We start from the raw sequence: 64159 nt of genomic DNA, 5'->3' as shown, positions 1-64159 counted from the left end.
TGGGTCGATTGATGCTTAAGGACGGGAAGGGTATTTTTACCTTCTGCGCCAGCCTCATTTCAATGTCAGAAGGAATTACATATGTAATGTTTTTGTATGAATATTATGTATCAATCTCTTTGTTAAGGTCTTACCTGTATGTACACAATTATCAAATTCCATTGCCAGCGGTCCGCAAGCAGAAAAAACACCCGTCCGAAATGTGTTAATTACATGAAGGTTAACAAAAGCTTAAAGTACATGATATATATATATATCTATATATATATCATGTACTTTATCCGCACCCCAATGGTGCATACGGCACTGCGTCATATAAACGCAGTGTTATCTTGATCGTTTACACATGAAGGAAAGGTGATCAGCCCTCCGCTTCAGGTACCAGTCCAGGGTAATATTGAATAAATATTACAGTGAAAAAATCACTTATATTTATTTTACCCCCCTTGGGAATCAAACCCGGGACCTCTAGAACGGTAGCCGAGCGTGCTGAACATTACACTACGGAGGCGGACAAAAGTTAAGGACTTAAAGTACATGAAGGGAACAAAAATAAAAGTAAAAAGTTTTATTATTTACTTTATATTTATTTTAAATATATTTTTCTGAAGACCAGGTACAGAGTTTATAAACTAATTAAAAGTAAATACAATATCTGTTAAACATTTTAAAATATAAATTTAAGATTTACAAAAACATAAGGAAGGATGTTGTTCTCCATTAAATGTTAGTAATATATTTTTTTAACCAAACTTATACATAAAGCAGTTGTCCGGTAATATACAAATTGAGAAGCAAAATTATTTAGTTGAAATCCATGAAAAAACGTGAGGTTTGAAAAATAAAGTGAAAAGCGTTACAATGACTTTAATTAAAAAATTAGCATTGGCAACTTATTTTGAATATTTTGTTTATTACAATAGGAAAACGTGGATTTTAAATATTATTGTAACTTTTGGAATACTGAAAATTTAATACATAAACATACAATGCCAGGGATGGAAATAGATTTTTTTCCTATTTTTTTCTCTCCTTAAGATTGTTCATCACTTTTCATGTTATTTTACGAGAATTTTTATTATTATTTGAGTTGGATATAAAAACATTTTACAAGAAGTAATCAAAGTATTTTCGTACACATCAATTTCTCACAAGTATGGTCCCAACATGAAAAACCGATATGAAAAATTGGAATATGAGCGATATCTAGTGAGCTATTTTAGGTATAAAGCAAAAGAGCATATATTAAATGTTATTTTTATCATACTGAATTACATGTCCACCATTTTTTCAGTTATTTACCGTCATTGTTAGGTCCTAACCTAACCCAACTTTGTAAATTTTGTTATATAGAGCAGTTATGTATCGGGTTGTGGTCCCGTGGGTAGTGTCGCGGACTCTTAAGTCAGAGTTCCTCGGTTCGAACCCACTCTACCACAAATTGATACCTATTTCTAATAATGGGCCGCTTAAGCTCACAGAAATAGTATGAAATTGAAATATTTTTGTGAATAATAAAAACACAAATATATATCTTTTAAAATATATATATATATTAGATGGACTCCAGTTGTGTGCTTCATAACACACAATTATGATGCGAAGTTTATAAAGATGTTGACTGCACAGTGATTGGCAAAATTCTATAATATACTGAACTTTATTTTTACATCATTTTATACATTATGGTAGGGACTGACCAGAGCCATTTCATCGTAACGTAACACGTTACGATGCGAGCATTCGTATAGTCAGTACAGCGAGCCGAGCGCTCCATCCACAGATTATATACTAGAAAGCTCCATCCACAGTCTGAGCTTTTTCCGCGAGCGAAGTTACGAAATGACTTTATGACTTATATTTAGACGAAATGCTCCAGTCAGTCTCTACCATTAGAGTCGATACCAGGGCTCAGTTGTGTACCGCCAGTTAAGGTTTTGGTGATAGAACATTTGGTAAAATATTTTTAATCGGATAAAACGAAAAGGAGAGAAAAATAACATATTTCATCATCACCTCAAAGCAGTATAAAAATTTGGGCATCCAGTATAAAAAATTACATTGAATAACAATAATAAAATAAAACCCAATAAACCATGTCAAAACAACACAATATAAAAATACTTTTTTTTGTTTTTAAACAAATTGATAAAAAAATAAACCACACGTGGCTAACAAATTTTATTCGAGATTTAAATATAAATACAGACAATCGTGATTCATTAAGAACAAACATCCTAATGTACACAAAACATTTAATTTTGCATAAGTATTCGAGATTTAGATTGGTGTAGTTCGTAAACGCAGAAGAAATTATTTGAATTTCTTAAAAAAATTACACGCTAATTTTTTAAAATTATGCAATGGTTTAGGCCGTAACTTCGAATTGAAAAAATACATTATATAGAATTTATAATCAAATATGGATGTTATGCATACTCCTTGATGTGTAAAATCCTAAACATAAATTATATTATTAAAATTAAATTAAAATTAAATACAATAAGTATAACTGAGCTGTGAACACAAATGGCGTGATGTATGTTCGACGATTGAAGAAGAGGATTGCGTATGCTCATCGTTTGTATGAATAAACACGTCCGAAATAAAATGAACCCAATAACAGAATAGCATATTTTTCAAAACTTTGACTCTCTAAATTGAATAGTTCTGAGAAAGTAATTATCTATGCTGTTATCATCTATTTATTATACATCCAAAAATGTTGTAAACGTCTCCTGTACAACTCATATATCACATTTAAGTGAATGATGTGGCAGTACCCTGGATTCAAACTTCAAATTCAATAATGATTATTTATTATTTATACTGATCATTCAGATTTAAGTAATTTTTCATGATTTTTTTTATCCACCTCCATAGTAAGCACATTTGGCTACCATGCTGAACGTCCCGGGTTCGATTCCCAGGGAGGGCAAAATAAATATAGTGAATTTTTACTCTAATAATATTAATTTAATATTACCCTGGACCTGAAGTGCAGGACTGATCATTTTGGCTTCATGTAATTGGCATATTTCACATAGATCAATGTATCACGATCAATATATCACAACGTCCAAGCGTTTTAGTGCCCTGTGCACTGTTTGGTGTGGATAAAGGTAAGAAGTATTTTTTTTACGTAATATATGGTTCAGGGATCATACTATGAATCTGATATTTTGACACTGTCAAAATATTCTTTTAGTGATCCAGAATCCAGTGATTTTTTGTTTGAAAATTCGCCATTTTATTTTACTGCCTTAATTCCTACGTTTATTCATACCTTTGCAACGATGGCCATTTTAATAATGAATTGTAAAAACCTGACTAAATTTTTTCCATCACTTTAGATGAATTCACAGCTCAAAAACAATAAGTACGTTCCTAAAGGTCTGGGATCAGAAAAAGGTTATGGACATTGTAAATATATATGAACAATTCCATTCCAAAGACGTACATATGTATTTAATATAAAATAAATACAAAAAACATGAATCAATTTTTTTTATCATTTGATTATTGATAAAGGCAATGTAACAAAAAAAGGCTTTATTAACAAATTAAATTTAACCATTTTAGTGCCATGCGTTATCGATAGAACTATTTTAAAGCGCGATTGCACTCTTTGGCACTAAAACGGTTAATATTAAAAAAAATATTCAATTTCATCTCTCATGTTCTATTAACCCAATCACCAAATTAACACACACCCAAGATTCAAACCTAAAACTGTGAGGACACAGTATTAAAATTGTATTTATATTTTTTTCTTTTAATGTGCATATTTTTTATACAACTGACATCTATCTAAATAATCTTGAGGGAAAATATCCTTTCGTACAGTCAAATGACGAAATTGGGTTGTGATAATCTCAGTGGCCGTTGAAAGCAGATAAAATATACCTGTCTCGCTCTACAGTTATAGTAGCAAGAACGCTCAAGTCTGAGAATGATCGAGACACACATATAAAATATCAGTTACATATTTTACATTATATGTTTAAAATAAAAAATGAAAAGAAACTTTGTGTTGCATAGTGCGAAACCCATGAGAGATTTGAAATGCGGGATTGGGTTAATTTTTTCCATTCAATCTTGCCAATTTGCGGGAATGCACAGGTAAAAAAAATGTGGAAATCTAATAACAGGATCCGTTTTCTTGCAGCAAACCTGCTTTCAAAGCCCGAGTGTAAATCTTGCACCTTATAAGATAAATAAACATTATAACTACTGAACTCCAAAAATGGAAAAGTCATTTTGGTTACATATTTAATATATTGGCATAGTTAAATACGTGCTTATTTTTATAAATACAATGCGTTTTATTTATCTGGCTTAAAATTCACAAAATTTCGACGTAAATAATTCTGCAATATACACAAGGTTGTCCAAAAAGATGTTACAAATATCATTATTTGGGTCACCCCAATAGTTAGATAAAAAAATCAGCAATGGTTTCATAAGGATTCTCCAAGCCGTTCAACTATCTGCCGACTGTATGAGAAATTTGTGCATACTGGGTCTGTGACCAATGACTGTAAAAGAAACATAAAAGACGATCCCGTGTAAGTGGTAACATATTTTTGGACAACCCTGTTTAGGACATTCGAAGAAAACATTTTAAGATATTGAATATTCTAATGATACAATCAATTTGGGTAACTTTGGACTACAGGATAACATTAGACAAACAAAAATATTTCAATCCGCAAAATTTTATTCAAATTCACAGGAATGTTCCATGTTACCCCGATTTACCAAGTGGCAGTAAATACTAGCAATTTATTTTTATTTTTAATTGATTTTATTAAAAACGCAATTGTGTTTGATATAGAATTTAAAAAAAATTAGCCATTAAGCCCCAACATGCAAGTATTTAATTATAACTTTAGCAACAACAACAAAAAATTCTAATAAACACAGAACATGTTCAAAGTTACCCAGATATGTAGACTATCATTTATAGTTATAATTTGGTATAAGTATATAAATTAATGTTGAAATATACGAACAAGTATGTTATTGGTTAAAGCCAATTTCAGAGAAGGGCAGGACTGATCACCTTCTTTCATGTAATTAACGACACCGGTTTAGTCCGGTGCCGATCAACATTTTTTGATGAAGGAAGTGATCAACATTTTTTGCTATTCTGCAAAATCGTTTTTTTATACAGCTCCCTTAACAACATCATCGAAGACGAAAATACATTTATTTTCTAATAGTCTAGACCCTTAGGAACACAAATATTAGAATATCAATTGATTAGTATTAAAAGCAATCACAGCACCATTGTTTTGCTCAATAAAGAATAATATAAAATAATTCTAATATATTTTATTAGTGGTAATTAAAATACAAGACAATTAAAAAATCAAAGACGGTACAAAATAACATGTCAGATTGGAGAATCACCTATTATCTATGACTAGTACATATTCTTGTACCAAATAGTAATGAAAAGAATATAAATTATCTGTTCAACTCTGAAAAACAAAATGGAATGAAGAAATCAAATATAACGAAGAAAAAACCTTTCTTTTCGCATTCAGTGGTTAAATTAAACACTTCTCAACAATTATCTCCATATTATCGGTACTCTGCCATCCAGACAATGACACTCGGCAATAGCAAAGAGGCACTTTCGAGAACTTAATGCCCGGGATTTGTTTTAACTCGGGCCGTGACAACATACAATGGTTTATTTGCCGACGCTCGCTTAGCTTCCTAACTAGACTCGGTTCTACGCTAAAATATGCTGCTGTCCACTCGGTCTTCCGCACGCATTCACACACTTACATATCAATCTTCTCTTACTCTCACGAACAAACTTCCCTGTCACACGTGTACTTCACACGGTCCTACGCTAAGATGGGCTTCCCGTCGTACAGGTATGCAAAAAATAACTTAACTGAATCATCCCTAAACATTTGATGTTTCCGAAAGTGAAATTTTTGCTATTACGGCGATTTAGCGTCTTGATGGGAGTATAACTCATAATGCGCTTCGTTTGCACCACTTACACAGTCACCAATTGATCTGATGAAGGAATGGAGGTTCTGGAGGTTATGTCACACCACAAAGTGAAAAATGCTGTCAAAACGAAAATAAATTAAATATTTTCAGACAACTTCAAAACTCTGATGGCAAAAATCATCATGTGTCTGTAAAATCAAAAAGGCATATAGACGGTAGAAATCGGTATGGAGAAGGTAAGCTATCGCATATAACAACACCGACAGATTTACCCTACCTAAAGTGCAGATAAATGACAAAAAAGAATTTTAAAAAAATGTTTCAATATCATCGCTATGTACTTTTTATATGCCCTTACTATGCCCACCCAAATACTTATAATATGCCGTTACTGCACTTTAGTGGCTGCATGATGGTATTGTAAGTTTTGTTTTGACAAACGCCTTGTTGAATTAAAAAAAAACCTCTTAAAAGTTAACTTTATTAAACGAGATATGAAGAAATTGGTTTTGTCCAAACACAATATTGATAACACATAATAGGAATTGTCAATTTCAATATAAGCTGTAAAGAGCCTTTTTTTACATTTTGACAGATCGATATGCGCCACCCTAGTTTTCAACCAAAGGCGTCAACATCTCCGGTTGCTTACTCATTATACATATTTGTGGAAATATTCCGCCTAGATCAAATATCCAAATAGAAGTACGACACAGTTCGCGAATATAAGATATGCACATACAAGTTGAGTGTCCGAGTGATGTGTTTAGACTTACAAGACCTTAGGATTGCTCATCATAGAAATAAAAATAAATTTGCACAAATATATTAGGTTGATGCATAGTTGTGATTGGTAGCCTGGAGGGAAAGAGAGGGAGAGGAAGATCCCCACACGATGGAGCGATCAAGTTAAGGCAGCAGCAGAGGCACCTCGGTGGTTGGAGCGCTACGTGCAGCGCAGTCAAGGGATAACTGGAGAAGAGTCATTGCTTTTGCAAGGGTCACAACCCTCAGCAATGAGGAATAAGACGGAGAAGAAGAGCATAAATAATGTCGTATTTTTACGTAATCTGTGGCATATTTTTTTTAACAACTGTGTTAAGTTGTTCTTAATGTTGTTTTTGTATCATATAAAGGAGGGTTTTTTTTAAACATTTTATTCAGTTTACCGTTAGCGGTTGCGCTAATATAGAGCCCTTGTGAATTTTTTAAATGTCAGAGAAAAGAGTGCATATTCGACACATTTACTTTTTCTTGATAAAGGCCACAATGCAACTGAGGCAACCAAAAACATATGTGATGTGTACGGCAGAGGTGCTATCGATGTTCAAAGTAGTCAACGATGGTTTGCTAAATTCAGATCTGAGAATTATCAACAGCCGATGAAGAAAGATCGGTACGCCCTTCAACCACTGATGATGATGTACTGAAAGCCATACTTGAAGCTGATCCCCGTCAAAATACCAGGGACATTGACGATGGATATTGATCAATCTATGGTGGTGAGACATCTGCATCGCATTGGAACGGGTTCAACGCGCGGCCACATTCTGCGATGATAATACAACATAAATTTAAGGAGCTAAAATGGGATGTTTTGAAGCATCCACCTTACTCTCCTGATTTAGCTCCTTCTGATTTTCACATTTTTTTATCTTTACAAAATGATTAAAATGGAAACCTTTGCCATAGTGATCGCCAACGTCGGGGGGGACCTAAGAAGACACACAAAGAAAAAGAAATACGTGTTACATTGGTTTGAATAACATAAAACTGTACTCTGTTTTATTAAACTTATATAAAGTAGATTACTGACAAGAAGACAGAACTATAATACACTGAACATCCTATTTACAAAGCAGATATGTTCCACTGTGTAAAAAAGGTATACTAAAATTGAAAGGAATGTGGGAATATTGGTAACACATTGCTGACAACAACATAGCCGCAATGGTGTGCATACCCGCATAATGCTTCATCTTATGCATGGAATCGCAGCTCAGGAGTGATTCTACTAATGGCAATTGTGTTGTGCAGCTTTATATTTAAATAGGAGCTTGCCTTTCTTAAAAAAATATTGCTAGATCTAAACACCTCAAATTGACACTCTCGATATTGCATTAACAACCTAATAAAAAAATCAGAATTCATTAAGAACGATCAAATAAATAAACGGCATAATGCAAGTCAAACTTGTCCCTTTGTATATATATAATATAATGAAATAAATATTTATACTAGATGACATAAATAAATGAACATAAATATTGGTACTAAATAACTGTAATGTTAGAAGAATTATAGTACGTTGAAAATCCTAGTTTTTAGGAAAACTTCAAACAATTGCTGGCATAAGAATAGCATACTGATAATTTAAATAAAAAATATTGTGTATCTGAGGGTATAGTTCGGCCCCGTTTCTCTACTGAAAATGAAGCCAAATTCTTTTTTTATTTTCAGTTACAGGTGATTTTATGTGATAATCAATAAGAATTGTGATGAAATTAACACAAAATCTATTTGATGCACTACCTTATGCATCATTGGCAGGGATGAGGATAAGAAGAAATAGAAGACTTAGATTTTAGCATTGCATACATTTGGTAAGGAAAAGTTTATTTTAAGTAGATGAAAGTAGGATGCAGGGGAAGGTAGTGTTTAATAGATTTTTATATGCATATTACTTTTGTAGTATTTTAAACATTAAATGGAAGGGTTTAAAAACAGGCCATATTTAAAAGTTGATGATAATTTACCAGGAATTAAAGAAATATTATTTTAATAAAAAATAAATACTGCAGTAAATAACTTGTAAAACAGTTGATATCTTTGCTGGGGAATGACAATATTCAATAGTGTATTAACGCACTAAGGACGGGAAAGGTATTTCTATCCGTTTGGTCGATTGATGCTTGAGGACGGGAAGGGTATTTTTGCCTTCTGCGCCGGCCTCATTTCAAAGTCAGAAAAAGAGGAATTATCCAATGTTTTTCGCCAGTGGTCCGCAAGCGTAAAAAAACACCCGTCCGAAATGTGTTAATAGAAGGGTTTAAATCAGGCCATATTTAAAAAGTTGATAAAAATTAAATGTTTATAACCAGGATTTAGAGAATAATGTTTTAATAGAAAATAATCACTGCAGTAAATTACTTTTGAAACTGTTGATTTCTTTGTTGGGGAATGACAATATTTTATAGTGTCTTAACAGAATGAACATATTTCCTCCATCTGTTTCCTCCAGTTTTTCAGACACATTTTTTATTAAAGGAATAACCCACAAAGCCTCTACTTTAAGAGACTTTTCTGCACGTAGGATAGTAATGATGGTGAAAGTAAATATGAAAAATACATCAAAAACACCCAGACCAATTAAACATCTTAAATTTATTTTGCACTTGGCGGGAATCAGACCCGCGATGCCAGTTTCGCAAACGAGCGTCTACCCAACTACGCCCTGGCACCTGTCACATGAAGAAACAATGACGGCATTGAAAAGTTAATGGCTGTGGGAGGGGTCGAAGGTAGTAGATGAAGACAAAGCTCCCCACTCGATGGGCTGACCAAATCAAGGCTGCCACAAGTTCATCAGTGGTTGGAGTGATGCGGATGGCGGCATGTAAAGAGAGGTGGAGGATAACTATACATAATGTTTTGAGGACAAGAGGAGAGGATGGTCACAACCCTCAGCAATGACAACAACAAAAGAAGAACAGTATACATTAAAAAATATAAGTTTTACGAAGGTACGCGTTGTAAATGTAATAAATAAATATACGTTAAAAATTGTTTACAAAATGCCAGAACAAATTTGGTTTGAATTGTTGAGAAAAAAAATTACAAAACACCCCCATACTACATTCAAATGATAGTAGCAAATATATCTGATATACTGTATAACAAATAGTCAAATTTGTTGATAATATTCGAGAATTATTATTACAATGCCGTGCCGAAAATACTCAAATACAATAATATTTAACGAGTTGTCAGGAATGAAAATTACTAGTATAAAAATAAATTTTTTAAACATAATATTTTTTGGTCGGAAATTCGATCTATTTCAATTCAAAATCTAAGCATTTTTTGGTTGTAAATATTTTTGGCAGATTGCACAAAACAAAAGAATGTTATCCAATATCTTTTCATATTAATTACGATGGTTAAAGACAAAGTTTTTTTTCTTTTCTTTATTTATGCAGTGTCCATTTTGTAACCTTGCCTTCAATCTGCATAAAGAATCAGGATCTTTAATAATTTGCCAAGGTTAGATAGAAACCTTGCAAGTACCGTCGAACGGGGCTACTTGAACTTTGATGTGTCACTTGAGCCCAGTACAAAAAAAAGATTTAAATCTGTATTTGGTCTACAATAATGAATGTATCGTGACAATAAGTGTGACCTGTCAGGGAAACAATGAATCATGTCGATACATTCATTTTTGAATACCAAATACAGATCTAAATATTTTTTTGTACTGGGCTCAAGTAACACATGAAAGTTCAAGTAGCCCCGTTCTACAGTATAAGAAAAGAAATTGGTCCGATAAGTGAACACCCTATTTGCAAAGCGTATATAAATATGTATAATATTGTCCGCTTCCGTAGTGTAATGATCAGCACGCTTGGCTACCATTCTGGAGGTCCCGGGTTCGATTCCCAGGGGAAAGGTCAAATAAATATAAGTGATTTTTTCACTCTAATATTTATTCAATATTACACTGGAGTGGTACCTGAAGCGGAGGGCTGATCACCTTTCCATCATGTATTAACAATCAAGATAACACTGCGCTTATATGATGCAGTGCCCTATGCACCATTGGGGTGCAGATAAGGGTTTGAAGAAGATTAGAAGAGTCAATGACAAGGCTTGACTATTAATTAGCCAAACAAGAAATCTTCTTACCAAGTTTTCCCTCTCCAAGTTCAAGAGCTTAGCCTGTTTATTGTTGAGAACAGGGTTACTTATTTTAAGAATGTCAAAAGTAGAAATGTCTAGAAAATTAATTATATTCATTAAAAATTTGCATTTTTTTTTAAAGGCTTGACTTTTAAATATCTAGATAAGAGGTATTTAAAACGAGGCTTGACTTTTAACTGTCTGGATAAAAAAAAATTAATGAGGTTTGAATAAGCTTCGAGCTTTAAATATTCAGTTCAGAGAAAAATACAAAATTAGATAGATATATATTCTTTACTTATTATTTTGCGCATTCAATTTTCCTGAATCATGGTAACAATAAGAAGTACAATGTGTTCCGCAGAAATTAATATGTTACAACTTAAGCTTATTATTTAAAATATCGTAACCCAAAAATATCAAACAATTTTAACTCATTATATTAAATTTAGTTTTAATTTAATTTTCAAATTCTATTACGAATTGCACCATAAAATGGGTAGTATTTTAAAGCGTTATCTTTTTTTCAAATTCAGTGAACCAATACATTCTTATATATATTTTTTAATAGTAGCTTTATAGTACCAGGAAAGGATGTATTTAAATGGGTGGAGTTTAAGCCACAGTGAATTTGTATTTTTTTAAAAAGATTAATTAACGGAATGCAAAATATGTTGCATTATTTTGAATAAATGCGGTTATTGCTTATACAAACTGGTCAAAGTAATACCATAATAAAGTGAAACCTCTCATACCGAACACCTCACATAACAAGTAATTTGCATAGCAAGCAAAAAAAACATGTTCCCTTAACAAGCGACATTTCTCGTTTTCAGATAGTACCAGAGCTAACATAACAAAATTGTTACATTTCAACTTCAACTATTGTCAATATAAGCATCATTTAGGAATATTCACATTTTTCCCATTTTTAAACCACATTTTCATATGGTGTACAAAATACATATCACGAACGGAACGCGAAGGGTTAATAACACTCTGGACTGATCACTATGATATCGCTCACTCCTTTCAAGAACGTCATAAATCGAAAAACTTGATTTTACAGGAGAACGTTTTTAAAGTTTAACAATATAATACAATGTATTAAAAATAAATATCAAGCCACTTATTGAACTTTTTACTGTGCAACAGATTTTTTTAGGTAAAACCTGAAGGTTTTTTCTCCATTTGATACATTTTTAAAATATTTAAAATAATAATTTAACAATACCTTTTCTTCAAAATGCAAAAACAACACTTTCTGGCCTGTAGCGGGTAAATATTAAGTTAAAAATATGACTCTTTTGCTGGGATATAGTACATTTTCTGGGCATTCCGAAAACATACTCAACTGAAAATTGACGATTTTTGATTTATGACGTTCTTGAAAGGAGTGAGCGATATCATGTTATTAATGACCAAGAAAACATCGCTTGGAAATTATACAATGCCCTATGTGCCATTAGATGCGAATAGTAGTCATAAGAATCATTTCCGAAAATTGTGTGATGTTTAGGAAACCATTGAAATATAATTGACTTCCTTAAAAATATATTATACAAACTTGATATTAGTCCACAGTCGATAGAAGAAAAACAGCTTGTAAAAATAGATTTTCGACTATAATTTTTTTGGTTGATATTTTTACATAATCTGAAAAAAATTAAATTTTAAACCTTATCTAGTTAGTCGCTGGATTTAAATCTAAACCAAGTATCTAGAACAATAATAGCCAACAATAGTAAAATTATAGTAAATATTTAGCAAATTAACGCGAGCCAAAATGATTTACATAAATTTGACGAATACGATTTAAATATTTATAATGAAAATAAAAGATATTTTTCGAGTCGTTTGTTATTTCTTCTCCGTTATAAATTCAGCTATACTTCGTTCACCGAGAAAGGACAATTTTGAACAATATATATATATATATATATATATATGTGTATATATATATATATATATATATATATATATATATATATATATATATATATATATATATATATATATATATATATATATATATATATATATATATACATATATATACACTGAATAAAACACCATATCCTTCCATCTTTGCAACATTCTTTGCCTCTACCACATTAGTGCACCTCTTCATACACACCCGCCAATTATTCCGACTCCAGACCAGACCACTTTCAAGAACTTCAAATACTTGACAATGCTTAGTTTTCTTCGGTCTTCCTCTGCTTTTATTTTCAACTACGTTTGCTTCATACATTTATTTTGCCATTCTTTCCTTACTCATTCATTGCATATACAATTTTCTTTTATAATAATTTTTTCTTCATATTTCTTTGCCATATTAAATATTCCATTTCATAAAGAAGTTAGTGACATACCGTAAACACAGGTCAATACCGTATTATTTAAAATTAAAAATACATGCGTATCGACCTCCTTGTAGGAGAAAGTAAGTAAAAAAGATATTCATTGAAGCTGAATTTTTGTATGATTATTTAAATAAAAATAAGTTTACTTTCCATCATTGGTATGGCTTGCCTTGTCTATGTTTCTTGTTGTCAAGATGTCAATTTGTTTATCTTACACTCTCCTGCCTATTTTTATTTTAGTTTAATTTGAAATTAATTCATTCCCAGAGTTCATTTGCTTACATTATCCTTTCTCGGTGAATGGCTATAGATGCAGTAATAGTGAATAAATAAAAATAAATAATACAGATGCATATGATCACTTTTTGAAGTTATTCAATATAAACATGGCTAGTTTTGAGAACAAACCCAATTTATATTTTCATTTGTTAATCCGCCTCCGTAGTGTAATGATCAGCACGCTCGGCTACCGTTCTGGAGGACCCGGGTTCGATTCCCAGGGGGGGCAAGAATAAATATGAGTGATTTTTTCACTGTAATATTTATTCAATATTACTCTGGACTGGTACTTGAAGCGGAGGGCTGATCACCTTTCCTTCATGTGTAAACGATCAAGATAACACTGCGTTTATATGACGCAGTGCCCTATGCACCATTGGGGTGCGGATAAGGGTTTTATTATTATTAATGAGAACATCTGTAGTTCTCAAAACTAGTCGTGTTTACATGAATAAACTCAAAAAGGTGGTCGAACCCAAGTCATTTATTTTTATATTTAAATCATGACGTTATTCCACAAAGTTGATTCAAGATCAATAAATAATATAGTTGAATAATATTAATTGTATATAGAAGTTTATATTTGATAAAGGTATTTTAGAAACATGTATATTTATTGTTGTTAAAACAACATAACAATTTAAAACATCAATTAACAAGTACAAGGGTTTTACCACATAAAAAAAGATATATATATATATATATATATATATATATATATATATGTATATATATATATATATATATATATATATATATATATATATATATATATATATATATATATATATATATATATATATATATATATATATATGATGTTTTATATCGTAAAGCCGTTGGTTACTGAAATATAAAATGTAGATATATATAAAAATATATTCAAGAGCTCTCGTGTTTTACACAACTTGAACATTATTTTTTTACCTAACTTACCAACTATTATCTTCAGAAAATCCTACGCTATCCTTAGGTACTAATTTTTTGAGGTAGAATCATCCGTTTCATCTAGCTTTGTTATAAACAATATAAAATGATCACTAGATCTACCAGAGGTACAAATCTTAAACTGAGAAACCTTTAAAACTATTATATAACAATTGGTGATGGGAGGCGAGGATACCTCCCGCGACCGAGAACTCAATAGAGATAAATCAAATGCAAAATTTCAGTTCAAAAAGTCCCAAAGACTTTCAGTAAAATTTTTAAAGTTTCCGACGCTAGTAGTTCTCATAATTTTTCATCAACAAGAAGATTAAAGCGGCAATCGCAATAATTTACACTACATCGATAGATTGGTCGCGTCATGTGATGTAATTATTGACAATGTCATGTATGACAATGGCCATCTTCAGACCACTAAAGTAAAACATTAAATTCGGTGTGAATTACAAAAAAAATCCCTTTACATAGATTTAAATGGCTACTATTATGGATCAAATAAATGTTTTTTGGGTAGTGTCAAATTATAATTATTAATTTCCAACGTTTTGAACTCCATCATAGGGATCATCTACAGGGCGAAGTGTCAATATCATTCTAACGATGACCCCTGTAATAAAATAAACATCGCTCTGAAACAAAGTCAACATCACTCTGAAGGTGATCCCCTCTGAACTGAGTCAGCTGCACTCTGAAGATGATCCTTGTAATGGAGTCCATTTCACAATGAAATTGATCCCGGCAATAAAGTAAACATCACCCTGAAATAAGGTCAACTTCACTCTGAAGATGATCCCTGTAATGGAGTCCATTTCACAATAAAATTGATCCCAGCAATAAAGTAAACATTGCCCTGAAATGAAGTCAACTTCACTCTGAAGATGATCCCTGTAATGGAGTCCATTTCACAATAAAATTGATCCCAGCAATAAAGTAAACATCGCCCTGAAATGAAGTCAACTTCACTCTGAAGATGGTCCCTGTAATGAAGTCTACTTGGCGATGAAGTAAATCCCAGTAATGGAGGTCGAAAAGTGCTGTTAAAATATTAATGCCTACTGGGAATAGCCATACTACTATCTGTATCATTTTTCCTTTTTTATGAGAGAAGATGGAAATCTGAGCATCCCAGGCCTTGCGACCTGGTATTTGGCTGGCTTAAGAGACATCTTTAAAATTGATATCTCATCCGTAGGGTGAATACCGTGTCCGATACGATGAATAATATTAATATTGTTCATACTAATACCTCCTAGCACTTAAAGGGCTAATGAAAACGGCAATCTAAGGAAATCACGTAAACGTTAACCCTGTCTTTGATTTATTCCTGTTGAGTCCTTCAATTGATAATTTTTAATGCGTAGAAATTACAACAACAAAAAATGCCGTATTTGATTTGTACCTCTACAGATCTACTTTCAATAAAAATAAACAAATAATACACCGAACAGAGACACCGAAAGCTGCAAATAAATCATTTTAAAACAGGATCACCATGTAATAATTCAGAATGACAAGACTTTTCATATAATATAGAACAGTTTCTACACAATTTTAATCAATTCATGAAAAATATACACAACATTTTGAAATGTGTCCTAATTCTTCACAAATCTAGGTATCTTCACTTGGGAATCATTTTTACATTGATACCTTTTCAGAGATGAAGAAGAATATAGAAGTCTGGGTATTTGCAAAAATTTATTAGTGTGTATTTTTTTGTCTTTAAAAAAGATTTTTTTATTCGTAAAGGGTAATTTTGTCTAATTTATTACGAGAAAAATGTATTTAAATATAAAAATAAAACACTCGTATAAGACCACTTTTGAGTTTATTAATGTAAACACGACTAGTTTGGAGAAATACAGATATTCGCGTTGAACAGGTCGAAAATACAAACTATATTTTCACCTCTTGACGAGATCATCTGTAGTTCTCGAAACAAATTGTGTTTACATTAACAAACACAAAAGTGGTAGACAAGAATTAATTTTTACATTTAAATCATGTTTTTTCACAAAGTTATTGTCAAATCAATAAATAATAGGGAAAAAAAATCACTTTTAATTTTTGCAATTTGGTCAGGTTAAATAGTGTAGAAATTTCTCTTGCAATTTAAATGCCATAAATCTATGCACCAGAAATGTGAATGTCATCCAAGGAAATATTTATGAACTAATGTAAGAAGAGACACACTTTTATACCACTAGCTTTTGTACCTAACGTTATATGTATATGAATATGCAGGCATATTAATATTGTACAAAGATGTATATAAATATGTAGGCATATAAATATTGTACGAAGGCGTATATAAATATGTAGGCATATTAATATTGTACAAAGATAGATATGTAGGGATATTCATTTTGTACGAAGAATGTGAGTAATATGTATGTATAATTGATTAAATAACTATTAAACTATACTTCGCTTAGTTCAAAAGTACGCCATTTTAAATTTATCCCTGTTCAGAATTATCAAAGCTTAAAATTACCGCTGTTTGCAGTTGTCCCCGTTTGTAGTCATAGACAATATTGCATAAATCCAATTTTGAACAGATAAAGATTTGAAAAATCAGAATCACTAGGCTAAATAAGCTCGGTACGAAGATAGGTAGGTACTGGTTGATATCGGTAAGTAGGTACTGATGCAATATTTAATGTGGATAATTTTTGTGAAGATATTTTTAAGTTCTGTTCAAGGGTTCAAATGTTACCATATCATAAGCATAAGCATAATGCATAAGCATGTAAGTAGGTACTGGTGAGTACCTATTTTGCACTTACTCTCTATTGGCTATGGAATGCTTGCATTGTGTGTTCTTTACATGAATTCATATTTCCCATGATGATATATTTATTTATTTAACTATCCAAAAAGGAAAGAAAAATCTATTTATCACATTTAAGATGTGGAATATTTCAGTGCGCCTGTTTTAAAATAAAGTTATGCAAAATTTCACAGAACTAGGTATCATAATATTAATTCACGACAAAGTATAAAAAAGGGATAGTAAGGTATGAGGTAAACATTGATGAGGTTTCTATTGGCATTTTAAAATGATTTTGTACTGCTAAACATATATACCTAATAAATATATTACAAATAATGAATACAAGTATGATTATTAAAAATAGAGCAAAACAACTTGACACAGTCATTTCACTTCTGAACACATGTTTTAAACACCCAAATATAACATTATATTTGGCAGTCCATATCAAGGACCAAGAAGGGAAGGTTATCTCAATATTCAAGCACTCCTTTCTCAATTTACTGCGTATGATAATACTGCCCGCTCCGGACTTGATCGTTATTAAGGATATTCATAATACACGGTCTACACTTTTATTTTATTAGATTGTAATATAACAGTCTACTGTGCATATGGCAACCGACTGTCGTGCGACTCTGTGCAAATGGCTCTATGAACAAGTAGCGTAAATTTAAATGCGGGATAAAAAAACTTTGTCAAATGTATCGATAGCACAATCGTATATCGCAGAGAAAAGTTGGATGAAGCGTAGCAATTTGTATTGACTAAATAAAACATTAGTACAAGACAACTTTTTGAATTTATTAATATAAAACTGCAGATCTGCATTCCACTACTCCATATAACTGTTTAGGTTGCAAAATCTTACGATATACCCATTGAATTATTGTCAATGTTGACAATAATTCAAATAGGTTCCAGTAAACAATGCTGTATCAAAAACTGACTAATACATATTATGATCAAACTTACTAACTGATTTTAGTCGTTTTCAACCATCAGTTTTACCAAAATAAATAGGGATTTTATTGTATAAAAATTTAAATTGTCAGTATTACAGATAATTGAGCACAGATTTTAAAGAAACCCTGCAAAACGTCCAAAGATGTCACTGCAAGTCAGTTAAAAAAAATACTTAAAGGTTCGTTAACCCCTTAACAGTTAAATTTTGGCGGGAAAGTTTGTCACTGCAGATAAGTCACCAAGAAGTAGAAACAAGACTACCAGAACACTGCTCGGGTTATTCAATAAATACAAATACATCAATGTATATATTTGGCTGGCAACTCCTTGTCTGAGTCTACGCTTGGGCTAGACTAGGAACTGGTTTGAACCACAAAACACTTCATCAATTTGAACCACAAAACACTTCATCATTAATCAATACGGCATGCCACTTTTCTTTGCAAATTACGAAAATGTACCAACAAAATATGATATATAAATATGATATATATACAATACATAATATATTTCACATTTATATTATGACCTCCCTCACATAATAATAAGAGGGAGAGTGTTTAAAATGTTCTCTTGCTTGACGCATCTATGGGCAAAGCAGAGAGTCGCACGAATATCTCCCAAGTTATAATTTTGGTCTGATAGGATTGTCGAGGAATGGAATTTCCTCCTGTGAGAGGTTATCCGTAGCAGCGCTTTTCATGCTAAAGAAATCATAATAAATTACATTTGAAATCAAAATATTTACACCTATACTTATTTGTGCAGACTATACATTTTAAAGTACGGTAAGTCCTCTACACACTACTACTGAGTTTAATTTTTAAGCCTAAGTTTTCAGTGATAAATACTATCAGATCCATCACTATTGTTCTTGCAAGGAATACGCTCTCAGCGAGTGAGCTCTCGCATACTTATCTGTAACTGAAGACAAAGCCAGCATCAAAAGGCAACATTTAAAGACTGTAAAAATCTTACACATGGCAACTAAACCCCAATCAGCATAGAGAATCTTTTAAGTGGTGTTTATTTACGAGATATAAGGGTTTGACTAATATGCAAGTGTCAATTTTTACATTCACCCTCCAACTTGGAACATCATAATCATGACACCGACCTTGTTTACAGTGAAAGTTGTTACATTGTCCTATATTAACACATTATTGTCAGGTGGTTTTGTACATCAACCCCGACCCTAATTATACTGACTTCAGTATACTAATCACAAGTAACCGCAAACCCGATTCCCATCACTACAATGTTCTTTGGCATCTCGACCCGAAAGTTTACCAAAAGTAAGCAAATAGAACGGCTATAAGCGTCTTCCGCTCTCTACAAACAGTATGTAAAAAAAACGCCTTTAAGGGTTTCACGCAAACAATGTGTTAAAAAAGGTCGAGAAAAAAAACTTAGTTTGGGATTTCAAAACCAGGATAATTTTTGTGATCTTACACTTATTTTCATAAATTTGAATGAACAAATATGGATCCTTCAAAGTTCACAATTTCCAGAGGATAAACCGTACATTGTTCCGACAAACTAGAATAAAGAATAAAGTGTGCCTAGGACAGACACAATAAATCCGTCAATGAGAGGCCGGTATTATCATACACAGTATAGCCAACAATCAGTCACCGTATTTTTTTCAAGCAATACAACAGTCTGTATCCAACACATACTATTAGGGGCGAGCATCACACATTTTGAAAGTCTAATATTACGTATAATCCATTTGGAATTCAAGAATCAACAACTACATAATGAAACAAAATCACAAATATCAGTGTATATCATGTAATAAAGATTTTTTTATACCGCACCATAAATAGAATTTTTTTTAATGATTAAATAATGTATTGTAGGAATTTTCCCCAATGCCTCAAGCAAAAAGCGAGTGAGTACCTACCCTTTATAATATTATACTTAACACAGAATGAGATTAAACGAATTGCGAAAATGGGAGATTTTCTGAATTTTCTGGTGAAACCCACTAGGTTTAAGTCAAAACATGACATGAACCCTCGATCTAAGCTACCCCATTGACTTATTACTGGAAAAAAATGTTAATTCATTTTAATTTAGTACCTTCGTACTATGGAAAACATTCACCTGACTAAGGTATGTTTCTATGTTTGATAACAGGTTACACCGTTTAAATATAAAAATAAAACATTGTGTAAGACTGCTTTTTGAGTTTATTAATGTAAACACGACTAGTTTCGAGAACTACAGATATTCACGTCAACGGGTGAAAAAACAAACAGAATTAACAGATTGTATTTTCACCCGATGATGAGAATGTTATGCAATGAGTTACGTTTACATTAATAATCTCAAAAAAGTGGTCTTGTACAAGTGTATTTTTTATATATTTAAATCATGATGTTATTCCACAAAGTTAATGCCAAATCAATAAATAACATGGGCTAGACCCTATTTTATTGAAAAACTCCCATTATCAAGAAAATGTAAATATATAATTTCTAAATGCAAAAAAACCCTTCCTTTTAAGGGTTTTTCATTCATGGGGAATCTTTTTTTTTATTTTTGCTTTTTAATTCTTGGTGGGTACTGTATGTACTGCTTTTTTTTGTAGAATATAATACACAGGCCGTATTTCTATTAAAGTTTACGTAATAAAACAAAATGCAAGTTATGTTATTATTTAACCGCTCACCTGGTGAGTAATATAACTGGTATTTTATGAATATTTCCGACCACAAAGTTGATGCTTTGCATGTCAATATTATTACATGATATACTATAATTGAAGGCACTTGATCTTTACTTACTATATACATTCTGGATAAGGGAGGTACGTTGATAAATCTCTTGGAAGACAATTATTTCAAACTCAGGTATGCATTTAAGACATTAGTATGATTGATTCGAAAAATATAAAGCACATTCCGTACCCAAAGTCCTAATTAAAAAAAGCCTTAAATTGGCAAGTCTTAAGCAATGTTGGAAGTTTATTAAGTTTAAAAATATACAAATGCGACCCAATCTGTTTTTTTCTTTGTTATTTATAAAAACAGAACAATTTCTCAATGCACCGTACGTAAATATATTTATTAAAACACCCCGTTGATATGGAAAGCGCGACAGATACTGTGTATCCACTACATCGCAAAATCAGATGGAGAAAAACCACTCTCGGCAGTAACGTTCAGTCGTCAGATTGTAACAGATTGCTGCCGAACCATTTCATGTAAAGAGCATTTCAATGTATCTATTAGTAGTATATGATATTGTGTGTGTACTGGCAAAAAACATTAACTTGAAAATATGCAATTTTGACTTAATGGTGCAGTATTATAAAGTTTTCAAAATTCTATAAACTGGAAAAATACACTAAGCAGTTTGAAATGTCATATTTATGTGGTTTTACAAGAAAATTCAACATTAAGTTTAATAGCTGGTATTTTATTCAGGATAAAAGCTTTAAAAAACAGGGATTATTCGAACAAGGATTTTAGAGTCGATGTTTTTTGCCAGTATACCCACGATATATAATCACAGTGAAGGGCCCTTGAAGTAGTATTTTATAAAATTAAAACACTTGTACAAGACCAATTTTTGGGATTATTGATGTAAGCGCGACTAGTCTTTGAAAACTACAGATATTTTTATCGATACATGAAAATACAAACTTTTATACAATAAATATGAACAATTTGTATTTTCACTTGATGAGAATATTTATAGTTAACAAAACTAGTCGTGTTTACATTAATAAACTCAAAAAAGTAATATACAAGTGTTTAATTTTTAAATATAAATCAAAATATCATTCCACAAAGTTAATGCCAAATCAATAAACAATATAGGAATAAAACAATAAGTAAACAGCTTTTGTTACATTTATTCTGTTTGACCGATGATGAGGTTTCGTCGTTACTGACACCATTAGACTGGTAGTAATTCTAGAGTACTTGTTCACGAATGCAGTGGATACACAGCTTAATGTGAAGACCTAATTATACCGTTGCAAATTAAGAGAATCATCCGCATTAGCACCTGACGTTGAAACTTGAATTTATAGTTTAAAAATATCTTGTAGGAAATACTGCAAAAAGTGACAAGTTCAAGCCGAGTCGTTTTGACATATCGCTCACTCCTTTCAAGAACCTCATAAATCAAAAATCGTCAATATTCAGTTGTGCATGTTTTCGGAATGCCCAGAAAATGTACTATATCCCAGCAAAAGTGGCATATTTTTAACTTAACATTTACCCGCTACAGGGCAGAGAGTGTTGTTTTTGCATTTTGAAGAAAAGGAGTTGTTTAATAATTTTTTTAAATATACTAAATATGTAGTAAATATGAAGTAAATGTATTGTTTAATTAATTTTTTAAATAAACTAAATATTTTTCAAATGGAGAAAAAACCTTCAGGTTTTACCTAAAAAGATCTGTTGCACAATAAAAAGTTCAATAAGTGGCTTGATATTTATTTTTAATACATTGTATTATAGTTTCAAACTTAAAAAAAGTTCTTCTGAAAAGTCAAGTTTTTTGATTTATGACGTTGTTGAAAGGAGTGAGCGAGCAATATGAAATGGTCAAAAATCGTGTGAGTTTCGATTCTATATAATATTGCTCAGAAAATTTATTTTAAGATATACGAGATCTCTTAACAGAGATGTATCTTTTTTGTACAAAGAAAATGTGAAAGTCTGGGCATTCACAAGGCTTATGACCTATTAGTGGCAGGCTTCAGGCCTATTCACCACTCTGCCCGTTGTTTGGCATTCATATAGCCTAAATTCTCACAAGTTATGTACATGGAGTAATTTAGCAACAGCTTTCAGAGCTTTTCCCTATTGTCTATAGTTTAAGCATTGAAACTTTTTCCTGATCTTAACATACTTCAGACGGGAAGGGCATTTCTACCCCTTCGGTCGATGGTTGCTAAGGATAGGAAGGGTATTTTTACCTTCTGCGCCGGTCTCATTTCAAACGAAGGAAAGAAGGAATTATCCCATGTTTTTATAAGAATATTATATACCAATGTCTTTCTTAAGGTCTTAACTATGTGTACATAATTATCAAATCCCGTCGCTAGCGGTCCGCAAGCGTAAAAAATACCCATCTGAAATGTGTTAAAACCACAATTGAGAATTATTTAGTCATGGCAACTCATTAAAAATTTTCTTTAACTGGTCACTGTACGCAGTGTGTTCACAATCTGCATTGAAAAATATAATATAATTTCTGTGCTCACAAAAATAGCGACATTGTTTGATTCTCAGCTAACATGATGGTAATTCTGTATATCTCAAGAAAATTCAAGGTCTCTAAGAACGGGATGCGATGTAAATGCGCATAAGCTAGACATGTGTCGCTTTCCATAAAAATGGGAGGTAATAAAAAACACGCAAAAGTAGTCTGCACTATAAAATATAGCCTCTTACTGCAGGTAACAATTAATGCTTCTAAAATAAACATATGTCAACACTTTCTTGGCAAATTATCGTAGGGATAAATTTTCAATATTATTTAAGTATGGCCTGTTACAGTAAAAATCCATTTTTCCTAGTGAAACTAGCAGTAACCAAATGTTCCCTTAGAATTAGTTTTAAGTTGGGATAACTACTTCGCTGTAGTTTAAAGCCATAAAAAAAACCCAACCTATATTTACCTACAGTTATAAAATTGTGTCTTCTTAGTTTTTCCTAATGAAAACTAGTCCTAACAAAAATATTTTGTCAAAATTAGTTTTCAATAGGAAAAACGGGTTTTAACTGAATTAAATTTAGCTAGATTGACTATAGTTTAAAACCGCTCATAGATATGAATAAAAACACAATCTACAAATGTTCCCAGTTAAAACTATATAACTAGTCCTGCTTGGTTAAAAAAACCGATTCTAACAAAACCATACTTCAAAACTAGTTTTCACTAGGGAAAATCGGGTTTTAACACATATATATTGCTAACAATAAGGTCAATGTCTCGATTACAAAGTAAGTTGATAAAAGTAAGTATGTTTTTTACAAATACTTGTAGCTCTTACAATGTTTCACCAATTGGCCCCCGGTTACATTGACAAACCATGTTAATAAAGACTCGACTGTAACAACAATGTAAGGGTAAATCTGTGATAGGGTAAAAACATTATAATTTGACCATCAAATTGAATACTGATGAATCTGATTTTTGAGTAACACATTTAAGGATTAAGTCAACGGTATGGCTTTTAGAATGTTTCGAGAGGATTGACCCTTACGATATTTTGCTAGAAAGGTTGCCATGGTATGATGTTACCAGCTGCGTATTTTCTCGGTGTTCATAGTGCAAACTGCTTTAAAAGAATAAAGTAGCGGAATCATAATAGAAAAAGGGTTACTTGGGTGGATGCTGCGGAGGTTTAGGACTTTGCGTCGTATTCAGGAATGCTTGGTCAAAAGCTGGCAGGACTCTGGTGGACTGTTGGCCGGTGAACACGCCTTGGTCTCCTTCCTGCTCTATCAGGATGGGATCTTCCACGGGCTGCTGGAAGAGGGGCTCTTCGCTCCTGGCGTAGTCCATGTCCTCCTGCTGCATCATCTCCATGGGGGGAGGGATGATGGGGAAGGAGTGCGGCGAGGACATCATGTACCGGATGATGGAGTCGTAGTCCTCGAAGGGCGGCTGGGTCGGCGCGGAGCGCTCCATCATCGGCAGGGGCTCCTTGAACGTGGACGGCATGTCCTCGTACACGACCCGCACCTGGTCCTCTATCTTCACGCTCTCGGGGAGGGGCTCCAGCTTGATCTGGCCGGAGACGCCCGGCAGCTCCTGGCAGGGGAGGAACAGAGTCGGCTCGGACATCTCGCCGTAGTGGAATACGTCTTCCGTCGGTTCCATAACTGTCACCATTACACTTTTCTCGGGCGTTTTTCTGGGAAACTTGAGTTCGGCTTTGGTTTTGGACTTTTTGGCTTCTCCTTTACCCTTCTTACTGGTGCCGGGTACAGGGGCGGGAGGGGGCGCGGCGGCGGGCGCCGGGGGGGCTCGCTTGGCGGGCGCGGGCGGTGCGGGGGGCTCCGGGGACTCGGCGAAGGACCCCGACGTGCCCGGAGTCGCCGACTGCCAGACCTCGTACGGGTGAGCCTTCTTCACGTGCCGGACCAAGTGGTCCTTGCGCCCGAACTCTTGCTTGCAGAACTGGCACGGAAAGTCCCTAGTGTGCGTGTGAACTACCAGATGTCTCCGGACATCTTTCTGCGTGAAGAACTTCCTATCGCAAAAAGAGCACTTGTATTTTTTATCATTTTCATTTTTAATAGTTCGACTCCCCGCGTGCACCTTCAAGTGGTAGACGATGTCGTCCTGGTTGTCAAACGTCTTGAGGCAGATCTTGCAGTCGAGGTTGCCCTCCTCGGCGGAGTGGAGGGCGGTGTGCTTCTTGAAGCTGAGCGGGGAGGTGTAGCGCTTGTTGCAGTCGGTCTTGTCGCACGTGTAGACGCTCTTGACGGGGTTGTGGATGCGCTGGTGGTTGCTGAGGTGGTCCTTGCGGTGGAAGGTCTTGAGGCAGGTGGCGCAGGAGAAGGGGCGCGTCTCGCTGTGGATGAGGCCGTGGCGCACGAGCTTGAACTTGGAGTTGAACTTCTTGTCGCAGTGCTGGCAGCCGAAGGGCAGCTCGCCGGTGTGCGCCAGGTTGTGCTGCGCCAGCTTGCCGGGGCTGCCGAAGCGCTTGCCGCAGCAGCGGCACGAGTGCTTCTTGGCGGCGGGCGGAGGCGGCGCGCGCGCGGCGCGGCGTGCCTGCGGCGCCGGCGCCGGAGCGTCGCCGTGCGGCGACGGCGCCACGCGCGGCAGCACGGGGATGCGCCGCACGGACTTGACGGAGCGGAAGCACTGCTTGATGCCGCTGGGCCCGGGCGTGCTGAGCGTGTGGTGCAGATCGTGCGACACGACCGTGAACTTGGTGGGCACCTGCAGCGGCGGCATCGCTAGGAGATCTTGGTGCCTTCGCGCGGCGGTGGCGCGCGGCTTGCGAGCGCGCGACCCCGCCCCCGCGGAGCCCTGCCCCCGCTTCTTCTTGGTCGCCGCTCCATCCTGAGGGTTCGGAAAAGGGGTGCCCATGGCCTCACACTCATTTTTAACTAATGATATGACTCACTGATCATTTATATTCCGACCTGATAACTTGAAGCACACTACTATACGGCGACGCGATACGCTGCTGCGACCGAGGAAACCCGATTATTCCACGCGAAATGTGATTATTTCAGAAAACATAATGTTCTTGTAGTGTCACATGGCTTCGACATACTTTTGATCGAGTGCTAAAAATAAAAAAAGATCGATCGTCCGACGAACTTCCCGTACGCTTCTGGAAGGCGTTTTGGTAAAAATTATTGTTCTACATAAAGTTTTTATGTAAAACAGCTGTAGACTTTAAATGTTATAAGAATTCTCACGACATTTGACATCGAAATGTCAAAATAAAGCGGCCATATTGAATTCTTTACGAAGTTTTCAAGGTTCCCGAGTACGCAGCACATATCCAACTCGAAAACTTTATACAAAAAGGTTTATTCTCAATCAAATCCGAGTAATAAAGATACACGCAACGTTACTCTTGAATAACTCAAAATAAAGTAATTTAAAAAATATATATATAAATCATTACGTTGCAATATCGCTTAGGAATCGAAGATATAAAATTATTTGAAGAAATTTTCACTATGAAAAATATTATCATTTTTTGCTTATTCAATGTAAATCAAATAGTAGAGTTTATTTAAAAAATATAAGGATATCCTAGTTCTATCTTTCTTTATCCTTATATGTATTTAAATATATAATAGGATAGGAAAATATATGCTTTTTAGTATTTTCAGTTTTGAAAATTCAAGGAAATGGTCGAAATCCAGTGTGAAGTAACCAGCAGAAGATCGCGCTTTTAACCAATCAGGAACTTGTATACAAGTTGACAGACAGCTGTTTTGCGCGCCAAACCTGGCATCGACTCGCGTCTCGCATCGCGAGTAACCGTTTTTGAGTTTTCGACAACAGCGGGTCAGGTTTGTGAACTATTTATCCACAATTACGTTGAACCGTTTATTAATTATTAGAATCAAGATGTTTATGTGCAGTTTATTGAATGATCGTACGTATTTTTTGCTTCGCCAACTTCGCGCGCCCTTATTTGCCCACGATATGTTAAGCCATTTTGGTGTTTAACGATTACTATTTTTTTTAGTGTATATTTTTTACCATATATATTGATATTTATCATGTTTATTGTTCGCATCAAACCTTCAGTATGGTTTAGAATAAATAAAAAGTTATGTAGTTGTTGAAAAAGTTATTATTTAAGTTATGAGTTGGAAAGCATCATTCATCATTGGCTCCACGCTTGAGTTGGACCGGTTTGACAAAAACTTTTTAAGCGTGGAATTTTTCTTTTCCACCAACATATCAGCTGTCAAAAACGTTTCTAAATGTGATTACGATTGTTTTACGCTACGGAAAAAATGTAAAAGTTTAGCCATATTATATTGAGAGAGAAAAAAAAAGTTTCCCTTATAGTTAGTCATGTTTTTTTTTTCTTCTCTTATTTTGCATTAATAAACAAGTTTAATGTATTGTAACCCCTTAAAACATCTCCAATAAAAAAATGTTTCTGTTTCAGAATAATTTCGAGTAGGTTGAGGAGAAAAGAACTTATAATATAAGGTATGTTTTTGTTGTTGTTTTTTATTTATTATTATTTTTAATATCAATCTTAGAAATGATTTTCTAAATCACATTCAAAATTGAACTGTAAGTAGAATTAGTTCGAAATGTATTACTAAGGTACCATTCCACACATTCTATCACAAAATGAGATTAAAACTAACCTAACCTTACCCAACCTAAAGTAACCTAACCTAACCTTCCCATTTTTTAAAAAGTTATTTAATTTTGATATGTGAGTTGCAGTTATTATTTAACTTGCTTATATAATAAAACAGCAACTAAATATTTTACCACTTTTATTTTATCTGACCCGTGACCGGGTTTCATTGTTCCGACATCATCAGACTGGTGAGTGTCGGTAATGACAAAACTCGGTCATTTGCCGGATTAAATAAAAAAGAAAAAAAACATCTTCTAACCTTTAACCGCACCCAATGGTGATAGAGCACCGTATCTTACAGAAACAGTGTTATCTTGATCGTTAAATACACAAAGGAAAGGTGATCAGCCTTCCACTTAAGGTACCAGTCTAGGGTCATATCAAATAAATAATAGACTGAAAAATCACTAATATTTATTTTAACTAATAAGTGATTTTTTCACTCTAATATTTATTCAATTTTACCCTGAAGCGGAGGGCTGATCACCTTTTCTTCATGTATTAACAATCAATATAACACTGCGTTTATATGATACAGTGCCCTATGCACCATTGGGTGAGAATAAGGGTTTAAAGAAGGCTATTCTAAAAAAAAACTAATTAGGATCGACGCAATGGCGCTGGTGACTCCGCATCGCAGCAGGGGGATGCCGCACACGCCCAAGATGTCGGAGCGCAAGCGCGCGCTGTTCCACGGCAGCCCCGATAGCGGGCGCCGAATGCGCGGCGGAGACAGCGACGACAGCTGCGACCTCGGCATCATGAGCACCATCGAGTCCAGCGACAGCTCCGAGCCCTTTGACCAGAGCGTGCCGCAGACACCCCACTCCTGGAGTGAGTTCTCTTCACTAATTTTTTATTTTTTTCATATTATTTTTTGACATCTCATCAAAGATGAAGAAGAATATGGAAGTCTGGGCATTTACGGGATGTCGAAAAATAATATGAAAATTAACTCCTATAATTGGAGATAATCCAGATTTGTGAACAACTATTTGGACACACTCAAAATGTTGTAATTTTATTTGTTTGGGAATTATACAGTCTGTATGTTAAAAAATAGTTAACATTGACAATAATAAAGCCAACGCACTTACCATTTTATTTTCTTTACAAACAATCATTTCAATAACATTTTGAGTGTGTCCAAATACTCATCTCTCTCTACACAAATTTGGATTATCTTCAAGTTATTTTTCATATTATTTTTTTACATCTCAACATGGATAAAGAAGAATATTGAGAATTTGAGAATCTATTAATATTATTGAAATATGGGTAAGATAAGGTAGGCACTGCTTTTGTACCTTTATGAAATGAACGCCCCAGGTTCTATAATGGTGGAGACTGACCAGAGCATTTTGTAGTAATTTTGCTCGCGGCGTTATCTAACTATGGATGGAGCACTCGGAACGCTGTACTGAGTATACGAATGCTCGCATTGTAACGTATTATGTTATGACAAAATGGGTCTGGTATACGGATTTAATTCTGGTAATATAAAAATCTAATATTGGTAAATACCAATCTGAAATATGGGTAAATTTGAAATCTGAGATACAGCAGTGCTCAGTTTGCAGTTAAGAGGGTAATTACTGTATATTAGGTGTTCTTCACACTAAGTCTAACTTTTATGTTAATTTTTTTAAGGAGGAATCACGAGGAGTCACTGCAAGCAAGAAGAAAAGTCAAAAAAGAAAACTGCTCGACAGATACTCCAGTCTCCTCTTACTTTTAAAAACTACATGACCAGGCGCTCCATGTTGGACAAGTGCGAAGTCACGCGTGACGTCCGCGTGAAGCTTGTCGATATCCTTGCCGACACGGAGAGCTGCAGTAGCTCCTTGCAAGATCTGACTTTCCATTCCGATTCCGATATGTCAGACTGCAAGGAAAACACGCCTTCGGGAAGAACTCGATCCAAAAACAAACGCTCGTCCAGGAAAAGTAAAAATACAACGGATAACGAATCTAACAACTTCTTCAAATCGTTAAAGAATATAAAAACTGGAACCACAGAGTTTCAATTGCCTGAAGAGTATTTAGAGCAATCTCCATCTAGAATACTGAAAACTCCTCACGAGAATGTAATGAATACGCAAACTCCTCCCAGGATCGGACACGGCAGAAGGCCTTTAAAGGTCTGCTCTTCAAATAGCCCGTCTAAAGGAACCAGCTCCGACAAGATGGACGGCATAAATGACAACACGTCTCTTCACAAGAACTCTCGCCAGAATTCAAGCGTACCCGTACCCAAAGCCAGACTTTCTTTGTTCAACAATGACAATGATAAACATTTCTTGTCTCCGAAATCGTTCTACCCCAAATCTAACGCCGACTTGGACAAATCTAACGCCAACTTAGAGGCGTCGATGAGCATGTCTGTTACGTCTTACCAGCCTAGAAGGAGCAACACCAACAGACATCCTTCATCGCGGCTATCGTATAAAAAAAGCAGAAAGAGACGTTTGGGAGAAATAAACATGGGAGTCAAGCACGGGATTCGAAAACCTAAATCTAAATACACTATCCTAACTAAAGATCAAAAGCTCAAACTAGCTCTTAAAATCATCGATGAATCGCCTTTAAACAATTACATCAATAACTTTATGGCTACGAAAAAGTCTAATGTTGTCATCAACGGACTTCAAAAAACCACACCCGCTATATTAAACATGGAAAATTCTGGTACCGATGCGCTTGCGATGGCGACAGGTCTGTCCCAGAACCAATTAAACAAGATGGACTCCATTCTGAAGCAGCTAGGATGCACGAAATCGTTGAATTCTGTTCTCTGTCATACTGAAGACAGGTCTTCGGAGCCGGAGAAAGTATCCGACCTCCTTGATGAAAGTACGGATGACCAGTGTACGGATGACCAGACAGAGAACAGCCCCTCCACTAGGAAGTTCTTTAAGTCTAGCCAGGGTAGAGCGGCGGTATTGAGAAAGGCAATTCTAAACAAATACATGCCGCCCAAAAAGCCTTCCAAAGACAAGACATCTGTCGAAGAGAAGTTGGCGATGCTGCAGAATTTAGTGCAGTTTGACGTGTCTGATCTTCTAGCCGATGATGAAGGTTAGTAATAACATAACTAATATTTAAACTTTCTTATTTTCCATTATATATCACTATATATTCGATAATCGATAAGCATTATGTGGGATAAGCATTATCAATAAAATTAAGAAAGGCACAACGGAGTCCTGGTTCCAACCCAAATGTATGGAAGTTAAGCATGGAGTTAGAGTCACTTAAATATGTAAAAAATATTACAAATTAAAAGAAAACTATTGAAAAATATCCCAAGAGTCGAGGAGTGCATATTAAGTATATAAATCTTTGACTGATATTTGTACACATTAAAAATTTCAGATAAGTTTGATGTTCCTGAGAAAAATAGCATAGAAGATTTACTTTCTCAGTGGACAGAAGAAGAGGAGGAACCAGAAGGTGCGGAGACCACGCATAAAAGCGCTAATTGTCAACCAGAGACAATTACTAGTAGAATACATGGCCTAAACACTCCAATACAAGCAAGTACTACGCCCAGCCCCGATATTGTTGCCGATAATTTCTTTGTTAATGGAAATAGTATGGATTCTTCCATCGTTCAAAGCAGTACATCTAGCGTTTTGGGTTTGAATGAATTGTCCAATTCTGGAAGTGACCAGGGAATGTACGAATCTACATCGGGAATGTCTAACCCATCAGATATTCAGTTTCTTCCCGTGGATGGCGGGTACATTATTGTCAATAATGTGGACGATATGATCGGTAATTATCATTATTTATTTCTTAAAAGCATCATTGATTGAATTGAAGACACAAGTGGATGAATATATTTTTTTTAAATCATTTGCTATCATGTCGGAATTTGATCTTAACCAAAGCAGCTCCAACATTTGACCTGTCCTAATCTCTTAACGTATTTGGATCATTAATAACGTATTTAGATAATTAAACATTCATGGTAAAATTAACATCTCATTGAGGTTTTGTTTCTATGAAGAAGACTGTCAACAGCTTAGACCGTATTCAGTAATGAGGCTATGGGTTAATAAAGTTGTGAAAACCTGCCATTCTCACCTTTGGGCATTTTCTCTGTGGTTAGGTACTAATTATGCAAATTAAAAAGTACCTACTCAGGATTTTCCAGCCTTTTCTTAATCTGGCAAACCTGTCATTATCTATTGTCTATGATTTGGAGGGAAATTTGAAAAAAATTATTGTGTTTAATGTCTGTTAAAATGTCTTGTGGTTTGTTATTCATCTGGAAATTGCTCATAATTTCTGTGAATGTTTTTTAGATGGTGATGTTCCTCGTGATCTGGAGGCCATTGATTCTGAAATCCAAGCTCTCGATAAACAGATAATGGAGATCGCCAAAATGAACAACATAAACCCAGCCTTGCTGCTGTCACCCACGACACAAATGTGCACAATGGCTTCCGGCTTGGCTCTCTCGAGCCCTAAATTAGCCAGTAGCGCTGAATTATCCGACCATTCTGATGCTGGTTATCAACCCATGGAGGATCCGACCAATATAAATGAGAAAAAGAGAAAATTATATCCTATATTTGACAAAGACAGCATCGTAAAGCAAGCAAGACTTGAGGGTAATTTTTTATCTGTATTTTTTTATTATTTATTATTTGCCTCCGTAGTGTAACGGTCAGCATCCTTTGCTACCGTACTGGAGGTCCCGGGTTCGATTCCCAGTAGGGGGAGGGGATTAAATAAATACAAGTGATTTTTTCACTCTAAAATTTATTCAATATTACCCTGGAAGCGGAGGGCTGTCCACCTTTGCTTCATGTGTTAGCGATCAAGATAACGCTGCGTTTATTTGATGCAGTGCCCTATGCACCATCTGTTGCAGATGAGGGTTTGAATTGTTGAAATTCATTTCAATGCCAGAAGTGTAATCAGGGCTCTGAAATATCACATTTTTTGAGAATGAAAAATGTGTTCTACAATTGTAAAATCTATGTGCCCGTCTTTAGAGTTAATATTTGTGCGTTTCATAAACCTTATGTTAAAACCGTACATTATATGAAATGGAACATATTTACAAGTACATTATATTATGTTGGTTCAATTTCTGAAATGTACAAATTAAAATCATTATGGTGGAGACTGACCGCAGCCATTTCACGTGTTATGTTACGATGGGAACATTCGTATAGTCAGTACAGCGAGCCGAGCACTCCATCCATAGTTTCGGATGCTCGCTGGTGCTCGTCGTGAGCGATGTTAGGACATTACGTTACAACGAAAGGATCCGGTCAGTCTCCACCATAACACTTTTTTTTTACACTTTTTTATTTTTTTGCTTCATGAAGCTTTCTTTTTTTCAGAAAATAATAAAAACAAAAAAAGCAAAATTAAGTTCCTTTCAACGGACTCTGATCAATACCAAATAGATGCGGGACAGAAGAGGTTTGGGGCCGTGGAATGCAGTGACTGCAATGCAGTCTACCAGGTGAATACACATTTTATTTTGTTCTTCTTTTCCATTTTCGCTCCCTAGGTAGAGCATATCGCGCACTCCTTTCAACAACGTCGCATATCAAAAAACTTGATTTTTCAGGAGATTGTTTTTAATGTTTAAAAATATAATCAAATGTATTAAATATAAATATCAAGCCACTTATTGAACTTTTTACTGTGCAACAGATCTTTTTAGGTAAAACCTGAGTATTTTTTCTCCATTTGAAAAATATTAAGTATATTTAAAAAAAAAATATTTAACAATACATTTTCTTCAAAATGCAAAAACAACACTTTATGCCCTATAGCGGGTAAATATTAAGTTAAAAATATGCTGCTTTTTGCTGGGATGTATGTAGTACATTTTCTGGGCATTCCGAAAACATGCACAACTGAAAATTAACGATTTTTGATATAAGACATTGTTGAAAGGAGTGAGCGATATGGCCAACACGGGATGTCTCCAAATCACTCTGTCATGCGCTATCCTATTGGCTTCCTCCTAGGTCAGTCCAGCATCTCGAGATTTTTTTTTTAGATGTGAATCGAATTTATTATTTACCTCGCTTATTATGCACAAGATTTATAGATCGTTAAGTGGATTTTGTTTCTTCTAACTAAATAAAGATGTTTTATTTAAATCTGTATTGGGTATAGGAGGGATAATCTAGTGTGGGCCAATCAGGGACTTGTCAGCATTGCTGGGAGGAAACCACGTTGCACTCCTCAGGAGAAGGTGGACTGTTTACTGTCATCAAAAGACCTTCCATTCCACTAGAAGAGGGTTTGGAATTTTGTGTCCTATCTCGGTTTACAATGTCCTTCAACATCCTGAAGTTTTGCCGTGGCCAGTGAATGGTCATCAGTGGCTTTCCGGGTGCCGGAATTCTGAGGGTTGGGAGAAGAGACATGAGGGGTAAATGCTCTCAGGTGGTATTCTAAGGACATGTCCCAACCATGTCCGTCTTCTCTTCTTCAGGACTTCCAGTATGAGGGGCTGCTGGGTTCTTCTCCTCATATCCTCATATCTGACGAAGTCATACCACTTTACACCCAGTATTCGCCTCAGGCACCTACTGTATTATATTTCGCAATCTATTTCCATTCTGGAAATCCAGAACTCAACTCTAATTCACTGTACCCCTGATAAATCACTGTCTCATGTATCTCAAGCCGCGCGTCCCTTTGTGAACACCTCTATGAAGTCGCTTGATGCAAGCACAATGTCTAATTCATTCTTTCATGTTCAAGTATTGTAAAAAGTTTTTATTTTTATTTTATAAGTAAAGGAAACTAGAAAAACATATTGCGAGTGTTTTTGCCAAGATTTTTCACTCATGAATTACATGAAATTATCTTCGTTTTCTTCAAACCCTTATCCGCACCTGATGGTGGATAGGGCACTGAATCATATAAACACAGTGTTATCTTGTTCGTTAACACATGAAAGAAAGGTGATCAGCCCTCTGCTTCAGGTACCAGTCCAGGGTAGTATTGAATAAATATTACAGTGAAAATCACTCATATTTATTTTACTCTCCCCCTGGGAATCGATCCTAGGACCAGGTAGCTGAGCGTGCTGACCATTAGACTATGGAAGCGGACAACATGAAATTACAGTAACTTTGAACATAAAGATAAAATCCACCTGCAAGTTACTATCAAACTTAAAAAAGCCTTAGTAGGGCCATGATAAGTGGTGTTGTATAAGCCATGGTTAGATTGCACTTGGGCTGTATTGTCTAATGGTACTGGAACACTTATGATGAGGAAGACGGAAACGCACAAATGGAAACAATTATTTATTTTTAAAAAATTATAAAAGTCATAAGGGCGAGAAGAACAAAGCGACACCGATAGACAAAGAGCGAGCGCTACGTATATACGTTTGAATTTCAATCTCATCTGAACACACAAATATTGGTCCTCCACCCTTTACATACGATTTTAAAGGAGTTGCATGTGGTGGGGACAATATTGTAAACAAAATAAAAGTCGATGAACTGCGTCTCTTTGTTCTTCTCGCATACATTTATGAATATAATTTTAATACGCAAATTCTTATAAAAAATACACAAATTTGGAAGGAACAAGCGTTAGATACTACAAAACTTGTTAATATTTTGCATGGGATTATCTGAATGTTTTATTGCTTTTCTTACAAGTTTAATATTTTTATATAAATCCCTTACCACACCCCAATGGTGCATAGGGCACTGCTTCATATAAACGCAGTGTTATCTCGATCGATTACACATGAAGGAAAGGTGATCAGCCCTCCACTTCAGGTACCAGTCCAGTGTAATATTGAATAAATATTAGAGTGAAAAAATCACTTATATTTATTAAACCCCCCTGGGAATCGAACCCGGGACCTCCAGAACGGTAGGCGAGCATGCTGACCATTACACTACGGAGGCGGACAAAAATATTTTTAATATTTTTAGCAACCAAAAATGTATTTATGCTCTGCGTGCTTACGAAAATGGCGCTATATAAAATGTTTTGTATATTACAAGCATTGTTATTGTTGTGGTATGGTAATATAACACTCTCCTTATCCAACGTTCACTTTGTATAATACCACTTGAAATTTAAAGTGGTATTACACAATGTGAACGATGACTGATAAGGAGGGTTCTAAATAAATTATTCAAAATTATTATTATTATCCTGCAGGTCGGAGATGCACAGGACGAGATGGATCACTTGAACCACCATAATGCTGTGGACATTCTTAAATTTAACGTAAGTAAATTCAAAATAAATCTCCTTTCTTCTTCTTTAGCCCTCTGTCTTCCGCTGCTGGATATAGGCCTCTTCTGTATCCTTCCACGTTTTCTCACACTCTCTATAGGTCCCCCATCATGAGGCCGGAGATTTTACTTAATTTATTTTACAATTTTTCGGGACTCAGGACATTCCGATGGTAACATGGCAACATATCCTCGATATATTAACAGTAATACCCCGCTTAAGGCCATCCCTATTTATGCTGTTTTAATAGCACGGTTCTGTGATTCAACGAAAAATTTGATCTTTTACCCGGGGATTTCATAATATTTGTTCAGTCGTGAGTACGGTGTGTCGATTACCAAATAGTTTATACCGTTTTGGTCTTGTGTAAGGTGTGTGCATTCCCAATAACTTTATATTTGTACTAGAATAACTTTGTATATGTATAGAAATATGTATTTGTGTTTTTTTTTATTTACAAAAATACTTCAATTTCATACTATGAGTTTACATTTATGTGAGTCTAAGCGGCTCATTATTAATAATAGGTATCAAATTGTGGTAGAGTGGGTTTGGACCGAGAAACTCTTGACTCGAGAGTCTGCGACACTAACTACGGGACCACAACCCAACACTTAAGTTTTTTGTATTAGTTTTTGTTTATAGTTTTTGCATATAAAATCATTTAAATTGAACACTGCGTACAGAAATGGCAGGCTGACTCAAGAGTCTGCGACACTAACCACGGGACCACAACCCGACACCTTAGTTTTTAGTATTAGTTTTTGCATATAAAATCATTTAAATTGAATTCTGCGCATAAAAATGACAGACCATTGTCTGTCTCATTGACCGTATGTGGAAAATAGATTACCCGGGCTAAGTGGGGTATTACTGATATGCAATAACCAATAGGAATGATGATTTCTCAGGGCTGGAAGCACGAGCGGGTGTGCCAGCAGACAGGGAGCGCCAGGATCCTGGTGGTGCAACCCGGGGACCCGCCCGCGCACTGGCAGAGGGTCACGGACCTGATGGAGAGGGTAGTGCACCCCCAGCTCGGCTACGCCTCCGCGCTGGGCTCCAACAAGATGTACAAGGTAACCACTCCATTATATCCTCTCTGTTAACAACGTCATCTTGTATATATAGACAGGGTGTCCCATAATCCAACGTTTTCCTTTTAAGGGGTGTTAGAGTGCTTGTGCACTACACGGAATCTTACAGTCCGGCAGTCCGGTTAGCATGATAAAACGGATGATTGGCTTGTGCTTTTAGCCATCTTTCTTCGGATCGGTGCGTGATCACGGTGCGTGTAAATTTGATCACGATAAACTGTTGTAGTCGCTTTTATTTAAAAAAAATGGAGTGCCCGACGGTGAAATTCCGTGTACTGCTCAAGCGTCTGAGGCCAGCTTGTGACTCACCAAAAATGAAAATACGACCTCAGTAGAAGTGCCTTAGTATGTATTCAAGATATTTCCACTTTTATGAATTTCCCGAAAATCTACCCCTTAGATCAATTTTTAAAGTGCCACTTCTTAAATTTTTTTATTTGCACACTACACCTTCACATCGATCTCGACCAATTTGTCTTGATGCACTTACATGTTTGTCTTGATAGAGGGACATATCCATGGTTGTATTTGTCATCAGGTCTACTTGTACGTGGATGGTCGCCAGCTGATAGGATGCCTGGTAGCGGAGCAGCTGGAGGTGGCCTACAAGCTGCTGCAGGGTGCAGGCGTGGATTGCTGCAGTACCGAGGGCTACCCTGTCAAGTTAGTTTTTTGTCACTGTCCCATTTTATTTTACAGTTAAGAGGTTTAGTTAGTGTGGTACAATTTATATGTACCATACAAATTAAGTCTCTCTATTTGATTCTTCCTTACGACCCATGATGTTTTGGTCATCTTCCTCCAAACCCACATCTCAAATGCTTCAAGCCGGTCTTTTTCGTACTTTTGGATGGTCCAGGTTTCACACCCATACAACAAAACACTCCAAACAAAAGCCTTTTTGAATCCTTTCCTTACTTCAATTTTTAAATGTTTGTTTGATAGGAGGCTTTCCAACGAAAAGGTCTTGCAGGACGTAAAAGAAAGAAGAGAGCTTATAAATCATATTTTGAAGAGGAAGGCCAAGCTAATAGGGCACTCAATTAGACATAGCACCTTTCTTAGCAACATCTTCGAAGGAAGAATCTTGGGAAAACGAACAAGAGGCCGCCCAAGAACTTCATACTTCCAGGATTTGAAGCGGCTCATGGACGTCTCCTCCTATTCACAGCTCAAGAGGATGGCGACTGACGGAGACAAGTGGCTGACACAACAAGGCGCTGCCTTTAGAAGATGATGATGATTTGATTCTTGTTCAAAATCAGAACAAGAACAGACATGCATCGCGTCCAGAATTATTTTTAAAATTTGCAATACAGATAGCAGTTTTTTTTTTAAAGTTTTGACATCTTAATATAGATGAAGAAGAATATCGAAGTCTGGGTATTTATAACAGGTCGTAAGTCCTGTAAACATCCAGATATCCATATTCTTTATCTATGTTGAAATATCAAAATGTTATTATTATTATGTAATAAATCTTGCCTGTAATAAATCGCCACGGTGCCTGTCACAAATAAATTGAATAGATATACTGTATAGATATACTACATCTAATATTCCTCCTCGAATAGAATCCTTGTTTTTTTTGCAGGGTCGGCATTTCGCGCATATGGACGCACATGTCCCACCGGAGGAGGGGCGTCGCTACCAGCCTAGTCAACTGCATGAGGGCCAACTTCTACTACGGCCACATCCTCTCCAAGGAGCAGGTGGCCTTCAGCTCCGTGACGGAGATGGGCAAGGCTTTCGCCATTAAGTACACCAACAATAACAATTTCTATGTCTATTTGGACTGAAAGTTACTCTCAGCCGACATTGCCCTACACACGGAAGACAGATCCCAGCGGTTTATTGCTTAATAGTCTTCGTTTTGTCTTGCCTGAACACTAAAATTTATAGGCTGATTTCTTAAGGCCCAGCATTCGTTAAGTCGCATTAATTCTACCGGAGAGGTCACATATCTGCTCACGCCCGAGTTTTTTTAAGAATGTTAATTGGATATTTTTTGTTTTTTAGAATATACATAGAAAAAATATTTTCACAATTATTTTTTAACTTCTAACCTTTCAATAAGTCTTTTCTTATCAAAACCATATAATAATAATTATAATTATTTTATTCATTTCTTATTTCGAAGAAAAACTTATTCTCTCAACGCATAAAACGGTGTTTTAAGGAAGCGTATTTGTTTGCCAAATTGTTTCCACAATCTCCTTTCCCCCAATTCAATTACAGTTAGGCACCCCTTGAGGTAGTATTTTACAAAAATGGCACTTTATAAATTATCCAAATTTGCTATCATATATACAAATTATTTAAAATTGTTATTAGCAATCACTTTGCACAACAATCAATTTTTAAATCTTACACTCATCAAGGTAGGAAAAACAAAACATTGATTTATTTATGTTTTTTTCCAATAAATAGATAATTTTAATAATTGGTTATAATGCAAAAAAATTGCCATTTCTGTTCTTTCCAGAAAAAAACTTTTTTTTCCCTTCACATAATGTATTTAAAAATACTTGAAAAAATGTCGGTTAGACAGCTTAAAAAACAGTAGACCATCATTAGTCGGTGCATCGCAACAAAATATGATTAAAGCAATTGTAGATTATAAAACATGGTTTTATTATTTTGTTTTTTTAGAATTACTGTAATTTAATTAGAATTTTAAATGATTTTAGTTCATTCGACTTTTAAGACATGCTCACATACAAAGCCATACAATTCCCATTACCTATAACAAAGTACAAACTACATATGTATAACCATTTTGTATTTTGTGCCATTGAACTTGAGGTCAGCCTATTTAAGTAGCTTTATGTGCTCATTATTTAAAAGTATCCAGCTTTTGTTTTTATTACATATATGCATTTATTTTTTTAGTAAAGTAGGATTATCAATATTTTAGTGTACATTGGGTCGTGTTAAGTTCTCAAATACCATTGAGAGTTTTATTATTTTAAACGATTGCATATTTTAAAATGTTATAAATAATAAGCGTATCTTTACGTATGTGCAATTTAAAATGAGTAAACTTGGTAGCGACATTCCAAAATATTTTTATTCTTAACTTTTTTAACATTTTCTTAGTGATTCAACTGTAGCTGTGAAATTTCTAAGAAAATTTATAAAACAGGCAAAATTGTGAATATTTTTTTTAGTAAAATTTCACAATAATCTAAAAAAAATCCTTCACTCTCACTTTTTAATGTACCCTGTAGTTTTCTTTTAAAATTTACTAGCCATTTTTAAAGACTGTTTTACATGACATTTAGTACTTAATTTTGTGCCCATATTTATTTTAACAGAATTGTACCTTACGCATGATGTTTTTTTCAACTTAAACATTTTATTGCCATTTATTTTATATTTCAAAATTACGTAATTTAATCGGTTATTGTGCAAAACCCTTGATATCAGTTTCCTAGTTCATTTTGATAATAAACACTAAATATGTTTTCATTAATTGATTCGGTAGTCAATTTGTGATAAAATCGATCCATTTTTAATTTAAGTTTTACTTAGTAAATATCACTATTTCTTAAAATCTATTGAGACATGTGTTTTTATGCATTCCGCACATACGGTGTTTGAAAATGATGCAGGATGCATCGAAACACGTGCCACAATAAATTTTAAGAAATAGTGGTATTTTCTAAGCAAAACTTAAATTAAAAATCACTAAATATGTATTAGAATAGGGACCATGGCATAGATGGGTAGACGCTCGACTGCAAAACTGTCACTGCGGGTTCGATTCTCGCCAAGTGCAAAATAAATTCCAGAAATATTTATTTTCAATTGGTCTGGGTGTTGGTGATGTATTTAATTTCCCTATCCTACCTGCTGACAAGCATCTAAAAGTAGAGGCTTTGCGTGTTATTCCTTACTAAAAAATACTACGGTAAAAATGTTGAACCAGTAACCTAGTAAGTCTTCTCCACATAACATTATATTTTTCCCCCCCGCGAGTTTAAATTTGTGACATTTGTAAATATGTCGCATTTAGGAATATGTGTACATATAAAAGCTGTATTTTTATAGATTTTTAAAATAAGACTTTATAATTGCCATGTCAATATTTTTATTTTTATTTGTAAGTGTTGCCTATTTATTACCCAATTTTTGTTTTTATCCAGTTCTAGTGTAATTTTAAAAATATATGCATAGGTACATATTTAATTTTATGTTTTTCGTATGCAGCGAAATAGAGGTTTTACACTGAAGCATTGCCTACCATCGATATTGGGACCTGTCAGTTGTCTCTTATGGGTTAATTTTGTGAAATAGCCATCATATTATCAATTCTTTGAAGAAAATTTTTAAATTTTCATGTAGTGGCAAACCTGGTATTTTATTTACAATACATATACCTCACTTTTTTACCAAATATATGCATATATCTGTAAAATATTGCTCATTTTAAAATATTTTTAATTTATTATATGTATATTGATAATTGCAAAAATGACAAAAACAATCAATACTGCATTTGATACATCAGAATAGAGGACCACTTAGTAAATAATTTTAAACAAATATGCGTGTTTAGTTTTTCAAAAGATTTTTTAATTTAAGGCATGTAATGAACAAAAGTCTATAAGGCGTTTTTATGAAAATTGAATGGGTTAAAATTAATTAATGCATGTCAACTTGTAGAAACATTTATTTTTTTACCTTTCTGTTCAATAAAAATGTTTGTAGCGTTAGTTATTTGAATATTCTGTTATAAAAATCTGATGTGGATGGAAAAATAAATAAAAAGTTTTAAGAAAGATTCCTGTTGCATTATTTTTTAAGTGAAGCGGAGCGAAGGGCAGTGGACAAGCTTGTTAATAAAACGTAAAATGGAGGCTTGTTCTCTACAAGTTTCCAATAGACTTTTGTCACGATGTTGGTTTATTAGTTAATAAATTAAGATGAAAAATCACAAGACTATCGGTAGCATTCTTATTGAAATCTGTAGAGAACTAAGGGAGATATTAAGGTTTAAGCTTTGAGATATTTTAATAAAACGAAAAACGTGCGTTCACATACGTCATCTAACATTTTATGACATCATATGGTTTATAGAGCTGTAAAAGTAGTAGTGTGGATTGTTTGTTTACCACTACACTACCATTTGTGTTATACAAATATGAGGGGAGGGTGGACCATAGACATCAACAAATAGAGCCGCCAATAATGTAGCAATGTTACCAATATTAAAATTAGTCCATCATTTCTGTGACGTCATTCATTACCAACTTACAAAAACAACTTAAATATATATATATATATATATATATATATATATATATATATATATATATATATATATATATATATATATATATATAAATGCAAGCAAGTTAAGGGGATTTTAATGATCTCATCCACTGGGTATACTTTGGGGACTGTATCCATCCTACTGTGGATCTAGATCTGTGCATCTTATCAAATAAAACAGCAAAAAAATATATATATATATATTAAATGATTTGATTTAATGAAAATTTGTACAAAAAACTTAATCCAAATAACAGGTTCAGTCAGATAAAAACACTACATAGAAATAAATAAACTTAAAAATCTAGAAAACATAGATCGGTAGTCAGTTCAAGACAAGTCTTAACCCTTTAGCGCGGTCAACAGTCGGCAGTGGATTTCCATTCTTCAAGTCTTTCAAATAGACACAGTTGGTCCCTTCATTTTCATTCAGTTCTCTATGTGCTTCGTCTAGAATTCTCCTTTTCCAAACTTCATAATCTTCGATTACGGCGCCAGGACGTTTGTCATCACTTTGGTTTTTCTCTTGTTTTGATTTCTCTGAAAAAAATATCAAAATCATGATTTAAGACTTGGTTCATCTAAACTCCAAACTACCTTTTTTGGTCTAGGGCTCCCCTGACAAAAAGAATTATCAGCGGAGAGAAGGAGGAGGGTTGATAATCTATACTCTATATCAGTGGTGAGAAACCTGCGCTCTTAAGGCCGGATGCATCTTCTCAGCTACTCTTATACAGTGTTAGAAATCTACACGTGTGCGGAATAAAATAAAAACTTAATATCTTAATATAAAATAAAATAAATAATACCAATTGAAAAACGTCAAAAGATTATAAATCAGTTTTTTGTAGCATTATTTAAAATACCAATATTTTATTTTACAATTCTGACGAGTTTGAGATGCAATTTTTAGTTTTAGCAAAATAATTTCATTAACCTTTCCGGGAGTACAAAAATTGATGTCCGAATTTATCTGGGGAGTGGGTTCTTTTTGCATGATTTTTTTTTCTTCGTTAAATTGATGTATTATGAAGGTAGAAATTATGTTATAATAATTTAATAAAAAAAACACCTATTCAAAATATTTTTCAATTATGACAAAATTAGAGAGAGATAACCCTTATCCGCACCCCGATGGTGCATAGGGCACTGCGTAATACAAACGCAGTGTTATCTTGATCGTTTACACATGAAGGAAAGGTGATCAGCCCTCCGCTTCAGGCACCAGTCCAGGGTAATATTGAATAAATAGTACAGTGAAAAAATCACTTATATTATTATTATATTATATATTCTTTTTCAAACCCTTATCCGCACCCCAATGGTGTATAGGGCACTGCATCATATAAACGCAGTGTTATCTCGATCATTAACACATGAAGGAGAGGTGATCAGCCCTCCGCTTCCGGTACCAGTCCAAGGTAATATTGAATAAATATAAGAGTGAATACTTATATTTATATTTATTATATTTATATTTATTTGACCCCCCCTGGGAATCGAACCCGGGACCTCCAGTACGGTAGCTGAGTGTGCTGACCATTACGCTACAGAGGCGGACGTATTATATATTATGTTATATTATTATTATAATTATATAAAATTACACACAAATATTCACAGATGTCATTGCTATACAAGTTACATCATACCAACTGACAGAGGGACTTCGACGTTTATTAACGCCGATACTCCTTTAAGGAAAATTCGCACTGACGTTCATTTACATCCATACTCCCGGACAGGTTAACAATAATTTTAAAAATTTTGAAATACCTTCAAAATGGTCGCTTATAACTTGTGCGATACTGTGGTTTGTCTTCCCGAGCCGTTTATTTTTGTTGATCTCTCCGGCTTCCTTAGTAAATTCGTTCATCATCTTGGTCCACTCCGCTTCCAAACTGTTCCACTGAGAAGGCTTCAGGTGACTGAATGGTACCAATTTACCCTTGGATACTTTTATTTTCTCCACTCTGCAATTGATTTAATAAGATTATTAAATTTTAAGCATAATATATCTCACATTTATTTTCTTAGCACATTTTAGACAGGTATTTTTTACGCCTGCGAACGGCTGGTACATATAGTAAAGACCATAACAAAGAGACTGGTATATAATATTAATATAAAAATATTGGATGATTCCTTCTTTTCCGCCTTTGAAATAAGGCCGGCGCAGAAGATTTTTTGGCCGAGAGTAGAATTTAGAAACTTTTTTATGTATGTGACTATTATTTTAAAGGAATAATTGCCACATTTAAAAAAAAGTTATTTTAAATTAAACACCAGTGGGTATATCCATCAAATATGAGAGAAAATAGTGGAAAATGGAATACATTACCTGCATGCTTGATAAACCGCCATGCAAGCAAACTGTGGGTGGTCCAAATCTGAATTCTGAAATAATTAAGTTGGTAAAATATCATTTTTTGACATCTCAACATAGATGAAAAAGAATATGGATGTCTGGGCATTTACGGGGCTTACGGCTTTCATAGGCGTTTCTCATGTATGTGAATATAATCCAGGATTCAGACCTCACATACAAATTAAAGAGTTTTGGCTCTACTGAAATTATAATCAATTCAAGCAATATGTTTCGAATATATACACACACACATATATATTTATATATATATATATATATATATATATATATATATATATATATATATATATATATATATATATATATATATATATATATATATATATATATATGTATATATTTATACAGTATCTACTCAATGAATTAGGGCCACGCAGAATTTCGCGCAATTTCTGAATTCAAACAGGAATAACTCAGAGAAAACCTTGAATAAAACAACACTGAATTTTATTTACACATGAACACTTTATTACGCTTAAATTATGCATATATTTTCATATAAATATAGTTAGTATTTAGTATTTCCACCTTTGGCAGAAATAACTGCCTCAATTCTTTTGGCATACTTAAAATGCACTGTTTTATCATGTTTTTTATTTCTTCGTCTTCTGACCAAATTTTTAAATATTTTTTTTTAGACAGTCTACTGTCGGATTTGGAAATGAGTATACCTTATTTTTTAACATGCTCCATACGTTTTCTATAGGATTGAGGTCCGGAGAATTTCCAGGCCAGGGGAGCAAAGGCAGATTTTTGCTAGACAAAAATTTTATTATTGATTTAGCCCGGTGGCAAGGTGCCCCATCCTGCATGAAGGTGTATGGACCTTCTGTTGGGTCGAGGGTATGGTAGAAGGGCAATAAAATTCGTTCGAGGACCTGCTTATAGGAATTTTGGTTCGTTGTTCCTTCCACGAAAAACAACGGCCCAGGTAAATTGTTAATAATACATGACCATATCATTGTTGCAGGGGGGTGTTTGATAACTTTTACCACACAGGCCTCATTGTAACGTTCCATTGGTGTTCTCCTGACGAATTGACGGCTCTCTGTCACGGCTTCTAACCGGCACTCATCACTAAAGATGACCTGAAAAATAATGAAAATTTAAGTTTAATTCAAATATATAAGTTTATTTACTAAAATGATATGTTGAAAATTCAATTTAAATAAATACCTTTTTCCAATCATCTACCGAGTAATTTCGATGTAGCCTGGCCCATTTTAATTGATCCGCTTTCATTCGTGGTGTCAATTTTGGTACTTTTACAGGGCGCCTGCATTTCAGATTTACTTCGTAAAGACGTCGCCTCAGTGTTGATACCGATATATTTATATCCTCTTCTTCCAATTTTATTTTTAATGTTTTTGCTGATGCACTACGGTTTTCTAAGGCACTTTGAACGATTTTTCGATCAGTCCTCGGTGTTGTTTTTCTAATCCTACGACAGTTCTTCCGCCGATTGCTGGTGGCGGGTGACTGATTATTTATTGATTTTGAAATTCTGTCCACTGTTTGACGAGAAACGTTTTCTTTTTTTGAAATTTCTCTATTAGATAGTATTCCTTATTTCAGTAGCACTATAACACTACACTTTTTTTTCTTAGAAATGTCTCTACTTTTTCCCATTTTGTCCTTTTAAAAAAAAACACTTGTGTTTACAAAAAAAAAAATATACTTTATGAACTAAAATTAAAAATTAAGTTTTTTTCACAAGACACGATAACTATATAACCTCTCTGAACAAAACAATAACCAGAACTCAAGAAACTTCACTAATAAATGAGATAGGACTATTTTTTGAACTTTCAGCTATCTGTCTACCTGTGCTAATTAGGGACCTTTCTCAGAAAAAGGGTTTGAAATTTTGTAAAGGCTTAAATAATCCAGGTATATTTTACATATTATTGAAGGTAATATACATGATATTAGATGTCAATAGAAAACTTAAAGAATTTATGTAAAATAAATATAATAATCCAAAAGATTTCAGAGTATTCAAAAAAATAATGGGTGGCCCTAATTCATTGAGTAGATACTGTATAAGTTCCAAGAAATTGAGTAGTGTGGTTGTCAATCATGGGTAGAATTGGTGAATGTTACACGTGTGTAAAGTGACCACTTAAACCAAGTAATGTTAGTGTTGTAAGCTCCGTAATAGCCCAGACTTCCATATTCTTCTTCATCTTTGTTGAGATGTCAAAAAATAATATGAAAAATAACTCCTAATTGGAGATAATCCAGATGTGTGAACATGTATTTGGACACACTAAAAATGTGGTAAAATATAAGTTTTTTAAATTTAATTTGTGAATCGTTGGATGATTTAGACATTTTCACGAAAATTTTATACCTTCTATAAAGTTTCATATAGTCTCTTACACTTATCCATATTTCCTGTGATAAGAAAAAAAAAAATTATTAAATTTTGGGTGGAGATGAACCAGGTTTTTGTTATAATACTACCTTAATATCCGTCTTCTTGAACCATTCTAATATATTTTTAGCAGTAGTGGAAGCCTTAGTGCAACCGAGTTGTACACAGAGACTGTTGGTGCTCGCGACTTCCTCAATATTTAGCAACTTCTTTATGTTATGCTTAATGTTGGCGTACAGGGACTTCTTTATCGCTGCTAACTTGAAGGCCAAGTCCTAAGATAAAGACAGACGTTATAAAAAGGGTGTTATCACCGGAGTGGAATAAAAACTCTTCAAAAAACATGTTGCACTTATTTTTTAAATCATCTCTTCTTCTTGTACGCCTTGTGGCCTTGTTTTATTTGTTATTCATTACTTTAAATGTATTTATGTTAATGTTCTGTTATATTTCTAAATAAATAAATAATTATTAAAGCGTAAGTCACACTGTACATGTCTTGATTTATATCTTACAATATCAAAAGAGAGTCCTTGAGTATCCGCTGCTAAGTCCAAACAAATAATACACTTCGCCGAGTCACTCATGTTGTTCGTTCCAGACATTTTGAGCTTCAGTAAACGATCATACTCGCAAGCTTTCCTGGAAATAAACATAAAGTTAAACAAAAACTCGTGAATTTCGTGAAAAATTATTTTTTACTTCTGATTGACTCACCTAATTACGGCTAGTTCATCAGCCAAACCGAGCTTTGAGGCCATCAGTTTTATTGTTTCAGCCATGGTAGACGGTAGAGAAAAAACGAATGCAAAGTAAACCTAAATAATTAATAACTCAAAATGACAATGTACAGTAGACAATGAGTGCGAATGTTAAAAAAACTAACGGGAAATCAAATATACATAAAAATACAAGCCAACTCATTATATCAACAATACATATTTAAACATAAGAATTGTAGAATCAAAATACAAATTCAGGATCATAAAAAAATAAGCGATTTGACCAGATTTGACACAATAACACAGTGGTTCTTAACCGGTGCTCCGCGAGCTAGTTGCTAGTGCTCCGCGAAATTATGAAAGCCAAAAATATATTATGTCGGATGATATCGAGAAAATAATCGCAAATGAACTTTCCAACCGACATTTTGCTTTGCAAATTAACGAGTCCACTCCAGACATAATGAAACGAATCATAATATAGCGGCAAAGCACATATATTATGATTCGTTTCATTAATGAAAATGAAATAGCGAATCAATTCCTATGCGCCAAGGGGCTTACTGAGCGATCGACAGGATAATGTATCTTTTATTCTATTCACCTCTTTCTAAAAGGGCACTGAAAATTTAATTACAGTTTTCAACCTCATGTTTATGAGAGCTTTCTCGACATAAAACAATATTAAAACGAAGAAACGTGAAAGGCTAAGCAATTTGGATGAAGAAAGAGAAGCTATATCTAATAAGACCAAATATAGCTGAAATTTGTTAAAGCTCAACTAAATATTTATAATTTATTGACCAGCTCAGGTGTCACATTTAAATATTTTTTTCCTCAAAAAGTTTCATTGGAGTAGGTTATGTATTTTTTAATTCATGTAATTTTTTGTATGTTTTTTTTTAAATCTTTAGTTTTAGTGTACCGCGAATTTTACTCATTATTAAAATTGCTCCCTGACATCCAAAAGGTTTAGATGCACTGCAATAATAACAAATATATGAAATAATCTTTGGATGAAACGAAACCGTCAATTTGCGCGCTCTTTTCTAAAGCTCAGATAAAATGAGAAATTTTTCTAACCAAAGACAATCGTCGATACTTTAAACTAGATTATATAGGTACCTACATACTCAAAAGATGTTTCATCAAGAAACGGCCACTGTAATTTATATAATGAAATAACTAACTGACTGATCATCACGCAGGGGTAGGCAGAGATAATAGAACGCCATACTACCCTGTCTTTGCAAACATTATTCGCTTCTTCTACATTCATGCATCCCTCAAACATACCCGACAATTATTTCGATTCCTAACCCGGCCGCTTTCAAATATTTGATTTACCTGATTGTGCCAAGTGGAATAATGAAATAACAACTTTGTATAATGTGGTTTTTCCATATTATTTTGTTGACGTCTCCACGAAAATGAAGAACAATATGGAAGTCAGGGCATTTACGGGGCCAACTACCGTCATAGGCTGGTTTCAGTGATCATTTTATACATGTGTAACATTTACCAATTCGACCCATGATTGACAACCACACTATTTAAATTCTTGGAACTTCTACATACTGTTTACTAGAATTTCACTAAAGACATTTATTAGTGAGATCTCAATATACATGAAGAAAAATATGGAATTCTGGGCAAACTTCCATATTCTTCTTCATCCATGTTAAGATCTCAAAAATAAATAAAAAAAACTCCTATAATTGGAGATAATCTAGATTTGTGCAAAAGTTTTTGGACACACTAAATGTTGTAGTTTTTTCCATTTTTTTTTATTTGACCTGTGACCGAGTTACGTCGTAACCGACATCACCAGTCTGATGATATTGGTTACGACAAAACCCGGTCTCCGGTCAAATAAAATAAACGTGGAAAAAAATATATAGTTGTTATTTTATTATAACAATTACATAATTTATGCAGTTTCACCAAGAAATGTCAGTACAAAACTGTAGAACTAGTTTATAGTTTTTATTTTAGCTGCTGAAAGCAATCAACCGCGAACGTCTACTTTCAAATAAATAAAAATCTAAATATCGCGAACGTTTGCTTGTGAACATAAACAAAATCAGATTTTTGCGCGTTGTTCTGAAAGCATAGATAAAATGGATAAAAATATTTTCTAGTATTCCATAGAATTCGAACAATCTTTGTCAACCTTCTATTTTCTTGCCTCTTCTAATTGTCTGCGGGTGAACAAGCGCCAAAGGTCGCTCGTTTGACGTCTCATTTTCAGGTAAATACCGAATATTTTCTCATATTTCATTAATTGGTTATATTATTTTCACTCTCGTATTCAATATTACGGTTTAAATGGTCTTTTAAAGCTCTCGGATGATTTTTTCCAACCTGTGATAACCTTACATTTGATCGGTTTTCACTACTATGGACCGGTTTATTTTGCAATTTTATCGTCTTGCTATGTCTGAGGAATATACATTTCTGTTGTTATCGCATACTTTATTGATTAAATGAGGAATATATTTATTTTGTAATGCTTTGTCCGACAATGAGTCATCGTATTTCTATAGCGAATGTCAAAGTGGTGGCACAAATGATATAATTTCTCCAGCATGTTTCGTCTCAATAACTTATCTTTTATATTATTCTTTGTTTCAGTGTTTATTGCGCAAGCTCAATTTTTCCCTTATTCTCTCAAATCCTTCTTTATCATTCCTATTTTCTCTAAAAACACTTTGTTTTGATTTTATAATGTCATAGAGGTTGACAATGTTCATAGACATTACATTGTAATTACTTGATTTACGTTTTTTTTGGGAAATTCGTTCTGTAAAGGATGATTTGAGCCTAATAATGATTAAAATGTATTACAATGCATCAGAAAACCACTTAATTCTGTCTCTTAAATTAAAATATATATACTATACATTGATTAAATTTTAATTACTAATAATCTTCACCAAATTTTCAAACGAAACCTCTAATTAAAGGGTGTATTTTTTTGACAATTTTATTTTTCTATTAACGTGACTTTTTTGTTTTGTTTTTACTTTTTTTTTATTACTAAACTATGCTCACAGTGTCCGTTTTATTAAAATATCTAAAGTTTAAACCTTAATATCTCCCTTAGTTCCCTACAGATTTCAATAAGGCAGTCTTGTGATTTTTCATATGAATTTATCAGCCAATGATGACGTATGTCGAGAATGATCCACTGTTTGCGGGCAGGTCAGCGCGCGAGATGTCAGCCGAGGCAGCGGAGGAGGGGGCGCGCGTGTACGGGGGCTGCGAGGGCCCTGACGCCATGTACGTGAAGCTCATCAGCTCGGACGGGCACGAGTTCATCGTGAAGCGCGAGCACGCGCTCACCTCGGGCACCATCAAGGCCATGCTCAGCGGCCCGGGCCAGTTCGCCGAGAACGAGGCCAACGAGGTCAACTTCAGGGAAATACCGTAAGTACTGATCACATTTCAGTTTATTCATTAGTCAGTCGATGGTTTAAAACAAGGGTGGCTAACCCGCTGCCCGCCGGGAGTCTACTTGCGGCCCGCGGAGCAAATCATACATTTTCTCCTTTAGTGTACACAAAACCACCAAAAGAACATTCCATCGTGCGTAGTTCGTATCATATCCCATATATGGGAGTATTTCACTATCCTGACAATTTCAAGACCCATAATGGCGTCAAATAGTATAGACGTTGGACTAAAGAGGAGAGTTTTTAAGACGGATGGACTATAATTTATTTTTTCGTGGAATTTAAAACAAAGCCAACATGCCTGATATGCAATGATTCTGTTTCCATCTTGAAAAAGTATAACATAAAACAGTGTTACGAATCTTTTCTAAAATCTGGCCCGACTACTGAAAATGTTGGCCACCCATGGTTTAAAAGAACCTACCCATATATACATTCTGCCTTCCACCGTACTCTGTCTAAAGCCGGTCAACTTTAGGGAAATACCGTAAGCACTACTTATCTATGCTTTAGAAATGTGGATAACAATAAGTTAAAATAGCTTGGCACTATATATTGCGGCTATATTTTTTTTAGACAGTGTTTAAGATATCATCAGACCAGTCTGATGATGTCGGTTACGACGAAACCCGGTTGCTGGTCAAATAAAATTCATTTGGAAAAATTTACATAGCTGTTATTTTATTTTATAAAATGCAGTTCCGCCAAGAAATGTCATTACAAAACTTAAAAAAAAGTGTTTTTCTTAATTTTTATTACATTGTTTGATTAGCTATGGTAAATCCCGTTCTAATAATCAAACCCTTATCCGCACCTCAATGGTGCATAGGGCACTGCGTCATATAAACGCAGTGTTATCTTGATCGTTTACACATGAAGGAAAGGTGATCAGCCCTCCGGTTCAGGTACCATTCCAGGGTAATATTGAATAAATATTACAGTGAAAAAATCACTAATATTTATTTGACCCCCCCTGGGAATCGAACCCGGGACCTCCAGAACGGTAGCCGAGCGTGCTGACCATTACACTACGGAGGCGGACAATCCCGTTCTATGTTTGACAAATATTAAGATTCTTAATCATTTCAGAAAATTCCTTGAAATTGCATACAAAACTTATAGATTTAACTATTGAAATTTTCAATATCTCGTTGTCACCAGTGTTCGATAGATTGATAAGCTGTTAACCCATTGCAACACAAAGCCGGCGATTCGCCGGCTTGTCTTTAAGTGATTTTTTTACGTTAAAACTGAACGACAACAACTTGCACAACTCTGAACTGATCACACTCTTCCACAACTACCTGGAGATAAGCCATAATGATCTAACTTACGAACAAACAAACAAATTATGCTTTTATATTGTGTTAAATTATGTTTTACCATTTTTATTTTGTGTGTAATTCAGTCTTAATATTATTGTAATAATAAAAAAAAATGTGTCAAATTTAAGTAGTATGTTGTATGAACAAATTATTTAATGATTTATTTATTGAACGGCTAAAGCCTTTAACATAAAACATATATACAAAATCTAATATAAAAATACACTATTGAAAACACTAATAGAGAAACAAAAAGTCTTAAACATAAAATAATAGTAAAATAACAAATAGTAAGCACTGGTAAATACACGTCTCCTTCACACACTAGACAGCGAGCAGCGAGAGAGAGTGAAACACAACGTTTAAATTTATCCATTATAACATGGAGAAGAAATTCTGAAAAAGTATAGACTTCAAGGTGGATAACAATATATTAAATAAATCTATACTTTCAAAAGCATTGGCTAACATGTGAAGCCGCGGAATCGGAGAGAACATGGCATTTTTATTTGTGGTACAATGGGTTAATGCTGCAATGTCTTGCAATTTTAATAAATTAGTTTCGATATTCATTAAACTTTATTCCTGTATTTCATTGTATATTTTATTATTTTTAATATATGGTTTTATTAATCTTCAGGTCTCACGTTTTGCAAAAGGTCTGCATGTACTTCACTTACAAGGTCCGCTACACCAACAGCTCCACAGAAATACCAGAATTCCCCATCGCTCCCGAGATAGCCCTCGAACTGCTCATGGCAGCCAACTTCCTCGACTGTTAGCCGCCCGGTCAAATAAAAAGAACAGAAACAAACAAAAAAAATAACTATTTGTTGTGAAGAATCGCCATCTTTCTTTTATTTCGTCAATTCCCTCAACCTGGAGGGGAATATATATTATGCTGCCGATGCAGACCGACGTACGGCCGCCGATGTACGACGGCACCGTGCGACAGGTCCCAGCGCTAATATAATAAATCATAGATCCTAATTACAAATGTTTTCCGACTTTTAATTAATAATAATCATATTGTCACCTCGTTGACCGTGCGAGTCTGAAGTTAGACCAATTAACTATTTTTAAAGTTATATTATACTTTGTAGATTTGCAATTGTTTATTTTTTATACTCCTGTAAATGATTAGTTTCCGGCCACGGGTCGTTCTAGCAGCCCGTAAACTTATTTATTAGATGGTGTTTTACTTATTCAGCTGAACGATAAATTGTGACATCGCATTTTCCTGCGGCATCCGGAGAATTTGCCGCACGTTGACTAAAGATGAGAGAAGTCAGGATAAATATAAATGTTTTACTAACTTAATAACAAGTTTCATTAATTGTCAGGTTAGCGAAGTCAGTTTTATGGAAAGTTAATTCTATTTATTATAAAGTTAGCGTAAACGGAGGTGGAATTGTATGAAACGTGTTTTGATCGATGTCGTATTATCACGCCCCAACTGAAGAGATACCATTTTCTTTTATAATATCCATTGGAACTGTCCGAGAAGCTTGGTGAATGTTTACACATGGGGTGTCAGTGATCCATAGGTGGAAATTTCAGAGGGCCGTGCCAAAAATGACCTAATTTGATGTATTTCAATCAAAAATATACAGATATTAATCATTTTTATATTATCACTAGATAAAGTAGCCGTTGTATTCCATACCTCTGTGTGTTGATGTATATCCATATTGTAGATATTTAATTTTACGTCAATGTGGTAATGTTTTTTATATTCATCCTTCCTCTGGTTGGCAGTAAGCCATCGTCAGCGTTCTTGCAATATGCTTAAAATTTTATATAATATTTCATTATAAACATCTTCATTTTTTATCATCAAACCATATAGAAAACAAACATCACAATTTTGGCAAAAGTCACTCTCTACATAAATAATATGAAAAACACTGCTGTATAAATTAAATTGCGTGAAAAGTGCTAAAATATTTTAAATATATTCCGTCACAAAGAAGATGAAAATTCTACACAGAAACCTTACTATTTATGTGAAATTCATAGATTATTTGGAAAGAATACATATATAGAAATAAATATCCATGTAAATGAAATGTTTTTAATTTTTCCTTTTGTCATTTTTCTATTTTATTTTTATCTGTAATGTGATTCCAGTCTAAAAAGTATGTGCAGCTGGTCTTTGCACTGTGTTGCCATTTCAACATTTGTTATTATTTAAAATTGAATTAAAAATGGTGTATTTTCACTTTTAATGATTGTTAAAATCTAAGCAAAAGAAATCATTATGGTCATTACCATGGCATTTTTCAAATGAAAAAGATCCCGGAACTCACTTCATGTCAAGCTTTTTACTAAAAAAAATATATTCATATATATAAATATTTATTACAATACCATATTTTATAATTTTAATGAATTATATAAATACAGATTGTAATAACGTAACATTGTTTCGTCTAAAAGATTTTGAAAATAAAAAAATAAAAATTATCTATAAAAAAGGTGCCGGAACACTGTTCCACCGTGTTACATGAAAAAAAAGCCCTGGTCATTACAATAGTAAATATATACATCGCTCACTCCTTTCAACGTCATATAAAAAATTGACAATTTTCAGTTGTGCATGTTTTTGGAATGCCCAGAAAATGTACTATATCCCAGCAAAAGTGGCATATTTTTAACTTAATATTTACCCGTTACAGGGTAGAAAGTGTTGTTTTTGCATTTCGAAGAAAAGGTACTGTTTATTTATTTTTTTTAAATACACTTAATATTTTTTCAAATGGAGAAAAAACAATCGGGTTTTACCTAAAAGGATCTGTTACACAGTAAAAAGTTCAATAATATTAAAAACGATCTCTTGAAAAATCAAGTTTTTTTTATACATATATGACTGAAAGGATTGAGCGACATGTTAATCTAAATTGAAAATGAATATACCAGAAAAAAACAACATTATTTGATGTTTGCTTTATGTAAATTTTTATTTTGGTCTTTATTTGACGATTGGCCCAAAATATAAATACTTGTATTATTTAATTAACTTATTATATATTCAATTGTTTACTCGGACTTAGGTAAATTGTTATTTTAACGTGTTGCTGTGGTAAAAAGATTTCAATAAAAATGTTCAAACATTAGACTACCCTGATTCGCTCTTATTATTCTGATCGACTAAATAATTACACAATTTTAGTTTTTTAAATGTGTTTTTTCATTTTATTTGATTAAGGTTACCCACTTTTACATACTTTTTTATTACTTTAGTACTTGAAGCACTTACTTTGCGTTTTTTCATTTTATAACTTAAAATATTACATATAAAATCACCATATATCTAATAAGATGTAAAGTCTATCAGTTTCGGAGCCAATAGCTTATAAGAGAAAGAAGCCGTCTGCTTCGTATATTTTTTAAGTTATAGTGATGAGAAATACTAAAGTAACAAAATGTAACCTGAAGACGAAGTGTTGCACAGTTTATAGATGTGTAGCAACAACTTACAGGAATACAATTGTACTAGTGGCGTTAGCTGCAAAATAATGAATTTATAGAGTTGACTTTTGAACTTCAGTCCGTGTTAACTCCAGATGTAAATGTAACGTTCGATTGTGCTTAGGCTATGCGCCACACTTGACTCCTTCGTACATTGTACAAACAACGAATGTTGCATATTTTTAACTTGTGGATTCATCGCTGTTTCCGTACTTACTTTATTTTTCGTATGGCTCGCCAAAATTTACGAAGCTGTACTGTTTCTAACTGGTACTGTTGTCTTTTTCTGTACATTTTAAATAGCAAAAAGCCTGCTCAACAACGACAACGACACTTTCTTGGAAATTAAGCAAACAAGAGGAGTTTTTTTAACTTATAGATTTGGTTTAGTTCAAAATTTGACATTTATCGGATGTCGGATTTTCTCCAAACTTGCCAAAATCTCATAAAGCTCCAAACTTGTCAAACATAAATTATTATTAACCAGTTATTTATTTTTTGAGATTCACCTAAAAGTACTTGCCTACTTATTTAAAAAATATTAATTCAATTTCTATTATGAATATTCTGTTTTAGTTTGTACCATCTAGACTTACATTTATAAATTCAATTTCAGCATTCCATGAACTGTTTCTTATACCTGTCAATTGGAATTTTTATAAATTTTTCAATCGCATTGCAACGATGACCGTGTGCAAAACACACATGGTATTGCACCAGGATGGAAAATTATTGGCCTTTTAAAGATTTTTTAATATGAGGATTACACGCATTTTATGCATATAAATTGCATTTAAAAAAGGCATGAAAGTTTGTACATAGTTGAATTATGGTGATATTCTATGCTGCTTTGAGTTTTTTTGTTGAAATTATTAAAGAACACGCTTGTATATACCACTTGAGTTTATTTAAAGGTGGAGACAGACCGGAGCAATTCCATGTAACGCAACACGTTACGATGCGAGCATTCAGTCGTACACCGAGCCCAGCGCTCCATCCATAGTTTCGGATGCTCGCTGCCAGCGATGTTACGACAAAATGCTCCGATCAGTCTCCACCTTAATACAACTAGTTTCGGAAGCTAAACTTCCATCTTCAGGTCTAAATGAGTTTACATAAAGTGTTTTCTTTAATAATTTCAACGTGTCTTACCACAAAGCAAATTCCGAAACGATAAATAAAACAGTTTTTTGTTGTTTAATTTTGTAAAGCTAAACTTGCAATATATGTATGTATATCCCAACTTGTAGACGTAGAATGTGTTATGTATAGCTATTAACAAATAATTTGCAATATAGTATAAATGGCTGAAGCCTAATTCTACACTTGTAAGGACTGATATTGGTTTTGCAATTTTCTGTAATCATCACATTATAAACCTATAATAAAAAAATATTTTTTATTTCACAACTTATTTTATTTCACTTCATGTGATGATATTTTATCATTTAAAGTAAGCCTTTTAATGTCTAAACATTCACTGCTAAAAACACTCTTCTTATCATTCATCGTTTGTGTAATACCACATTCATTCACTTTGTGTAATACCACTTTAAAAACAGTATTTCGTGGTTTCGGAATAATCATTTCACCATCAGGTCAAATGTAGATTAAAATGCAATTGTTATAATAAAAGAACAATATTTGTGTTTTTATTATTTACACAAATATTTCAATTTCATACTATTTCTGTGAGCCTAAGCGACTCATTATCAAAAACATTAATGAAATTTCATTAACATTTTTAATAATGAAGTCATTTGAAAAATGATTCTTCAGGCAATCATGTCGGATAACAGAAGGGCGGCAAAAGAGGATAAAAGTGAAGTCCCGTTTGAACTGTGCTAGTCTGGAAGTTGGAAGTTGGTCATCCACAATGACAAGCTCAACAAGCTGTCCTCCAGCGTGACGACCATCGCTCAGGAAGGCGTCCTACCCAAAACCTTGGCCAATCTCCAGCCCATGGGATCAAGAGGAAGGCGTTTTAATTTGTCGGCTCATCTTTTCCCCGCTCTAGACTCGACAGCCCGAGACCGATTGACGGCGTTTTAATCCATTTATTTTTTGTATATCATTATCATCATCCTATTATTATTATTATTATCCATGTCTTTATAAGCGCCCTTGAGGTAGTATTTTACAAAAATGGCGCTATACAAATTATCCAAATTATTATTATTATCATCTTTTGATGGATTGTGGATAAGAATAAAACAAGTGTTGGAATAAATCGGTCACTATATTATCTATATAAAAGTCTTGGAACATAATATATTGTATAAATAAGTATTTACAGCTTACGCTCTATTCACAAATCCTTAGGAATAAAAGTAAATTGATTCAAACACAAACATTTCATTTGAGACGGATTACTACATATATTAAAATATCGTTATTGATAATAATAAAACAAATTCAATCTTAAATGCATCGGAATTGAGATACTTTCACATAAAATTTAAAATAAGTATGATATCTGTGAGATGATAAGCAGCAAATATATTGATTTCTTTCTTTCAGAACATTCTTAATAAAGCTGGGAGTGATTTTATGAATCGAGCCTTTATTAATTATTAACACGTTGACTGTCATGGCAATTTTCAGAATTCCGGTCTAAAAAACCAACCTTAAGGGCGTTTGTCCACGACACGGGATTTCACCGTCCGGCAGTCTAATTTTGAAAAATTTAGCATGATCGAATTTACGCGCAACGTGTTCACGTACCGATTCGAAGAAATATGGACAAGCAGAAGCCAATCCAAGCCAATCATCATGTTAAAACGCTAACTCACGTGCCGGACGGTAAAATTCCAGGTAGTGGACAAGCGCCCTAAAAATATTCTTTTGCTTCTTGATTTTGGATAATTTTTTTATAACTATATTTTGTGTTACAATGATTAAAGAAAACACTTGTTTTTTACCACTTGAGTTTTATTATAGACTACATGTTTCAGGAGTTAAACTTCCATCATTCAGGTCTGTATAATTTTATAGAACAATTTTTCCTCTCCTTTTTTATAGAACAATTTTATATTGTATATTTTAGTTATTATACAGACCTGAATGATGGAAGTTTAACTTCTGAAACATGTAGTCTATAATAAAACTCAAGTGGGAAAAAACTAAGTGTTTTCTTTAATCATTGTAACATGTCTTACCACAAAGTTAATCCCGAAACAATAAATAAAATATTTTGTGTTAATTTATTAATACATTTCCTATTCATGTAAGCCAGCATTGATTTTTTGTTCTCTGTTCTGTTTGGGAAGAGTCCCAGAAGCCATCTCTCCATATTAGCACTGATATACAATGAATTTTATCATAACTGCATGAATATGGCAAGTAAATACAGTTGAGATAACTCATAGTCGGCATTCTAGCAAAGAACGCAATCTAAGACTTATCTCATAGTTGGCAGTCGACGTGTTAATAGTGATTTTTGACCTAGCATGGTTTAATACAATAAAAATATATGATCAACACTGTGTAATTACAAATATGAAAAATCTACCAATATTTGTTCTATAATATCGCCGTATAAAAAAGAAAAACAGCAGTGTTTATTAAAGTCATCAATTTTTAAAAAAATGTGTGATATAAAAAAAAACAACTACATATGTACCTTTCCACTTAAATTTTTTTGACCAGTGACCAGGTTTCATTGTTACTGACTGGTGATAAAATAAGTAAAAATAAATAATAATAAAATAGTGATAAAAGCTAGTTGTTGCTTTAAAATAGTTTCCACAAAAAAATATCAGTACAAAACATAAATCTAATAAAATAAAATATGAATATTGCAACTAAAAATAAAGAATTTATAAGAAATCTATCTTTCAAAAGTCAAACAGCTTATCTGATTTTGGTGAGTTATATTTTTTACACAAATCCATCATAACTTTTATAGTTTTGTTTTGAAATTAGTAGAAGGACGCTGCCACTGCTGTTTTTCTATTTTTTATTAAATTCTACGGCATCAACCCCACTTACGCACACCGAGATCCAATTATACAGTCATATACGCAGGAGGGGTCAGTATGTGTGGTTGGTATATAAATAATAATAAAAAGTAAGTTATTTTGTCCGCCTCCGTAATGTAATGGTCAGCACGCTCGGCTACCGTTCTGGAGGTCCCGGGTTCGATTCCCAAGGGGGGTAAAATAAATATAAGTGATTTTTTCACTGGAATATTTATTTAATATTACCCTGGACTGGTACCTGAAGCGGAGGGCTGATCACCTTTCCTTCGTGTGTAAACGATCAAAATAACACTGCGTTTATATGACGCAGTGCCCTACGCACCATTGGGTGCGGATAAGGTTTTTATTTATTATAAATAAGTTATTTTACTTCAATATATACGAACAACGTGGAAGATTGATATCACAATACTGGTTAATCGATATGGAACATATTACAGACCTATTTATTATTTTGGAAATATATTCATAACATGTACAATTTATTTTATTGCTTTTCCATAGGAGATTTGTAAAAATATTATGCGTACTACACTACAAATCTCATTTTAAATACATTTTTCTGGGTCGTTGCGCCGTGTGTCGTAAGCACTCCTCGCTGACGTTTCAATATCGTGTTGTAGCGACCGTTATTAGTGGTTTTGACATGGCATCATGCACCAGAAAAATGCTGTCTGTACAGGAATAGAAAAATAAAAAAAATGTAAACAAACGCTTGACATTGCACTAAACAATATTATGTCTTGTATATTATTAGTACAAAAGGAAATGAAATGAATGATGTTTGAATATTGAAACTAGACTAATTGACTGTACAACATATATGGAATAGCAGTTATCGCATGACCAAAAATATAAAAAAAAACTTCACCATTTTTAATACATGAATACAAATCAAAAAACGATTTACGATACTATTAAATTAATTTGTTTTTATATAATTTTTATTTTATTTTTATTTTTAAGGTTCCTAAATTGGTTCATTTTTGTTCATTTTTGTCCGCCTCTGTAGTGTAATGGTCAGCACGCTCGGCTACCGTTCTGGAGGTCCCGGGTTCGATTCCCAGGGGGGTCAAATAAATATAAGCGATTTTTTCACTGTAATATTTATTCAATATTACCCTGGACTGGTACCTGAAGTGGAGGGCTGATCACCTTTCCTTCAATGTAAACGATCAAGATAACACTGTGTTCATATGAAGCAGTGCCCTATGCACCATTGGGGTGCGGATAAGGGTTTTATTATTATTATTAAATTGGTTCATATATATAGAACTTCCAAGAATTTGAGTAGTGTGGTTATCAATAATGGGTAGAATTGGTGAATGTTACACGTGTGTAAAGTGATCACTTAAACCAGCCTATGACGGCCGTCAGCCCCGTAAATGCCCAGACTTCCATATTCTTCTTCATCTTTGATGAGATGTCAAAAAATAATATGAAAATAACTCCTGTAACTGGAGATAATCCAGATTTTGTGAACAAGTATTTGGACACACTCAAAATGTTGTAATTTGTTTTTCATGACAGGTGTTTTGCCTCATATTTAAATGGAAAATTTTTGTTTCCGTCAAAATTTTGTGCGCTGCAGGTCATATTTTTATTATTGGCAATGATGTTGAAATAAAGTAAGCGGAATTGGACTCTTTTGATTCAGGAGCCATTTTGAACCCAGTTTTGGATAACAGGCTCCCTCAAACTCAGCCAGTTATTTCTTATCCAATTTGGGTCCATCCCTAATCCAGCTCATCGTTTTCAATTGTCATTGGACCTCTATTGCAATAAATGACATCACCGACATAGCTGTTGACATTATAGATTTCTGAACTAAACTTCTGACCAAAAATGTGTGTGTTCAAATCATATAAATACAAGATTGAAAAAGTCTGGACAGGGCTTACGACCCACCATCAGCTAGTTTAAGTCATCATTTTTCACGGTTCTACTTATGATTAAACAACCATGTACAATTCTCAAAATTTAAGTATGTAATGTGCTTCTGTTTCTCCGTCTTACTCCTCATTACTGAGGGTTGTGACCCTTGCTGAAGCAATTGACTCTTCTCCAGTTATCTCTTGACTGCCCTGCACGTAGCGCTCCAACCACCGACCTCGGCGGTTGGAGCGCTACGTGCAGCGCAGTCAAGGCACCTGCCTGCTGCCGTCTGATTTGAAATTTGTGTTAATTGTCTCGTTTAATTACAGGCAGAATGGTAAATTGTTACCGTTTAAGTTATAAAGACATGTCGTAAGCCCTATAAATTTCTGAACAGCCATTTAGTCTGTCAAAATAGTCTGTAATTTTCATGTCTGTTAAGATTTTAATAAAAATCTTTAAAAATTTGTTGCCATATTATAAAATGGGAGGGTAGCGCCCTCGACAGGAGTTTTCTATATTTTTGGTCACGCTTTACATTATACAATAGTACCTACGTATGCCCGCAAGGTGAATACACAAGTGAAACAGTAATTGACTGTCTGCACGACACACATTTACAATACGAAAAGTCCATACAACACTATCACACCAACACTACACAATTTATAATATAAACCTCTCGAGTTTGCTTCACATTCAATTTATAATGATAGGAGTAGACTCTCGATCTAACGTGATCGAATAATCCCGGTTACGCAAATTTCCCGGTCATTAAATATGCAGAAAAAAACTTCAGTATGAGCTTACCACAAAGTGGCCAGAGACTCAAGTGTTGAAATCTATGTTTTCTTTTATCTCAAGTGCAGTAGACAGCTTCTATTATACAATTAGTGCATATAAATCCAATATAAGATACTTCTGACAGTCGTTTTAGCAAAAGAAAACAGCTGTCAACTATGTTGTGTCGTCTTTTTGTTGAGGCGAACACTAACAAAGTGTAGAATATCTCTTTTAAAGTATGAAAAATTGATTTGTGCATTTTTGCCTTGAAAAGTGGCAAATAATTTTTAATATTCCAGTTAAAGCGTATCTTGATTAAGGCGATCTCAGTAAATCGAGAGTCTTCTGAATTAAGCATATACTCATTTGGTGTCCAATATTGCAAATTAAAATCAATACAATCAATAATTTTTTTTAAAATTTTGAAGCTACTGTGGTACTTTTTTCAAGATGGTCTCTATCAATGAGGTAAAAAGTAATTTTTTAAATTGAAATGTTGTTGACAGCTACTATAGTACAATTTTGTTGATAGCTTCCATAGTACAATAAATTTGAAGCGGGCTGTTTTATCTGACAGCTACTGTGGGATTCGAAGCGAGCTATTCTTAGCTGCCTGAGTACTTTCAATGCACTACAGTAGCTAACAAAACATTTAGCAATATCTCACATGAAAGTGAGATATTTTTGGGGACTGTCCTGCATTTAAAGTGAGCTGTTCTTTGCTAAAGTACAAGTATTCAAAGTCAGTTTTTATTTAGTTTTAAGCTAGCAGTGCCGTTTTTTATATAACAGCGTAAAAAAAGCTGTGCAATAAATTATTAATAAAAAAAGCTATGCTTAATAATACACAGCTTTTTTTATTAATAATTTATTGCTTAGGAAATACATATCAACATTTGGACATCAAATGATAAAATATCATTTTTCTTGAAGTGGATTGGAACCGAAAATGTGATATTCTTTTTAATACAAACATATACATAAAAGGCTATAAAACTATACCATAATAAAGCTAGAGCACAAAATCTGAAATACATATAATACGTGTATATAAAAATAATCACAATTCCCATTGAGGCACATGACTGTTTAAATTAAGCCTTTAGGAGACACAATATATCGCAG

The 64159-nt window shown here is 34.0% G+C and overlaps 4 protein-coding genes across 6 annotated transcripts; 2 read left to right on the top strand and 2 right to left on the bottom strand.

Annotated features, from left to right (window-relative positions):
* Positions 1-24217: 24217 nt before the first annotated feature.
* Positions 24218-26610, bottom strand: LOC148307144 (uncharacterized). The gene has a single exon (XM_088263877.1). The coding sequence runs from the start codon at positions 26269-26271 to the stop codon at positions 24550-24552; it is 1722 nt and encodes a 573-aa protein (XP_088120003.1). The 5' UTR covers positions 26272-26610; the 3' UTR covers positions 24218-24549.
* A 421-nt stretch (positions 26611-27031) lies between these two features.
* eco (Establishment of cohesion) lies at positions 27032-42158 on the top strand. 3 transcript variants are annotated; one of them, XM_088263873.1, is made up of 11 exons: positions 27032-27215; positions 27827-27870; positions 28638-28867; positions 29684-31111; positions 31409-31810; positions 32344-32652; positions 33394-33518; positions 36206-36274; positions 37195-37362; positions 37919-38043; positions 38975-42158. In XM_088263873.1, the coding sequence occupies exons 3-11, from the start codon at positions 28648-28650 to the stop codon at positions 39177-39179; spliced, it is 3051 nt and encodes a 1016-aa protein (XP_088119999.1). In that variant the 5' UTR covers positions 27032-27215; positions 27827-27870; positions 28638-28647; the 3' UTR covers positions 39180-42158. The 3 variants fall into 3 exon arrangements, with proteins under 3 accessions (XP_088119999.1, XP_088120000.1, XP_088120001.1); XM_088263874.1 differs by having other exon boundaries at positions 27059-27301; XM_088263875.1 differs by lacking the exon at positions 27032-27215 and adding an exon at positions 27624-27722.
* A 685-nt stretch (positions 42159-42843) lies between these two features.
* Orc6 (Origin recognition complex subunit 6) lies at positions 42844-48452 on the bottom strand. The gene is made up of 6 exons (XM_088263853.1): positions 48141-48452; positions 47939-48065; positions 47513-47698; positions 44999-45054; positions 44434-44630; positions 42844-43197 (listed from the first exon to the last, which is right to left on the bottom strand). Exons 1-6 carry the CDS (start codon positions 48203-48205, stop codon positions 42983-42985), a joined length of 846 nt encoding a protein of 281 aa, XP_088119979.1. The 5' UTR covers positions 48206-48452; the 3' UTR covers positions 42844-42982.
* Positions 48453-50331: 1879 nt separating this feature from the next.
* On the top strand, positions 50332-54994 carry EloC (transcription elongation factor elongin C). The gene is made up of 3 exons (XM_088263870.1): positions 50332-50396; positions 51350-51574; positions 53566-54994. The coding sequence occupies exons 2-3, from the start codon at positions 51363-51365 to the stop codon at positions 53705-53707; spliced, it is 354 nt and encodes a 117-aa protein (XP_088119996.1). The 5' UTR covers positions 50332-50396; positions 51350-51362; the 3' UTR covers positions 53708-54994.
* Positions 54995-64159: the final 9165 nt, after the last annotated feature.

Source organism: Brachycentrus maculatus, unplaced genomic scaffold, assembly GCF_059751285.1.
Source record: "Brachycentrus maculatus isolate JH-2025_06_01 unplaced genomic scaffold, ASM5975128v1 h1tg000206l, whole genome shotgun sequence".
NCBI lineage: Eukaryota > Metazoa > Arthropoda > Insecta > Trichoptera > Brachycentridae > Brachycentrus > Brachycentrus maculatus.
Note: the sequence above shows the minus strand (reverse complement) of the source record. Positions and strands in the feature narration are given on the sequence as shown.

Bases quoted from the DNA above. Each gene is read 5' to 3' on its own strand.
- LOC148307144 (XM_088263877.1), bottom strand. From the start codon at position 26,271: ATGGGCACCCCTTTTCCGAACCCTCAGGATGGAGCGGCGACCAAGAAG.
- eco (XM_088263873.1), top strand. From the start codon at position 28,648: ATGGCGCTGGTGACTCCGCATCGCAGCAGGGGGATGCCGCACACGCCC. The intron at 28,868-29,683 runs GTGAGTTCTCTT...AATTTTTTTAAG, and splicing joins GCAGACACCCCACTCCTGGA to GAGGAATCACGAGGAGTCAC. The intron at 31,811-32,343 runs GTAATTATCATT...AATGTTTTTTAG, and splicing joins TAATGTGGACGATATGATCG to ATGGTGATGTTCCTCGTGAT.
- Orc6 (XM_088263853.1), bottom strand. From the start codon at position 48,205: ATGGCTGAAACAATAAAACTGATGGCCTCAAAGCTCGGTTTGGCTGAT. The intron at 45,055-47,512 runs GTAGTATTATAA...TAATTATTTCAG, and splicing joins TCAAGAAGACGGATATTAAG to AATTCAGATTTGGACCACCC. The intron at 44,631-44,998 runs GTAATGTATTCC...AATCAATTGCAG, and splicing joins GCGGTTTATCAAGCATGCAG to AGTGGAGAAAATAAAAGTAT.
- EloC (XM_088263870.1), top strand. From the start codon at position 51,363: ATGTCAGCCGAGGCAGCGGAGGAGGGGGCGCGCGTGTACGGGGGCTGC. The intron at 51,575-53,565 runs GTAAGTACTGAT...ATTAATCTTCAG, and splicing joins GTCAACTTCAGGGAAATACC to GTCTCACGTTTTGCAAAAGG.